General features: G+C 36.5%; 1 protein-coding gene across 1 annotated transcript; it reads right to left on the reverse strand.

Annotated features, from left to right (window-relative positions):
* Positions 1–3532: 3532 nt before the first annotated feature.
* On the reverse strand, positions 3533–51777 carry ARMC3 (armadillo repeat containing 3). Its single transcript, XM_010175494.1, has 19 exons — positions 51730–51777; positions 46487–46604; positions 44422–44547; positions 42805–42873; positions 42296–42471; positions 40784–40978; positions 39807–39990; positions 34439–34591; positions 34209–34314; positions 20484–20733; positions 19175–19311; positions 15509–15683; positions 14570–14653; positions 13864–13894; positions 13386–13470; positions 11819–11941; positions 7813–8010; positions 5186–5348; positions 3533–3742 (listed from the first exon to the last, which is right to left on the reverse strand). Exons 1-19 carry the CDS (start codon positions 51775–51777, stop codon positions 3533–3535), a joined length of 2631 nt encoding a protein of 876 aa, XP_010173796.1.
* Between the last annotated feature and the right edge of the window lie 9720 nt (positions 51778–61497).

Genomic DNA, 61497 nt, shown 5'->3' on the forward strand with positions numbered 1-61497 from the left:
CTAGCTACTGAAAAGAAACCCAGCTCTGTCTGTTGAAAATTAGGACACGTGGAGCAGCTCCTGGCATCCCAGGCCACTCCCCTCCCAGTATGGCTTGCTGGATAGACATGCCTTAGCATGTAGACTACAAACATGCAGGAGCATGGGGTGAACACACATCCAGCCAGTAGAGGTCTTTCAGCTCACGTGCTGCTATAGTTGTGCTTCTGTGTATGAAAAAGTCCTCGAGAGAAGATGCAGGGAGTAAAAACAAAAAGGAGGGAAGGTGAAGGCAAGAAAGGATAGAGCAGGCTGACAGCAAGACGATGCTGTAACACACGCCAGAATCACGTATAGCTTACTGGTCACAGTCTATAAATAACAACTTTTTGAACACATCTTGTTTGTCTCAGAACTGTGGTTTTCAGCTAGGGTTGTGCTTTCCTGGTTCCCTGCTGGTCCGGCTGCTGCAGCACGTGCGTGTTGGGCTGCATGGGCACCCTGCGTGGGGGGGGACATGGCTGCATCGCCCCATGCTTTGGGACAGGACACCTCAGCTCTTACCACTGAGCAAGGTTTTTTTAAAGATAAAGAAGGATAGCAAATCTTTTTACTAGTTCAACTCAATTGTCAAAAAAACAACCCCATGACATGAGGGGTCATAATTAAGATGATGAGGACAAATACTAATGAGCACACAGACTGGATGTGAGAATGCTTCTTCCTGTTACCTGTGGCTTGACACAAGTGACATTTCACTGTCCACAGAGGCTGTTGTGTCTGTTTGTGCCTTGTTCCTCTGTGAGAGCTGTCACTGAACAGGCCCTGCTGGTTACTGGTTTGTAACTTCCATCACCAGGGTGAGGGCTGGTGGCCCCAGGGCTGGGCTGAAACGGGGTCCTGGGCTGCAGGCAGGGGTGGCGGTGGTGTTGGTCCCAAGCAAGATGGGTCAAGGCCATTAAGGCCTGTGGCTTCACCGAGGCCCTGACAATTGATCTTTATCACAGGAATTTTTAGCCAGTATCTCGTGCTATAGCACCAAATAGCCCAGGGGCCCAAACCTGCTATGCCTGAACCATCACCTCCCTGCTGGCGGTAGCTGTCGCCTGGTGGTACCTCGTTATGGGAAAAAAAATGGCTTATGAAGAATGAAAACTTTTGTAGCATAAAATCAATTGAACTGAGTGAGTAAATCAATAAACGTGACTCCGCTGACTGCTTATTTTCATACACCAGTGAAACCCTTGACTTTTTACACAGAGCTGACACTAAACCTCTATTCTGCCTCTTGAAGCTCTGTAGCACCAAGAACTCTGGCACAGGATTAGAAACCTGCTTTTCACAACCAGCCTCTGAGGACAGAGAAGGAATAGTAACTGGAGAACACCTTTGGGAGCTTACGGAACCCTATAAGCCAAAATAGTCAAGGTTATTGTGAAAGACTCTTTTCTTCCCATTTTGGCTACCTAGTTAGCCCTCACATCATGGGAATGAAAACATGGGAACGAAGGAATGAAATCTGGAGGATGTATTCTTCTAGTTAATCAAGGAAGATACCAGAGGTGTAAGAGCTGTGTATTTATTATTACTTTCTAAGTCCTGAACTCTAGACTCATCTTTATTGGATATGTCCCATTCTTCAGGCTCTTTCTCCAGTGTGTCTTCTTTTATCTTCCTCCAAGATCAGAAGTAACAGAGTGTATACATGATATGGGCTAAGTCCATGGAGTTGAAAAGGCATCTCCTGGAAATTTGGACCTTCTACCTAGTGAAGCATAAGAGCTGTCATTTACTGTTGTGTTTAGCGACTCAGGATGGCACAAAAGCATAATGGCCAAATCCTTTATTGCATAAGAAAACTGTGTATTTTGAAGGTCTGGAGGATGAACCACTATGTCATGTTGGGTATCTAATTTCCAGAGCCAACCTTTTTTTTTTCCCCCCCCGCATGGTGATGAGTCAATTTGGTATCTCCAGCTTGTTCACCTATTACTTTAATTAGAAACAACAGAAATGGTTTTGTTTTCCAAGACCACCTCAAACAGAGTAAGTCACACTTTAAGATTATGGTTCTAATACAAAATAATTAAATTCTAATGTAGGAAAACTATACAAAATGATAGCTAGTAGGAAATTAATTCTTATTTTACTTCCATTTACTGTACTTTCAAAGTTGCAGGTTTCTATATTCAGTCATTCCTGTCAGTGATAGCATATCACTTTTCATCAGTCCCCGACCTGCTACATAGCAATGATAAGAAACCCATCCTCACTTTCTACTCTGTTCTGCTAGTATATCGTGTATGTTGTTTCCAGAGTTCTTTTTCATTCTGATGTCTAAAGTACAACTGAACATAAGGTAAAAAAAATGAGCATGAGGCCACGTAAGTGAATTTACAACAGAAAGATAAAAGGTTCCACAAAGGGCTACCAGAAAATCATGCTGCATGTCAGAGGGGGAAGGAGGGGGGGTGGTGGGATCATGCTCATAAGCAATAATGAATACAAAAGATTTAAACCTCTGCAAATCAAAGCAGACTATACATGTGACTGTGCTTATACAAACATTAAAGACCTAAAAGAACACAGACCTCACATTTCCGTATCACAATTTTGGTGGGCAGGAAGAAAATGCCTTGTTGTTGGCGTTCTGGTCTTCTGAAATTCAGTTTTGCACAATGTTGTCTGCATTGGCCTAACTTTTGTACAGAACTTTTTTCTCAGTTTTTCACAGTAAACTCACTTGATAGTGATGCTCCCTGAAATACTCCAGTGTATTCCTAACAGCTTCATCAGAAAGTGTTCACTACAGTGTTCTAGCCAATGTTTCACCTCTCTCAGATGCACCACCACACTTTACCCAAGGCTGCAAGAAATACAAATTCCTTGTCTAAAAATGCTGCCTTCTCAGAGTTCATTTTATCTTCAAGTGAAAAATGGAGAATTTAAAGGGAGATTGCAAGCAATAACTTATTAATCATCTGTCTTCCCTGTGCCAGGACAAACAGTACTTACTTTCATCCAGAGTATGTTATTATCTGTAATTATTAACTCTGCCAAGTTCCAAGAAATATAAATGGGATGTTTTCTACAGAGGCTGAAAGTATACTGTTATCTTAGTTCTTCTAACTCTCAGTTCTTGGGTTATTTCACACAAAAAATTGTCCAGTTTTTTAGGTGACTTGTTATTTCACCAGATGTCACAGTTTCTTGTTTCATGGACATACAATTCCTATAAATGTGCATGGAAGTTGAAGGAACACAAGAAAAAAAATATGCTGTATTTTGTATAATGTTAACTCATATCAGATATTCTTGATCTACCAAATTTTAACCTGTAGTTTTACAGTTTAGTCTTAAAATAGTACCAGAAAATTAACAAAATTTCTAAGCATTTAAGTGGTTTATCTAAAATATGTTTAATTAAACATTTAGGACAACACACCAGATAGGCTTCTTTTTGACAGCTAAACCTGAAACTCCTTATGTTTCGTAAGTATTAGCACTGCAAACATCTTTAAAACAGGTATTTTGGCGAAATTTGTCAAGATGATTAAATATATTGGTACTGATCTGCCTCTGCACTTCCCTTTTTTATCAAAAAGCCTGGCTCAAACATTAGATCTACAATATACGCTTGAGGAGGAAGCAGAAGCTCAGCTATTCCTTGAGGAGAGTCATCAACCAATTCAACTTCATTCCAAGCTCTGTTACACTTGCTACGAACTAAACTACAGGCAATGCCAATTCTGTCTGCTATCACCTAAAAAAGAAAGAAAAAGGAGTTAATCACAGTTAATACATGTAGCTTCTGTGATATACAGCAAGGCCAAGAGATGCTTCAAAGGAAAACAAATACCTGAAAGGCCAAGAGCTTTCTTAAAACACACTTTGTAAGTCTCTAAACTGTTCCAAACCGCAAATCTTTATTGTTTGTTCTGCTTATATTCTGTGCACAACATGAAAAATATTAATTTTAACTCTTTTCAGACACTGATACATTTGTTTATCTGCCAGTCCTTCAGATCTCAAATGAAGTGCAACACCCACAGCACCCAGCAATGATTTTTGTCTAGTTGGAAGACTTATTTCTGGGTAACATTTTGAAGAACTGTCTATTCAGGCAATGAGGTGTAGGTGCACTGCACACATAAAGATAGTATGAAATATTAAGTGTAAAAATGCAACATTTTTATCAGTGTAAGTTTAGGACTGCTGCTTGCTTTTTAGCCATGTGAATGTGGGAAGCAATGAAATGCAAGGCAAGCATCTGCTAGATGAAACACCTGCCTTTCCTCTGTGCCACGCTATCACTGACAGACATATAATGGTTTCCAGCTACAAAACTGCTTTCTCAGAATGCATCTGCTGTGAAGAAATGAAATCCTGTAGGATTTTTAACTTGTTACAAATGGACAAGGATATCCATTGCTTAGACTTCTGTGGCTTTAAGAGAGATGATCCATCCCTACAAATGTTTCTTAGGACAGTGGAGGATAAGCAAACATCAGTGCTGCTTCAGCACAATTAATTTATGCCCTCAGACCTCCATAAAATATGTCAGGAACTTTCTCTCCCCATGGATACCATAAATTTAGGATTGTGCTCTTTCTCCTGTGTACTGTTTCCTAGGTGCTTCCTGCTTAATGAACTAGGCCCTTGCTTCTCTTTTCCAGCCAAGAAGGAGAAAAGTCCAGCCACACAACAGTCAAGGAAAAAGAATGGGACAGATAAGCAGGCTGCACCAGTACATCTTCACATGAATCTTCCCAGCCTAAGAAACTACAATATAAAAGCTGTTACATACTCTTATAGGATACTAGATAGATCGCAAATAAAAATTGTCCCAACAAGTTTACATTGGCAGGATGGAAAAAAAAGGAAGCTGCATAATTCAATATTTTACAGTTTATAGAAAATGTAAAATGTTTTGATTCTTAATCAAATATTTAGGCTTTTTGCCATTTATCAAGTATTCTGCTAATATCACTTAAGACAATTTAATGACAACAAGATTGTTTACAGAAAGAAGCGATGCTGGCTTTCATTCACTGGGAAATCAACTTTGCCAGTGAAAAATGACTTAAGTATATACAAAAGTTTTTACATGAATATAAATATTATATTATGCTGATGCAAGTATACTTTAGTTTATAATATCCATTTAACATCAATATGTTATGTTGTAAAATAAATGTTAATGTACCTTGAAAAGTAAAGCCCTGTGGTAGAACGTCCCTTTTTTGATTTTCCCAATAGGCACAACGTTGCTTTTCAGTTCAAATTCTACTTCACTTATGTGAAGTTCCCAGCTGAAGTCATGTAGTTTGTCTCTTTCAATTGAGCCACCCATCTTGTCCGCAACAAACCTGTTCCAATGCATACTGGGATCAATTACATCTACAATTCCTCTTGTATTTATCAGAAAAATGTAGCAAAATGAAATTTATACAAGCAATAAGTGAATGACATAAGACTTCAATACGTTTGCTATGTTTGCTTTAATTATTTTATTTAGTAACTTGTATTTTAAATAAGCTCACTTTTAAATACAGGTAACCATCACTCAGGTCATTCACATTTGTCACAGACCTAAACCAAGGTGCAACAGCTTTCAGCAGAGATTCTTAAGAGGCCTAGTATATGCACAAAGTCCTCAGAGAAAATCACCAATAAGAGTGTAATTACCGAGGAAGTAGTTCAGAAGCTACTGTTCATCTTTACAGCTAACAGATTACGTGAGCTACGTATTACAATCCCTAGCCCTTCCATTTGTTTCAAATAGTAATAAAGGTGTGAGAACATATATGACAAAAATAAATCCACAGGCAATGATGCTAACATAGGAAAGCAACTGTATCCAGAAAGGGTATTTCAACTTCTACATGTGCTTTCTTATTTGGTGTTAGGTTTAAGGTCAGACTCGATGATCCTTAAGTTTTTTTCCAACCTAAACGATTCTATGATTCTACTGCAGCCAGTATTTGGGGGGTGAGGGGCATGTATTTATCCATTAAAAAGAATAGCTCGGTCAAAGAAACGGAAGGTAGAACTCACAATCTGTGCAAACGCTGCCAAAAGCATGTCTTTGGGGTGACTGTGCACCCACTGGATCAAGTCCCTACTTCCTCACACACATACCTTCACCACCCCTGTACATTAAAAGCTTTATTCCTCAAACTGTCCTCAGCCACAGGCACAAGTGTTATTGAGGGTTCTCACTCTGGACAAGGTGTTGCAGATTTTGGCTCCCTGTGCAAAGCAGTGGCTCATGATTCCCATCTGCATGGCCTCCTCTGCAGTAACTGTGAACGGGTTCTGTCCTCACAGTACACGCAAGGCAACCTCAAAGGACGCATTTCTCAAAAGCCAGGGCCTGAGGAGGTAACTGGTTGCAACAGCACAGGTACAGGGAGTTGTCACCAAGCAGGCTAGACATGGTGTCTTGATGATGGGATAAGCATGAAGAAGTGGGGTGCCCCAAGCAGTCACTTGTGCTGCTTGTGCCTACAGCCAGCCCTCAGTAAAGAGAGCAAAGCTTCTTGAGCCAACACGCACCCCGCTCTCGCAGGCACACAAAGATGTGCTGCGTTTGTTTAAACGGAGAGAGCCAGCACTATGGCGTGATCCCTCATCTACCCGGCTCCCTCCCCAGTGAGCACAGCAGGAGCTCTGCTCAAGCTGCCAGGCTGCCCAGGGCTGCTGCAGCTGCCACCTCCTCCCCTTCCTATTCAACACGCACTGTTCAGGCAGTCACTTAAAATGGAACATACACACAAAAATCCCCACAGAAAACATTCTACTTAAATTTCCCGTGATTGTTTCACTAGGTTGTGTGTCTGCAAGTATTTCACTGGTGTGTTTGAAGAACAGATTTGAAAGAGCATTTTATGGATTCCACCTTGAGGAAGGCAGCATGATTTATACACAGCTGGATAGTTAAGGATGAAGATCTGTCCTGTCAAATTTTGCAATCAACAGAAAAGTCATTCCTCACATCACATTAGACTACTTCATTAAAAGTGAGAGTTAGTAGAAGAAACAAATTTTGTGAGACTCAGCAGGATCTGACGCCAAACTCTCCAGATTCAGGAGGTAGCCAGGAAACTGCTAAGATAGTAAAGGTTAAACTAAGGAGAAGATGAAAGCAGGCACACTGCTTGGAGATGACAGTGATTGGTGCCCAGGCTGAGTAGTCAGTGTAACTAATGAATCACACATTGATAATATCTGTACAAGCGCCATTACAATATTCTGGCACTATTAAATCATCAGGATCGCTAGAAAAACATCTCATGCTTTTGGACCTATAGGAAAACAAAATTCAAGAGAGTTTCTGTCCCAAGGGGTTTCCAAACCAAAGCAAGAGAGACTGTAAGAGAAAGAACAGACATGATATATTTAAGTTTATAAGTTGCAAAAGTCTCAGTATTAGCTTAAGGTTTTAGTCTGTGCATTTAGGCACTGCAGCACCTGGGTCTCTCCTGATCCTTGATGATTAAGATGCTACATGCAGCTGATGTGTTAATTGGAAAGAATTGGTAGAGATATACAACTGTGAAAAAATCTTGATATTGTCCATATGAATATTTTCAAAATGAGAAATTTGTTGCAAGTGATATTTTATTAAAAAAAAATAAACTAATTACAACAAAATTAGAAACAAGAAGTTTAAAATCTAAAATTATGTTAAAATTCTGGATCAAAGCTGATCTGGATTCCAATTAAGGATGGGAAAAATAATGAATATGTAAAAGTTGTCTTTAGATGAGAAAACGTTTTTTTTACCAATTCAACTTATTTGCATTATTTACTGAAGTACAATTTACTCACCGTGCAAGAGCCACAACCTGTTCCCGGGTAGTGGTTAGTGGTAGGACTGTTTGGGAAGCGTCATTAATGTAATCCAGTAAAGTGAAGTCAGGTGGTGGTAGCCAATGTGAATTTTCTAGACTTATTTCATCCTGGACCTTAGATACAATCTGAGTAACTTCTTTCATTTTTTCCTCTTCTTTTTTCCCCTTCCCTTTTCTTACATAGAAAACAATATACACTTATTTAGAATACTGTAATCTCTAAAGTCCAAATTCTAATACAGTAGTTCTCCAATAGGACATTTTAGACAAACTGATTTTGGGGGAAAGCTAGGAAAAATCTTTTCTCTTGATAATGTATAGTCCAAAACCTACAAAGCTGTAGAGAATATTTGTGGAACATGCCCTCAGGAGATGGTTAGGAACCAAATGACACTAGTTCATATTAATATGCCTGTAAATTCTAATTTTATCTTTGTCTGTATCTCTGATATGCTTTTCCCATATATGGATTATCTAGGGGAGAAGACATTTACCTATGTACACCTACATAATAATAACAACAATTTTTTAGAGAGTATATAGGAAACATTTTTAGGCAGTTACACTTTGCTTGCACATGGTCATGAATTAAAAATAGTGAACTCCCATGAATTTTTACTTGATAGAGATCTGGACTTCAAATAAAGGAACGAATGGTATCAAGAGCATAGCTGAAATCTCGACAGGACATACCAAGTGGTAGTCTCTATAGTTGCAAATCCATGTACTTCAAGCATTATACAAACTACAACACGGTTTGTCAGACAAAGATTTTATGAGAGATCTGTTTTTGCTGACCATGTTCATTGCACACACTACATTTTTGACTAATGTTCAGAATGCGAAAAACGACCGTGATCCTGACCAGGTATCACAAGCACCTGGCAGAGGTATAAATGAAATGCTTGTTCTGCTTAGCTAGAATACTGTGCATTTCACAAGTTATGCAGCAACTATTAAATCAGTATCTTACTAGAGATATTGTTAAGATCTATACAATCAGACAGTTTAGGATTTTTCATTTGTGGGAACACATGGAACTTGTAAGCATTATGTCTCTTTTCAGCATAGGTCCTGAATAATTCTAATGTGAAATATGACAAAATTTCTTTCCTTTGTTTAAAAGCCCTGGCTTATTTTTTATAATCCATAATACTTCTGGCATTCTTGGAAGGAAAAAAAAAAAAGAAATAAAGGATCACTAGAGTACATGGCTCCAGGGCACACTATCATTATTTTATGCTTTTCAAATTATTCTTAAATTTTTTACAATGAACAACACTCTTAAGACAGAAGGCATTGAACAAAGCAGAAGGGCATATACCATTATCAGTAGTCTAATTCAAGCAATTTGTCTTCAGAATACTTTGCAAACTTTTCTTTTACCTATTGAGATTTATTGTATTCATAAAAAGTCCTTTTCATAATTTTCATAAAGCACATTTTTTAGAAGGATAACCAATTAAGATTTAATCTTGAAATTCTAGAAAATTCTTCACCCCCTTAAATAAACTGTTCTGGTTATTAATTACACTTATACTTGAAAAAAACAGACAAACATTTTTCTTTATCTAATATGCCTCTATTTAACTATAGCCAGGGGACCTTACAATGCTGGATTAAACAGCTACCTGCTTCTCCATTTGTATGCTTATGAGTATGGTTAAGAACGCCCTGTTTTAAAAAAACCCCAAAACAACCTGAATTATTCCCACCTCTGTAGATTAAACAGCTACCTGCTTCTCCATTGGTATGCTTATGAGTATGGTTAAGAACACCCTGTTTAAAAAAAAAACCCAAAACAACCTGAATTATTCCCACCTCTGTGGTGTACGACTTAGCAGGTTTTCAAAACAACAATTTCTACAAATGGTCTAATTCTTGTTCCTTGACCATTCTCCCTTTTTGTCCCCCACTCTTCCCTTCTATTCTCCCAGTACTTTCTCTTCCCTATGACAAGGGCACTGCTAAATCACAGCGCTATAGCAGGAGAATTTGTTCCCCATTCCCATCTACTCAAATGACTCTTGAATCACTCTTATTCTCATTCTTTCCAGTTTTCATGAAGAAAAGACCTGGGAAGGATGGTTTTGAACAACAGTTTGTTTAGTTTTTTTCTGCTTCTTATTTCTCTGAGGTATGACTATGTTCTGTTCCTTGGTGCAATGGCTGATACAAGGTTATCTTCCACACTCGTCTCTGCCCTACTCCTCAACTCTTCAGTTCACCGTGTCTTTCTAATACTTACCTCATAAGGAACTGTGGAGTTGCTGTCTTATGGCTCAGTGCTATAAAATAATCAGTAACCACTGCAGTAGACTTCTGCTATCTTTTCCCTACTCTCTTTTTTACCCCCATTTCATTTACCAGTGGGAATTATGACTTCAGAAAAAAATTACTCCTCTTTCCCAAAGCTGTCTTACTACTCATGAGACATACTCGTTGCAAATGCAGAGGAACATTGCAAAGGAGAACACAGGGCAGTTAATAGTCTCCAAGCTCTTTCTGATTCCTGTCGGAACTTCAGTACAGAATCCAGTGGGTCACCAGAGAGCCAGTATGAGAAGGAAGGCAGCCCACTCAATATCTTACCACCAAAAGACAACCATGAAACCTATTTTCTTTCCTTTTTTGCATAGCTTAATGCCTTGACTGTCTTTAGAAAAGAAGGAAACGAGGATTGGGAAGTATTTCCTTAAATGCTGTACTGGAACATAGCATGGAATAAAAGCACAATTATCAGTCTACATTAAATATTATCTTTTAGTCCAGTTAATGTGTATATCAGATATGCAACTGTTTGATCAAAAATTTTGCTATCTGTCTATGCAAATACATGTCAAACTATCAACTAGGCACTTCCTCTACATCTAATTCAAACGATTCCAACAGACAATTACAACTGCCCTTTCTCTTAGCTTTCAACTATGGTTTATATAAAGTAGTATCACTTCTTCAAAACAATGGCTTTAAACTGTGTTCAGTAGTACTTTGCAAAATAATGATGAACAGAAACATATGATAAAAGGAAAAAAAATATGTAGGAGGAAGTCTAAGGATGTTTGAGACTTTGAGTCAGATACTGACCTTCAAGTAACTCCCATACATCTCACAAATTAATAATAATAATGATGTATGAATTATAGATTCAAAATGAATGACAATGGGGTTATAAATCATACAACTTGATCATGACATTCAAAAGCAATTATTTCATACTTGAAGAAAGAAGTCTCTGTATCCCTGCAAGTTTACTATGGGAAATTAAGCCAGATGTTTGTTTTTTCCTAAAGAAATTTTTTTGCTTTCCATAAGTGTTATGGTTGCTAACAGAGCAGTCATTTAGTGTGTGATTGACATAAATTACGTTAAAAAGCAACTATCCAAAGGTATCCTCATCTCACACTGTAATAAAATAAACATGTTGTCAGAACAGGTCTCTATGCTCTGCACAGCTGCTTGAGACTATGCAACATGGTCTAGGACTCTAGACCATCTTCTGAAATTAAGGAATCCCCCTCTGGTGCAGAGCAAACATAACTGGGGCTCAATATCTCCCCTTGCATCTTGCATTTGAGTAAACTGGCATATGTATGGTGGGTCTTGACCAGAGCATGCAGGGCATTAGGAGGACCTGGAAAATGAGGAGAAGCTAAAATAGGCCTAGTAAGACACTCAAGATGCAGTAGCTACTCTTTTGCATCCTGAAACAGGAACCTTCTACAATGTGATTCACATGATCCATTTCAGTATCTACCATGAAATTATCTAAACTGAATTCCAGAAGTGTTTGCAATCCAAATAACTAGTTAATTGTAAATGTCTGCCTTGTAAGTTATTAACTTTTGGATAGACATAGCTCATAGTTCGGGTCCTGATTTAAGTCAGAACCTCAACACTTCACAGTCAGTAGCTATTACCTGTCAACAATTTGCATGTCAGTTCTAAACAAATTGATACACATGTAATTCAAAGTATAATACCTTAAGCCTTTTTCTCTAGTGCTGCTTTTGCTCAGTGAAGACCGTTGTCCAGATAACTTCTGCTTTTCCTCCACTGGAGATACCATTGAACTATTGAGATCACAAAGAAGGTTACAATTTTCTCTTGATTTCATCTCTCAAGCACACACAGAAACATACATACACAGAAATATATAATCAGTCTAAGAAATCAACCATTATCTCTATCAATAATATGCCTGTTCAGACAGTAGCATATCATAGTTTCTGGATGAACTCCAAGCTAAAAATTGAAAACATAGTACCTCAGTTCCTACAATGGACACTCCATCTCTCCCTTTTCTTCAAATTCTGCACTGCTTAGCATTTTGTAATGCCCATCACTGGCTAGAATTAACAGCCCTGAGGCAAGGCCCTTGATACCATAAAATAAGGAAAATTAGGAAGTCAGGACTGGGACCCACAGAAACCAGCATAACAAATGGTCAGCTCAATAAGTTAGCTAAGAAAAAAGCTGAGGAGAGTTGTAGGTTACATCAAATTCCTATTAAGGACTAGACACCATCCCATTGATGGCAAGGAGGCTCTGCTTGGACTGGTTTTGGAGTTCTGAACATTCCCCTGGAATTAGGCATGTACACCTGCCTTCTCTGAAAGGTGCTGTTATGGTCGTGATTGTGCTGCTGTTTTACATAAAGCACAGTTGGGATACCATGGTTCAGTTTTCTTCTACAGGAACAAACAAAGAATTAAGCATTTTATATTAAAAGTAATCAAGACAAGGACTAGAACTTTGGTCTTAGCACTCTCAGATAAGTGCCCTAACAGCTGAAGTAGAAAGCTCTGTTCGGCCTCGTCAGTGAACTGCTGCAACAAACCAGAGACTGCTAAACCCCAAATATCTTGTGATCAGCTATCTGCAAGTGGGAGGGACAGGCTCAGATCCTCTTTCTGTAAAAGAAGGAAATTAATTTCCCACAAAATTTTGACCTATTTGGTATGAGCAGAGATGCCCACCAGATCAGTTCCACAGAAAGGACTGCAGGACTGTACCTAGAGTATGGTGTGGATCAGAGGGAGCCCTGCAAGAGTGAGACATTTTTAGGCTTGTTGATGTCCAAACTGGGACAGTTCTGAGCACACTCTTCTCAGCTTTTAGTCATCTATGGAATTTCACTGGAAGAAATTTAATCTAGAAATAAGGATGCATGTAGGCAGTGTAGGAACTTTTAGTGGGTCTAGGTTCTAAATTGAGAAAGAACTTCTACCCTAATTTCCCTGTGTCTTGGTTGTCAAACTGTAAAATAACAACATTTCTCTGCCTTCAAGGGATACTGAAAGGTAAAACAGCCAAATAAATGGGAAATGTTCAAATACAGCATGGGGAGGGAGGACGAACGATTCCTAAAATAGACAAAGGAAAATTATTGCAATTAGCAGGTGAAAGAAAGACTGCAAAAATGTATTTAACATTGTATTTGAGCATTTGCACTCTGTTAGGAAACTATCACTATTTTCAATCAGAATTCTGTTTCTACTGTTAAAGCAAAACCAGAATATTGACAAGTATTAAATCTTAAAACCATACCTTGCTTTTTCTCTACTGCCTCTTCTTAAAATAGAAGGTGACAAGACAGTCCGTTCATAGGATGAATCTTGTGCCTTCTCCTTGACTGCAAAACTGAAACGGAACAAGATTTTTTTGCATGTTATTTGCAGAGTTAGTATTTGCATGTTAAGCTATGAAAATCGAGTTCTGATTTTAAAGGTTGGTAAATATATTCATAGGAAGTATATAAGTGGAAAATATAACCACTATCAAATTGGATATTGATTCAGGGATCAAAAATTAAGTACAGAATGCCAAATGATGGACAGTAAGTCTTCTGCCAAGGTGCAAAGGCAAGAAGCTGTATCAAAGTCAAAGAAAGAAAACCTGATAGTTAAAGACAACTCTATGGATCAACAAAGAGCATGGAAGTTTAATTTGTCAGATATTCTCAGACATCTTTATGGTGTCATACACAAGCTTAAAAGGGAAGCTAAAGATACTGTAAACCAAATACGTGACGTGTTGACAGAGAAGAAGGTTTTGGACTTGCAAAATATTGGCAGAGCATTCTTTGATCTGTAAGACTGTTTACAGGAAATGACTCCCAGTTAAACAAGCCCAATACCAACTTCCTGCATTCAAATCTAAGAAGATTTGTTAGGCTGGCTTCAACTTAAACAGAGAAGAAGTGGACACAGGTTCTTTATCAAGCCTGAAAGCTTGATGCTTGGCTTTGTCCTGCCTCTTGGGATGTTGTGCTTGAAATTCCATGCATTTGTCTGTACAAGAACATAATAAAATCATACGTTTCATTGTCACATATTGACATTTAGCTTAGATTACATAATTATTATGGCAAAAGACAAGCTTTGTTATAACTAATAAAACACTGGTTGTCCCACCATCAGGAATCAAAGGGTGTTAAAAGAATGAGTCTTAATGGCTAAGTTTAAAAAAAAGCAACTCAACTGAATAAACTTTTTCCATCTAGAGGGAAAAAAAGTTATTTTCCAAATTCTTATTTTATAAAATACAAATCTCTTGTCTTCTAGGACATGAAGGACTGTGCTGGGATTAAAACAGATCTCTCTATTTTATATAGGTGTATACATATCTATACAACGTAGTTTGTCCTGGAAACAGTGGAAACAATGGAAAACATGAGCTATTGCAATAAATGCTAGTAGATCAAACATGACTCACTGTTCTTGTGGTTTGGCATTAATGAATATTATGGCCTGACGGTCAGTAAGCTCTTGCATACTCAGTTCCTCCAAAGATAAAATTTTCACTCCAGGTTTTATCTACAAGAAAATTAGCATGAAAGATAAGGTGTTTTGTTCAGTTAAAGATGAAGTGAAAAAATAAAAGATATCTACAGAGTAATTTAAAATTCCTAATCTTTAACAGAAGACTTACATAAGAACTTATAAAGCCATTCAAAATATGTGTAATTGTTCGCCTCTTCATTTGCATTTTCTTCATCAGTTTTCTTAGAAAAGGTAGTTTATAAATAATTTAAGTTGTAGTTGTTGTTACTATGTCATTCCAAACCGTTCTAGAATAATGAAATATTTCTTCCTCTGAAGGCTTTACAATATAGGATGGAATTTTCAAAAGCAACCAAGTGCTTTAGGAGCAGGCATTTCACTGATTTTTGGTAAGACTGGCATTTTGAAAAGTCATTCTCGTATTTAAGCTGAACACAACACTAACAAGTGATACTGGAGTCAGTCTTTATATATAAACACTGCATTGTGAGAGAAAAGGTCACGACCAGGGTGAAAATATGAACCCTTCACTTCTTTATGTAAAAATAAACAAACAAAAAGTCCATAGGTCATTCAGTGTCAGGTTAGTATTTATTAAGTATACTGCAGAGAAAGAGAGCAGGAGAACTAAGGATCAGGAAAGGAACTAGAAGCTGCATAGCTTACATAGGATTGGGAAGATTGCAACCAGGGGATAGCATGAAGCTGATGAGATTTTATCCATGAAGAAAGATAATAAAAAGAAATTAGTATAAAAGTTGGGAAACTTCAGGACAAGAAAACAAAGTATTTTATGTAGCCAGACTCTGGCTTTTGCTATAGTACTCTTACTTTTTCTAAATCAAGAATAAAATTTTACTCTAAGTAGAATAATTTAAAGTAGCTTACCTGACCACAATCATAGAATCCATCAGTAATGATATTACTTGATGATAAATATCCTATCTGGCTGTACTTTTGAGAAAGATTGTTATCAAGCAGCTTTTCCACAGCTTCACTAAAGTTTTTTTTGTGCTTTGTTGATAGATTTGATAGATTAATTTCTTCTAGGATGTCTAAAGCACTGTTAAACAAATACAAAGGCTAATTTATCATTAAATACCAATTACTTGTTATTATACAGTTCAGCGTTAGTGTTTAGCATTACCAAGGCCAAGACAGACTCATTGCAAAGTGCTAGCCTTGTGCCCTCTGGGCAATCAAGTTGCTGGCTGTGCTGCACAGAACTCTTTCTCTAGTGGAGGAAAGTGCTTTGCAGTGCTCAAAATCAAAAGCAATTCCTTTAGGAAGTTAAATTGTTACATAAAGAAATGTGGACAGGATGCCACAACCTTTATCAGAAGGATGCAAGGCATCACAGAGAACTTGAGAAAAAGAAGGATGTAAATTAAAGTAAAAGGAATAATGTTCAGAGTTGGCCATATGATACAGTTTAGGGAACTTCTCTCTCCCCATCTCGCAACATGATTTGCAGACTTCAGTTGTGCATTACACAATGTGTGCATCCTTCTGGTTCTGGACTGTTACTGTATTTGGGGGAGGTGCAGTTGGCAGAGATTTGCTGAACATGGATGAGCACGGAAACACAAGCAGTTGTATCAGCACCACCAAGATGGCAGGATTTTTGCAGCATGGATGTAGAAACAAATAGCCATGTGGGGACTAAAGGAATTAAAGGAATAAAAGGAATTAATTTCTTAAGCTGTTTCTGGTGCTGAACCCCACATACTGATAACTTCCAACCTGAAAAACTTGGAAAAAACAGGACACTCACTAAGAACATAAAGGAGGCTGAATCAGAAGAACATGGCACACTGCAGTTTTGGAATTTTTTAGGAAAGAAAAAAAAAAACCCCAAGAAAAAAGAGGGTGATATATTCACATATGTGTGCGTGTACATATTCAAATTTATATCTGTGTGTGTCTATACACACATGCAAACATTCTTTGCATCCTAAGGAATCAATGTTATATATATATATATATATACACACACACACACACACACACACACACATATAAAATGAACTCCACATTTAGACTGCCCATTTCTCTCTGTGAACTACATAGGAAGCTTCAGCTGTGGATATTTATAACGCAGAGTTCTGAAGATACATCAGATGAATTCCAGAGAATAAGTTTTTCAGGCAAGGCAAATGACAACCTTCTCTTTTAGAAAAGAGCAATAGGAGAAAACAGTGGAAGAAAAAATATTCGTCATACAGCATACCGGAACAAAGTCAGGTAAACAGCAAGTAATGCAGGGAAGAATTTTAAAGAGGAAAATGAGTAAGGAAAGGCAGTACAGCAGTGTCTAAACCAGATGACATTACAGGCACAATGGCACATTACCCTCATATGGAGGAAAGACAAGCCAAAAATGGACAAATATGTCTGCACCAAAAATTCTGTGAAGACCTGAAAACCAAAAAAAATGACTCATACACAAATGGAAACACTGATGCTTCCAACAGAAAAGGAAAAGCAAGTGACAAAACCACAAGACACACAGGCAAAGTGAGACACAACTATTCAGGGACCGAAACAGAAATAAATGTTTCATATGCTACAAGTCATAGAGGAAAAAGTAGGCCTATTACTCAGTGTGGGAAGAAACTCCTAACAGATGGCACAGAAAAGACTGAAGTGTCTGATGCCTTTTTTTTTGCTTCAATTTTCATAAAAAGGCTGCAAACAGATGCCTGGCAGTAATATTAACAAGGAGGTAGAAACAGGAAGCTTAACACGTGTAGAATAATTTTGAAGAGACAAAGTTAGCAGTCCCTGAGAATACTTACCTCATACTACTCAATGAATCGGCAAAAGCAACCTCTGAACTATTTTTAATTGTATTTGAAAATTTGCAAAGGACAGGCTAGATGCCAGGAGAGTGAAGAAGAGCAAAGATAGTATCTAGATTTGAAAAACAAAACCCAAGGAAATTATAATAGAAATAATTCAGACAAATTTCAGTGTCCAAAGAACACGATATCGAATTATTAAACAATCAGTTTGCAAGCAGTAAGAGATAAGAAATAGCCATTATGTATTTGTCAAGAATAAATCATGCAAAGCCAATTTAATCCTTTCTGTGATAGGGTAACTGACTCAATGTATAGGCAGAAGAAGTAAATGTGAGATACGAGTTGACTTTGAGATTTTTTTTTTTACTTTAATAAGTCTTTTCACATATTCTCACTTGAATACTCATGAGCAAGTCACAGGAATATGATATACATGAAAATAACATGAAGTAGTGCCTGACTGGTTGAAAAACTATGCTTAATGAATTATTATCAATAATATTCTGTCAAACTGGAAGGACACATAAATTAGAGTCCTACTCCCATACTATCACAAAGAAGGGGTTAAATAAGCACATTGCTATATGCAAGGTATAGAAAATAATAACTGAGCTTTATTTGATGGTGATATGACCTCAGCTGAAGTACCTCATCCAGGCTAGGAGGTGGCACTTCAAAACAGCATAAATACATGAGAGAAATTCAGAGATGTGTGACAACATGATACAAGATTTCAAAACAAAAAGAAGTTTAGTATTTTTTACTTTGTCATGAAAAGGAAACTGAGAGAGGGACATGGAACATTAGAAAATTCAGTAAGTTAAACTCAAATTGCTATAAATAGGTGGGTATTCAATCCCACTGAAAGTAGGACAACGTTTAGTTGGATTAACTGGATTAACAATGGACAATGTTTAGTTGGATTAACTCCAGACTGGAACAGGTTGCCTTGGAATGTTGTGAAACCCCCTCAGAATTGGTATTTACACTGAACAGGCAAAAATATGTCCATGTACCTGATTCACTCTTACAGTGGGCAGACAGATAACACCACCTTTGAGGTCCCCTCCTGACCTAAATTTCTGAGATTCTCACTCTGCAGAATCCCCTCGTAGATGGATTTTAAGTATCTGTGAAGTAATCGAAGTGTCCAGCAGAGGGAGCAGGGCAATTACATATATTTTAATTGAATAATAATTAAAAGAGTGACCCTGTATAAGGAGCCCTGGGTCATAATTCTTATAACCTGAAAAAACTTTTGTAATTCAGATATTAATATATGGAACTTGGAGCTTCTATGAAGGAATAATATAGACTCTCTTTTATGTGATACCTCAGCACACCTACAGTTAACCAGAGCTTGTAAATCAAAATTAGTCTGTGAGTAATAAGTACGATTTACTGTATATTGAACTTAGCCTGAAACATTAATTTCAGTTTCATAAACATGGGGCACTGTAGTCACTAACTTTGACTGACATAAGCACATCTTCAATATAAAGCCTAATTCAGTCACAGAAACAATAAACGTTTTTGTAATTTGGCAGTTCTCTTTTCAGGCTTAGATTTTTTCCCTTAAAACTTCTGTTACTTAAAATCAGTACCATTTCATCTGTAACATCTGTGGTGCAAAAGTAGTTTCTACTTTCCAAAAAGTATAGCTTAACTTTGTTATCCTGCTATAAATACGTAAAGATTGACTTCTCACACCAAAATCTTCCCTCTGCCCCTTGATACTATTGCTACTCACCCTAGCCTGCATAGTTCAACAGCAGTTAGTTCATCACTTGCACAGACCGTCACAGCCCAACAGGCATTTCTTCTGACTTCTTCATTCTTAGAATGCAGCAATTCAACCAGTGGTCCCAGTCCACCTGCATTTCTTAACTATAAAAAAAATGAAGATACTGCCACTTACATATTTCATCTATCCCAGCAAGAACAGCCTATGAAAATCACCTTCTGAAACATTCACACTTTATAGACAAGCTATGCTGGGCTGGTAGAAAGGCCATTTATAGGGATTTTGTACTTCTGTGAACTCTGCATAGGCTGGAGCTGAAGCAAGCTTCTGAGTGGTACAAGGTGCACACACATCCCTTCTGGCTCTGCCTTGCTTTTCAGTTATTAGATTGTGGTGTGGAAACTGAAGAGACTATGCAGCCCAGGACTGCCACAGAGTTACACAGATTTTTCTGTGCTCTGTTGCCTCCTAGCAACTAATTTACATGACAATATATTTGAATTTGTATTGTATTATATGTATGACAATCTTATTAACATCCTATTCTCTTGTGTGCTACCGTATCTTTCCTATACATGCTGGAGGAAATATTGCTCATTTGGATTTCTGAAGAGAAAGACATTTTAAGGACACTGAAAGAGGCAGATTAATTATCTATGCTCCTTATTCATGTCCTAATTAACAGCCCTGACCCATGAGAAAAACCGAGCTTATGATCTATGAATGCACATAACATCATCTTTATTTATGAAAAGAAAATATTATGACCATTGATAAATAGCAAAAACTAGGGATCAAGGGATTAATAATATTTTGAGTTTTGTCTGAATTACATTTACTCCATGCACATCCAGTATCTTATTAATCAAGGTAAGTCGTTGCCATTCAGGCCTTGAAAGTGGGCAACAGACAACACTGAGGGAGAGTAAAGAGGACAGAACTTCTCATCTTCAAAGTTCAGATGGCAGTTGCAGCTGAAAGAAAACTTAATGTTTAATGCTCATAAACATGGGGTTAAGATATAGCCCTGGTTAAAGCTTATTGAAGCCACTGGAAAGCTGTAAAACATTAATTTGGTGCAAGCAAATACGTCAGTAAAAATATAAATTAAAAGAAACATTTTCCAAGTTTTCATTACTAACTGAGCTGTATTCAGCTGAACAAGTCTATGATGAAAGTGAAAAATTAGTTACTATCTAGAAAGCCCCGGACTTTTAGGACAGACACAAAATACAAAGATTCTAGCTAAGTATAACACCAACCTCAGGATCAAGAAATGTTATAAATAACCACAACCTCAAAGAGCAAGTTTTACCTCAGTTCTTGCAGCAGCATCACAACCAAACTCAGCCACAGCGAATGCTGCTTTGCTTTGCACTTGGCTGTTGGTTGAGCGCAACAGTTCTGCGAGCGCACTCATAACACCGTGGCTCTGGATCTTCAGGCGGAATGTGTCTTGCACGGCCAGATTTGTTAGGACTGTAGCAGCATTAGCAATGGCTCCATCCCTCTGAGTGTTCAAGGTATTTACTAATGGCTCAATTCCTTCAGCCTCAGCAACAGCACTAGGAAAATGAAGAAGAAAAAAAGACCCTTTTAAATTTAGGATTATTTTTTCATCTTAGTGTGCTGTTATTTGCCAACTAAATTAGTATTACATTTCAAGATTTTATCTGTCTATCTATCTATGTCAGTTATGTATGACCCACAGTGTGAAGTTCAAGACGCACAACCTAAGCAGACAAACCAAGTCACAAACTTCTAGATTCTTTCTGAGGTTTTGAACAAGTGAATTAAATCTTGCATCTTTTCAAAGATGCAGAGTTTCCTTAACTTTAGTTCCAGGCAAATGCCTCTGTAGACTCTTATTATCTCTCCCCATAATCATTATAGTGTATGGAATATCATGTTGCTGGTTTTTGTGTTGTCTCCATAAATGTCTGATCAGGTATCTAGGTGGCATAAACATAGAACACCAAGTTTCTGCCATTCTGACAGAGTAGGTAGGTGTACATGGTGCAGTTCAGTGCAATGCAGAAATTGTTGCACTGGCCTTATACAACAAGCTGATTTAGACAGCAGGAGTACAATAGATGCATCAGCACAGAGTTCAGGGCTGGCTATGACTGTGGTTCCACATCAACTAGTCTATCATCAGCAGATCCAATTTAAACATTCCCTCTGCTCCCATATGACATTGCAGCTCTGGCTGAAGGGTACTGCCTCTCAGCAGTGCTAGGACAAACACTGGTGTGGCCAAGTTCTAAACTAGACCTGCAAAACAACCTGTTTGCAAACAAAATTGGGGAAGACTGTCGGGATTTTTTTAAGGATCATTTCATAGATTTATGTTACAGAACAGCCAAGAAAAAAATAAACAGTTGAAGGAGTACTACTAAGGAAATAACTTCAGGCAAGAAACAGCAGCAGGTGCAGGCAGCTGCACTATTACAGGACACATTTGCAAATGACTTAAATCTGATGTGCTGCAAAACTAATAGATCACGTGGGCCTACATCTCACTCACAGCAGAAGGATCTGGCCTGTGAACTCTTCATCTTAACACTGCTATTCTGCTTCCAGCACTCACCAGGACAGTGTCTTTTAAAAGAAAAAAAAAAAAAAAGGAGCCAACTTCATATTAAATATCTGGAGTAAAGAATATACTTGAAAGCAGCTGGTGACATGGTTTATAACGATAGTCAACTCTTGACTACAACTGATGCAGACCCTGAAGAGAAAACCTGGCCTGGCTGAGGGGTAACTACCATGCTCTAACAAATCTAAAAAGCCATACGTTTCTGGGTTACCAGCTCATTATGTATTCTTTGGTTTCTTTGCCATAGGCAAAAAAGACTAACAATACAAATGTATTTTACATTCTTCAAATGCCATAAGATATTCCATAACTTAAGATTTTTGTTGACCACCTTGTCAAAACTTTGCTTTCCCCTAAACAACTGGAACTTATTTCTTTGTCTATACCATCTTATGTTCATTTCAGTGGTATTTTTTCCAATGTCATTATAAACGTGCACACTATAAAAACTGAATTGTCTTCCTTCTGAGTTTGTATATAAAATTTGATCAAATGATGTGAGGCATATGTCCAATTTGCTATCTGCTCTTAGTAATTTTACATCAGGCTCATCTGTTTTGTTAAACAAAAGCTGACAATATTGTTAGCAATGGAAATGCGCAGATGGCAATTTGAATTTTCCTTGCAACTGCTTTTTATACCCTCTTTTAGTACATTTTGGCTATATCAAAAACATAAGAAACTCTCCTACCTCTATACAAGTATATCTAAGCACTTCTGCAACAGAAGAGTGTACAATTTTGATAAGTTTTGCTAAATTTCTGTCAACACATTAATAAAGAGAAATCTGGATGTGAAAATCTTACTTTTACTGTACCAGCATCTTACCACAATCTAACATTTTGGTAACTTTCACAGTTACAAAATAAATACAAACTTAGAAGTATTACATATACAAGAAACAATTATGCTATCAAAGACTTTCAAGGTATTGATAAAACCAAAAAAACCTCAGGAATGCTGATAGTCATGCTCTTATGCAAACAGGATTGAAAGCAGAATACATGCCAACCTGTGCCGTATAATCCCATTATATGGGCCCATAATGTAGATCTCACTGTGAACTCATCTTGGTGCAAGTATCTCTAAACCAGGTTTCCAGAGAGGGGGATGCAGATACTCCTGACACACCTGGACTGAATCAGCAGGGGCTAACAGGGTTTGTTAGTCTGATCTCTGCCTCAGCTACAGGGCGATGGCAGCTCACAGGCAGTGCTGGAGCATGGGTGTAAAGAAGGCTGATAGGCAGGCGCTAGTTCCCAGTTTGGAAAACCAGGGAAAAGGCAGCAATCCAGGGACTGAAGGTGAGTAGGATTATCAGCTTGGGTGCAGCACAGAGGTATAGGGCTAGTTTGGTGTTGGCTGATTAATCTTCCTGAAGCACTAGTAACTTTAATGCAAGCACTTCAGTCTCTGTTCAGAAATGAACCCCATGTTTTCAGATGTCCTGCACTGCACTCCTCAGACTGTCTTCAATTAGCTGGATTTCCCCTTATCTGGGTGTCCTCCTGTCCCTTCCCTCCTTGACCACATAAGGAAGAGCTGAAAACATTTTGTTTGGGGTTTCTTTTGTCAGGTTTTTTGTTTGTTTGTTTAATTTAGGTGAGACCACTGTATTTCTAGGTTCTCTGGTTAATATTGTCTTATTTTCCCTATGAAAATGTTATCAAGATTTCCAGCTTCAGGAGTACTGTAGCTCTAGCTAGGCTGTTGTATATGAAGAAATCATGGACATGTTGATTGCACATATAAGGAGCTATACACCACATGTAACACAGGTTTAACAGAGAACATCACATTCATAGCACGTGTAACAGTGACATGATGAACCTGCTGGTAAAGTGTGGGAGAGCCTCACCATACATGCACACAGCCAGGCACAGTAAGGCATGTGCAAAAACTACCAGATTTACAGTATTGCGCAGTGTATACACAGATACCTTATCCAGGAAAAAAAAAAAAGCCCAAATCAGTTTTTCTTGTACAATGGATACATAGAAATTCCAGGATTTATGGGACAGATCCACTACTCATGAAACGCATGACTGTATCTCACAGGTCTAGTATATCCAATACTTCTGCACTAAGTATAGGACTTACTCCTCCTATATTACATCCAATAACACATGTATTCTCCCACAGAAAATCCTAATAAACATACAATCCCTAACAGACTGATTCCAGGATGATATATGGAACTGAATGATGTAGCCAATCACATTATAAGCAGATTTACTATAATTTCCATAAAGCCAGCAAGTACACAAGTACTTAAGAAAACAGCAAGGTGACAGCTCCTCGTATGTTCAGAGCTGACCTCAGCGAGGTACAGAGCACAGCCAATTTTCTCAAGTGCCACTCAACTTCAAAAAGGTTGAGAACCACTGATTTAGATGATCATACATATTTATTTAAATTCTGCATTCTACTTCTGCGCAGATCCATTTTGAATCACAGTTTCACAAGTATAGTTTAATCAAGTAGCACAATGGATCACAAGGCAAAAAGAATTCATGTTAGAAGTGACAACAGCAGGTAATGAGAGTTAAAGGTAACCAGCACGTTTGAGAGTAAGATTTTAAGAGGGTGTGAACACCTGAGGGGAATGCTATGTCTTGGTAACAGGGGTACGTACAGAAGAGGTTATGAGGGAAGAAGGAAGAATGGGGAATCCATAGTTCAACTCACTCCTACCCCACAGGCTTCTGGAGAACACAGAAATGGCACCATCCTCATGGGTCACTGAGCCCCAGGTGCTGAAGAGACAGCAGTGCCTGACCTCAGAAGGGAGCTGAAAGAACAATATGCTTGAGTATTTAAGGTGCTGAAATACTACAACATTAATATTTAAGTACGCAGGTCCTCATTCCCCTCCATAGTGGGCAGATATGCACTATCATAGTTTTTTAATTACAGGGAAATGGAAGTCAGAGGAAGAAGCTTTTACCAGCACTGTCTTTGCCTAAGGTAGATCACCACTGGCCTCTCTCCCTGCCACCCGAACAAACTCTGCTTCAGACACATCCTACTGAGGTGGTGCACTAATTAGTGCTCCCACCACAGGACTACATCCTCAGGGAAGACAGGAGCCTTGGTTTAGCTGAAAAAAGTATACACTTTTTGATGTGGAAAAGGAGTAAATTATCTAAGTCCACAGCTTTTTTCTTCCATGTTGTGTAAAGATTCAAAATACATCAAATTCCGTAATCATGGAGTGAAAAGATTAGGGAAAGGGAAAGAAGAGTGGAAGCTATCTGAATTAAAAACAAACAAACTAACAAGAAAAAACAGACAAAATAGGTGGACAAATTACAGAGCTCAAATTAAAGTTAAAATAATTCAAATGTTATAATTTAGAAGAACATTGTTACAATCATTAGCGTGCCTAACACAACATGGTTAGGCATTCACCTTAACTAGGTTATACATGGTTCAGGTACCTGAATGACCTTAACTATGCCCTGTAGTGAAACAGTAAAATCCTGATTACAATTGAATTCAAATTACTGTATTCAAGGATAGCTAAAATATTTTTCTCAAGAGTCATTGGAAAGGCAAGCATTAAAAGGTCAGACAATGAATGTAATTTAAATTATTAATTTTAAATATGCATTGTAACAAGTTATTAAGATATTTTCTTGCAAATTCTCTAAAAGATCACTCAGGATTCAAAGAAAATGCAGAGAGTTTGAGAAAAACAAATGTTTTCTCTACTGTTTTTGCTGCAAAAATAAATTAAAAGTTGACAATAAAATCATTACCTAAAGTTTCACAACACAAACTTTTTTTAAACAGTTACTTTGGAGATGCATATGAATTTCACGGAATGGAATATTTTGTTGCTTTAGTTGTCTGGGGTGCAATAGGAAAGCTAAGACATTGGTAGAATGCTGTGAAAACAATCATTAGTAAAAATTGGACCAAAACTCTGTGGGGTTTTTTAAATTTTATTTCTAGGACCGTAAGCTCTCTGGGGCAAGAACCACCACTTTGTTGGCATCACATCAAGCGTAATGGCTCTGGTCCTCTTGCCTCTTAGCCACGGAAAGAAAGATAACAGATTATTTACTTAGTGTACAGGGAGTGGTCTAGCCAGCTTTTCCTCCTGAAGAGAAGGTCTAGCCTCATGGAGAAAGCAACTAGCAGTGTTCAAAGAGCTGACAGAAACCACTGAGACGGCTCCCCAGACTCCTAACCTAAGCAACCTCCCATGGAGGAGAGAGAGAGGGGAAGAGCAGTGTCACAGCTTCACATCACTGTTTACTCTGTGGATTGTGCTTAATTTACACTAGTGAGATTGACATTTCATAAAAATGGTAAAGCAAGCTTGGTTTTGCTTCTTCTACCACAACTGAACATAAACTGGTTTATATTCAATTATATTCTTATTCACTTCTGTGCTGTTTACTTCCCCCTTCTGACTGAGGATTTAACACAATTTCTCCTCAGAAAAAAATTCAAATTCTTTCTCCTCACAAAGGCCATTGGAGTCCTTATGGACTTCATTTTCCAAATGTATTTGCAACTGCATGTTTAATTTCTGTGCAGAATTACTGTGATTGTGTGTGAGGTGCTTAGCTAGCCATTTATGCCTGTGCATATCTCATTTTCATACATAATTGCATGTAAATTATGCATAAGAATTATGCATCTAATTACACACACATTTTTTAAAATCAACTCTATCTGTGTTAAATCACATGACTTTTTCACACAAGGCATTTTTGATCCAGCTCTATAACGTAATTCCTGACCGAGAAAGAATATCATAACCAGAAGCTTGAAAAACCTGAAGAAATATCTTCCCCTTTATCACTTAAATGTATTATTATTCTTCATTTGCCTTGTTATGTCATCAGAATAATCACATCCAATAAATGTCTTCTGCATTCACAAAAAATTCTGCTTTGCAATTTAATTATTTTCAAAAGCAATTGACTGTTATATCTAGTCACTTGTATTTTATTTAAAGACAAATATTACTTCTGTTTTCTTCACTATACAAGGGAAATCAATACCAGTATGTTTATTCTGAGTAAGGGTACCTAACATAAAAGACTCTGATCTACAATCTGGGCCCCTTTGTGCTACAATAAAAATATTGATGACACCAACAAACCATATTCATTTTTCATTTCAGGAACTGAACCCTCTATTCCTATTTTTTAATGACAAGTATCTTGTTAAAACATCAACAAACCCAAAACTCAATAAACATCATGGTCTGGAAGCAATAAAACTTTAAACTGTCTGGGTTAGCAGAGACTGTAATACCTGAGTCTCATTTAGCAATACACAGAGATCTTCTAATGTCTGTCATTGAACTCATCTGGCAAAGTTACACAGATCTCAGTTATAAAACTGTAGTATACCTAATTTAAAATATTACAGGGGCATTAGTAATGAGCTATCTATTAATGATATCTGAGCCTTTCAATTATAATACTATTTGCAACCTTTATTAAGAATTTCTGACACTTCCACTATTATGAGAAAGGCTGGAAAAATAGAAACCCTTTTGCCCCTTAAAGATTCCATGTAGCTTCAGCCAGGATAAGCTCATGAAAAAGACACTATCACCCTCTCTTTTTTCTGATACAAGAAGTAGTGCATGCAAAAATCAATAACAGCACAAATGCTGAGCGTCTGGAATTCACATTGTTACAAAAGCAAAATAACAGGGAACATGCAGGAGCTGCCACAGCAGCCTTCATGGAGGTGTAAGGGAAGGATTAAAAGAAAAGAAAGCAGGGTCCTCACAACAACTCATCTGAACAGAGGGACTGAGGAGACAGTGGTTCTTCTTCATCTTTGGAAACACCAACTGAAGGCAAACAAAAAAACTTGCCAAGTAAGTCTCTCTAAAAACAGTACTCGGGCTGTGAAACTTGAACCTGCCTTTCACTTCTGGGTAAGTCTTTTCTGGACAACTGTGAACTTACCTCAAATGGCAGCAATCTGTTTTACCTTGCTAAAGTTTCAAGCTGTTATGATGATTCAGAGTGGAGAAACTTATGCTTTTAGTTTTCTCTCTTAAAATTAAATCTCTAAGAAAGTACACATACACTGCTACGTTAAAATAAAATTACTGAGGTTGCAAGTCAAAAGGTTTAAAATTACTTGTGAAAGCTTATTTTTACCCCCTTGTGTGTATGACAGTCCAAACAGACAACATGCTACAGTCAGTGCACAGGTTAAATTCACAGCAGGACAGAATTAAGTTTGCATGTTCAGCCATAAACCTCCAATTCCCTTACATACACTTAAAATAAAGAACTTCACACTATACTAAAGTAAGTTAAAACATACACTTAAATAATTTGCATTTAATTTAGAAATATGCTACGTAGAAAATGTGCATGTAAAAGCACCAATACAATTGTCTGAAATTTTCTCAAATGTAAAATAATCCTTGCCACTTCTAATTCATAAAAAGTATAATTTATCTCAGTGCATATCATGGAATGTCACTGTAGGGATACACTCAAGAGAAATCATTGTACTTGTGCCACTATATAAAACAGTTTTCTCTTCCAGGCTTAGGAGTCTCCATCCAGGAATAAAAGTTTCATCTGATCCCACAGAAGTTTATCAGGAAGTTACAGTTGACAATACACGTGTTCTGAGTGAAATTCCAGCCTTCCACAGCTAAGATAAATAATGATCATACTGCAAGGCTTTGAAGGTAGGAGAGTACAAACAGCCCAAAAGATTTTGCTGTATCTATAAGGGGTAGAACTTCTACATAGTTACTGTTATCCCAATTTAGAAATGTTCTGTTTTCTGTCTGAAACTATTTTAGATATACTTAGGTTCTCATGCACTTTAGGACGCTGTGCCATGAGATTTGTCTTGGATAGAGATGAATACTCTATATTGGTCTCTGACTTCAATACAGCCCCTGACAGGCAACTGAGTTTAAAAACAAAGCAAACAAACAACAAACAGGAAAACACATAACTAACTTTTTTTGTGAAAGAAGAGCTGAACTGGGAACAAAATGCAGCTACAGTGTCTGAGCCTCCACAGGGACTTTTTCCATAGAGTCACACCTTCACAAATCTAAGAGAGAAAACCAACATCTGGCTGAGTGAAACATTTTGCATCTGCCAGCAGGGTATGGTTTAGGGTACTGTCCATGGGTCCATATCAGTCATCTGATGTGATGTTAAAGTCACAGTGGGAACCCATTTCTGAATGACTTCCCAGCATTAGGCCTTGATTCAGCTTTTCTGCCAAGGGAGAAATTTACCATAAACATCTGCAGTTTTCAATGGCAGCCAATATGTAACATGATAAGGAAAAGCTTGCAAGCTCTTGGGTAATAACTGTGTTGCCTTTTTTCTTTAGAAAGCACCCATCATGTTATAGATATACAGTAAGAGAAAGCCAAAACAGGAATCTATTAATAGCATGAGTTAACTGTTTGTATTTGCATAGGGCTCAGCAGAATGGGTGCTAATGTAAAAAATAACAACACAAACCACAAAATCCAACAAAATCCCTTTACCTGGCAGCACAGTAGCTCAAAAATAGAATCCTGTCACTAGGGGTCAGTATTAAAACATATTACCTTTACACAATACAGATAGCGGCATTCTATTGTTGATTCCCTCCTTCAGAAACCCAAACTTACGTTTCAGAGAAGAACTATTAAACCATAAAAAAGACAAAACCTATACAATGGATTATTACCTACTTCTGTTCTTAAATGTAGCTCTCATGTACTAGAAATTTTTGTTCCTGGTCTCATAAATCAACACATATATTCATGCAAATGTGTTATCTTATATAATACCAGTGCTTCAAAATTGATCCATTTATGTGAAATAGGTTCCATCTACAGTCTTGAAAGAGAAAAATGATGATTAAGTTTCCCATTTTCTAACAGGGAAGATTACTACCTAGTGATATTACTACCTAATGGTAATAAACATTACTTCCTAATGATAATAACAAAATTTGAAATGTAAGAAAACTAGACATTCTTTAAATTTATTCCTTGACAGTCAGACCTGTCTTAAAACCAATAAAAATCTGTTGCGGATACTGAAAATGTCCATTTAAGAGGGTGAGAGATTCCCACTACAGGTGAGCATTATCCACATGGAATAGACTAAGGATGTATTTTGGATCATTAGATCTGTATATAAATTTCATTTGGAATAGATGCAACACCCACCGAAGTGAAGGGAACAACTCACTTCCTCGTCAATTGGCACTGCCCATGAGCAGTGAGTTCTCAACCTATCCTCTTATTCCCAGACTACTCCCAAATCTTGGAAATCTGAATACATTTGAGAAAGCACACATTCAGATACTGTGATAATGCCTGTAACTGCCTATATGGACATAATTTTGCTAATGTAAATAGGTCGACTGATTCCTGTAAAGAATAAAGAATCAGAAAATTAAATAACATCAAGCTTGCTGACCCTGCAATTTTTAGGATGATGCTTTACTATCCTGACACCAGATACAATACTTAGAAATATGTAACACGACACTAATTATAAACCCCAGGAGAAATATTCTGCCAGATCATAAGTCTGTCATGTACCACAATTTCCTGCAGCCTTTAGTACAGCTCAACAAAAAACATCCCTTTCCTTCTTCCCCCAGACCAAACTCTAACAGAATGCTATAAATTTTGCACTTAAAATAAACAATTTAAGACAAATATTATTGAGGTTGTTAATTAGTTTTCATGTCCAGTACAAAGCTCTAAATTTCAGAGCATATGTTTTTCTTTAGCAGTAACTCCATTAGGTGCCCAGAATTCAGACATTGCCAGATTTATGAACACAGCTATTAGAAATGGCATTTGTGCTACGACAATACTGAAGAAAAGAGCTGGGCAAATTAATGTCTGACTAACCGGTACACTTGAGATCTTATTTCTATGTGTTACTTCTAACTAATGTATCTTTACATTTAACACGATTAGCTTATCCTAAATACATGAAAAGCGAAAATAATTTATTACAGTTTAACTGGGAAAAACCAGGCAGAGGCTGTAGTAAAACGTTTGTTCTGCAGCGGTTGTAGAGCACAGAGGTTTCTCGTTCTCTCCAATAGATGGCACTGCTGTTTCTTTCTTTGTGCGTCATTTTTCATTTTGTGCATAATGTACATTATTGAAGTGACTGTACCTACATTTCCCGATTCTTGAACACATCAAGAATAGACAGATTTCATAGATTCTTTAAAATGGCATTCAGCTGTCCAAATAACTGTATATAGTTTTCAATAAAGCAAGTTAGTGTTCTGGATTAAAAAATGTGAAGTGAATGCAAATATCCAGCTGAACATAATTCTCTTCTTCCCAGAAGCAGACCACAGAAACAAATTCTGACACATATAGCAAGGATGGCCTCGGAGCTACACACATAGTAACATAACAAAATAATTTCTTTATCATATGTTAGAATAAGTACATGGGATTTATATTTATATTTATATTTTGCAATTTTAGCAAGCCTAATTATTAACAAGTTTATGAAGAATTTATCATCATTATGCAGCAGTATTAAAATTCTGTCATTACTTTATAACAAAACTCTGATAAAAGCATCATCTGGGTGTGTCAATCTGTAAACTAATGAGGTATTTTACTACTGCACTTTTTCTATGTGGTACTGAAGCATGACACAACATCAGCTCTGCAGCAAAAACTTAAATGCTGAAATATTTTAGAAGTTATTTATAGTAATTTTTATGTGTTCTGGTAGAGATCGTATTGAAAATCCATGTTTTCCAGTAAATCTGAAACTGTTTGTAGGGGACTCGTTCTCTTCTGCTCTAGATTTTTGGTTAATATACTACAGGGGCCAGAGTAATTCATTAATTTATTTATTTTTGCCAAATCATTGTTGCTTGGGGACTTGTGTGAAATGACAAGCTGGTCTCTGTCCCGTTCATCGTGAACAGGTGTTCCAATTACGAAACCTCCACCATATTTGACACCTTTATTAGCTGTCTCAGTTGAGAAACAAAGGATTGATTGGGTAGGGGTATAGAACTAGCCTTTCATTGCTGTGGGGAAGCACCTAAAGGTCAAGGTTAATACACATTAGTGGGGGGTAGTATTGCCCATTGCCTATGGTGTTCTTGTGTTACTAATCAATGGAAGACTTTATCCTCATGAGCTAGCTATTATGGGAGCCTTAATTACACAATTTGTTTTAACTTGTATTTTTTTCCATATTATATGAAAAACAGACAACAAATATTGACCAAATATTCTTAAGAAGAACAACAAATCTCTAGCAAAAATAGTAGGGTCTTGTACTTTGTTTACATTCTATACTGTACAAAATGAACGGGGCAAGGTATGTATCCTTCCATCAATATAAAACATGCAAAAATGCTCCTGAAATGAAATATGGCAGAACACATGTATATGAGTTCAACAAGATTGAATCTTTGGCTGTCCAGTAAAAAGTGAAAACATTTAGAGTAAATAGTCTTCCCCTTTACTGTAGCCATTTTGTTCTTGCCACAGAAGGTCTACCTGCTACTACTAGCATTATGATTTAATATTCTTGGAGGGTTTATAACAAGAATCTAATATATAACCAATAAAAGGGCACTAGTCTCATTAGTCTCATTTGGGACCAGAATATTGTCAACATAATTACACAGCAAAGTCACATTATTATAAAAGTATATCAGCATCTTCATTATATATATATACTTATTTTCAGTGGTTTACAAGACACACACAAAATATTCCAGAATGAAATATGATTATGGTAACTCAATCTGGAATGCATTTTCTCCAAACTATTTTTTTCCTCTTATGTGAATGTAAAATAAATATGGGCCAGACACTCAGTCAGTGAGCTGGAACTATACCAATTTGTATTAGCTGAGGGTTCAGCTCTATATATTCATTTATAGATCCTGGTCACACTTGGACCCTTCTATAACTTATTAAAGGTTTTGATTTAGAAATGGAGCTTTGAAGTAATTATATAGTCACATGGCATTAATCCAATATACATATTTAATGTAAACTATTGCTTCCTGATTTTCACAGAAGATCTGTGATTAGATTATCTGGTGCTTCCATATTGTATTTGGAGCTGGACTGCAAAGGGAGAGAAGTGTATGTAAGCCACCTTTACAATTTCCTGACTCTGCCCAGCAAGAAACAAATACGGACCCCATTATAATGCAGAGGAACAGAGACAGCTATTTCCCTGCCTGAGGTCTCAGAGAATTGTTCCAGCAGTTGAGCTAAACAATGTCCTGACTATCTCCTTGGCAAAAGAAACTGAATGAGTTGGCATAAGCTGCTATACCAACTCAAAACTCTCCAGAGATTCCCTTTTCACAATGTGAAACCTCAAAGGGCTGTGCTACGAAAAACAGCTGTAGCAGAGCTGAAATTTTGACCCCTGGACTCCAGCACTGCGCTCTTTTTATGTGTGTATGACTCCCACTGACACCAAATGAAGAGTCATGCACATGAGGAGAGCAGAATACCAGACAGAAAAAAGAAAAATCTACTATGTGAATCTGAGAACAGAGTATTTTTCTCTTGTGTCAAATTGTGGCTCCATCTGGTAACATGAAGTGAATACTCGTGACTATTAGAGCTGAATCAATAAATTGAAACAAATAATTTATTTGGTGAGTTATTTTACTTTTTCACTTCAAAGAATGCCTGTGAATGGATTACAACTTCCTTAAGTATATTCCAGGAAACTTTTAAGGAATTTTATTTTATGGTTTGTTAGTTACATGTGATTGCTCATATACGTCAGACTGCTCTGTTTCTTTTCCCTGAACAGAACTTTTAATAGAGCTGGGATAACAGAACTCTGCAACTGACAGTAGAATTTAGTTCATACAATTATTTTGGAACTTACAGTTAGCTAACCATCCTTTGTTAGTTATTTTGGATACTGAAGTTACACTTTTTTTCTTTCAGAGAACACATGATGAGCATTCTCTATTACTTGGGTAATAATAAAAAAGAAAGAGAAAGATACTGCCAAAATTTTCAATATCTGAGTGCTATCTCCCTCAAAGACTGGTTTTAAATCAGTCAAGAAAGTTACATGAACCACGAAATTTTAAAGGATATCTTACTGATTTTGAATTTTCAAAAAATAGCCCACATCAAATGTCTTAGATTACGAGGCATACTTCCCTCATATGTTCTCTTCAAAACATGATTTATATCTTGGCTTTCATTACATCTGCTTCATACCTTTCCTTGATAAAGGAAATGTTAGCAGAGATAGCGTAACTCTTGTAACACTGATGAGAACCAACTATTCCAGATGACTCATAAGCACCAAAAAGTGCTTAAATTCAAATTCAACCTGTCTTGTAGGATAAAGACAAAATGAAGCATTCTTTAAAAATCAAAAATTATCAGTTGTGTTCAGATTAGTACTTTAAATAATAATTTAATTATTGCAGACTCACCTTGCATTACTAGGACTGTCTGTTGTCAAATTAGCTAATGCTGTCACTGCAGCTTCTTTTACCTCTTCGTTGTCACTGCTTAGCAACTGTACTAGCTGGGAAATCCCTTTGAAATAAATAATTGTATACGTGAACTTTTAAATAAACCATGGCAGTCTGCAAAATTATAATACGCTCCTTATAAAAGGAAAAGCACACATTCTCAGTTCATCCCTTCCCACCTTACTTACCCTGGAATCCAAATGCACGTTTGCTAGCTAAATTCTGACACATGGCAGAAATTGCTTGGGAAGCAGCAACTTTAACTCCATCATTATCAGTTTCCAAAAGCTTTATGAGACACTTCTCAACCTCTTCCTCATTTAAGATTTTTCTGTTTTCAGCTTGAAATGAAAAACAACAATAGCATTAATCTGCATTCATTTTTCAAATCAGTGAAAGGACACAAATTTGATTTCATATAGTTGTTTCCAATGTAACACTTGCTCTTGATACCATGGAAATGGAAATACTTTGGTAACAGAGCCACCAGCAATTAAGAAATGTGCACAAAGGACCTGATCCAAAACTCATTAGACTTCAGTGTTCTCCGAATCAAGCTCAAAAGATGACTATTAAATGTATCTTTAAACATACATAGCCCAATAGAATGTAATATTTGTTCTCTGTAAGACTTAAAACCGCAGAATGCATATAGGCTTGATGAAAACAGCTTTTCCAATTCAACGGATCATGCTTAACTTCGGTTTATGCTAATGAAGTCCAAATGCATAAAACTGAAGAACATACTAGTAAATGTACAGTTGAACTTGGTGGAGTATCAGTTAACATAATACAATAGTCCAAAAAGGGCAAGGGGTGTTAAAAAATTAATTTTACAGTTTCCAGTTCTTCATTAGTGCACACTTCGCAGAGATTTTCAATTTTGTATTTTAGCCTGGTGACACAGGGTTCACTGCTGACTTACTCTGCAATGATTAGCAGCAGCTAATGAAGGACATAGATTTTCCCTTCCTCTACACAAGTAACAACATAGAGCATCTACAAAATATCCACAGACATCTGATGATTATACTAATAAACTCACTTATCCCAAAATGGATCAGATCAGAAGTGCAGGCACTTGTTAGAAAGAGCCTGAGTGAAACTTTCGCAGCCAGAAAGGCACTGGACAGCATAGAAGATCTACAGTTAGGAGGAATAAACATTTAACCATACGCATAATTTAAAGAAGATTCATTACATGCTTGAAGTTATATATACATGGTAAAATTTTAAAATCTACCAAAGAAATTTGGGAACTGAGAAGTCAGTAGGAATTCAACACATTTGGAAATTTTACCAGTGGTTTCTAATGCTTTGAGGGATCACTCCCTTACTTGGACTGCTGTCTTACAAATAAAAAGTTTAAAAAGGAAATGAAAATATTGTAAGTAGCCTTTCAAATAAAACTAAATCTGTAGTGAATGAAAGTAAACAAAGAGAAGTCACAGCAGAAATGACTCAAGGCACATACATGAGGTGGCTAGCAGTTTTCTTCTCTCCAGCTTAATTTTAAATATTTTTAGAATCATCAGAGATATACCATAGAAATCACAAAGCAAAAGATGCGACAAATAAAACAGAGAGGATTTAAAGTGTCAGCAGAACCTTGGCTACAACCTTGATGCGTATCAGCCAGCTCTCAAGAGAAGGCCTTAATTGGGATTACAGACCGTTTTGACAAGTTATCAAGCATGCCGCTGGCCTGTTGCTTGCCAAAGGAGTCCATAATCCCTAATAATCATCTCTGGAGGTTCTTCATGCCTCAGTAATTTGGTTCTACAATTTACTTACTACTATACAGATTTTCTTTAAAAATTATTCTTGCTTTTAAAGGCAGTTATGATGGTGAGTAAGCATTTAATTTTAAAGATTATTTATGCTTATATGAAATAATAATATGAATAGTTCAATTGAATTAGTGAAAACAGTGATTTAAAATATTTTAAACAGAATAAAGAATTTTTCAATAATGTGGAAAACCATATTTTGGATTTGAATTTACAGTAAAGAGTATGCACCTATATTTCGCTAGCTAGACAGACAGACGAAAATTATTAAGATTTTAAGATCCAGGTGTCAATTCTACTTAATGGATTGATATTTTCTGCTGATCTTCTCTCTGTTTGTACAAGTTGTTTATTATAGAAAAGAATCTACAATTGGAAAGCATCCTTTGTATTTAAGCACTTCTCATGTCAGTGCCAACACCATATTTACAGTGATGAATTTCTTGACCCCTAAGTAATTAAAATACATTGTTTTAACACGAAGTAAAATACTCAGGCACACCCATCTAAAAGAGTCTGGAGTACTAACACTTCTGTCCAGTTTTTCATGCATTCACCACAACATGAGCCAACCTTTGTTTTTCAATATATTTGCCTATTTCCCCTTCTTACCCCAAAATCATGATCAGAGTTCTACTGACCGATTCAGCTCACTGTCATAACCTTATGGAATTATTTATACCAATTTCAGATGAAAGAAGTTAATGTTAAATAGTATCATGATCTCTCACTGATCTTGAGTTGAGATAACCCAGACAAATAATAACCTGTGTTGTGAAAATACATACGTTAATCAGGCTACAGAGCATATTTAGTATGCTCCCTTTTGAAAGGATTTGCATTTACATACATGTAAAGAACGGGGAGAGCCTCAAACCAGAAGTTTGGCAGAGTGAGGCCAAACTTGACTGAACATGATCATCACTTTCTCCATAGAAACTCCATTGCATTTTGTTGTTGCTGGTGTGTCTGGCATTGTCAGGGGAAAGCCAAGCTCTCCTTAATCAACAGTGCAGATATAATCCATTCACAGATATTCAATTATTTATAGCATTAAACTACATTTTGCATTCTGAAATGACTGCATTATTTACTGGGCAAGGAGGGAATCGCAGCAAAATTCACCATTGTAAATCTCAGCATACAAAATAAAACCATTGATAAATGAATACATTAAATTCAAAATTATGTTACAGAATAAAACAAATTTTTAGGGGCAAAGTAATAATGATTATGTACAGAAATATTGTTAATTTTAATTTATTTAACAGAGCAGCATCCTAAAGATGCTATTTAAAATTGAATATAGTGTTTGTACCATGTAATTTATTCTGTTATTGAGAATAGCTCCTAATGGATACATCTGTCTTATAACAACAACAAAAAGTTACAGGAGTCCCTTTCCAAAGGGCTGAAAGGGACATGAACCAAAACTGTTTGCTATGTTCACATCTATCAGGAAAAAAAAAAAACAACAAAAAAAACCAACCCAGAAAAACCTAAATTCCATCTGTCAACAATATTAATTTCAAAACCAGACACTGCTGTATACTCAGCTGCCAGGATAAAAAACCCCAGATAGATACACGTTCTATCATAGCAGAAGCAAGTTTTTCATTTCATTGAAAAGCATTATTTTTTTTCTCAAGTATGTGGGAAATATTGGTAAATTGCAACCACAATTATCAAACCCAAAGAATGTAGGCTACTGTACAGCCATTACAAATGTAATGAAAAAGTCATAAAGAACTTAGAGCTGTGTTGTATTATACTGGATTTCATCAAGGCACATATTAGTATAGTATACATTAGTGTTGCAGCTTGAATAGGCTGTTTAGTATATTTACCAGCAGAATCCAAACAAACAAGAACTGCAAACATTTCTGTTTTCTTTTTGCACTTGGACTATTTCTTGTAATGGCCCCAATGCCATTTTTCTTTCCACTGGAAGGCTGACTTTAGACCAGTAGCTCTATGCATCTGAAATAAATTCAATACTTCCAGGGGCCATGTTGAGCAGCAAGTTTATTGTTTTCCACTGCACCAGTACAACATGTTGCCCTTTGTCTAACTGGTTGTCACCAAAATTCTACAGCTTGGAAGTAAATATTTTAAATCTTCTTTTGATCTATTATCCTAGCCTGCTCCATCCACACCAACTGTCACAGACAGAAGAAGAGAGCAAACCTGTATAATGAAACCACATTGACTCCATTTGTAAAGAAGTATGACAAGAAGATGCATCTTCACTGACGGTAACATCCCATGATATAAGATCACAGGCAGTACTGTAATATATTATGTGTAGTTCTTGCCACTGTGCTTTAAAAATGTTGTGTTCAGACATGCTTCTGCTAACAGCTGCTAAAATATTAGGCCACAAAACTGAAAAAGGTGTGAAAGAGGAAAAAGTGGCTATGCTTATTTGAAAATAAATATGAAAAAGGAGTAAGATGCAGTAGAAAGTAGTAGGAGCAAATATAAATCTGCCTAGCATACTACTTACATACCTGTCACAGGACTATAAAAATGATACTGACAGTCCTAAGTAGCATAATAAAATAACAATACAGGAAAATACACAAAGAAAATACTGGCATAAGAAGGTCCCTTCATATCTTTGATACCTAAATATTCATGAAAATAATTTTCAGTGACATGTAAAGCTTCCCATAGATAATGATAAAAGCATACAGAAACTCACAGAATTCTAGGAAAGGTAGATTCCACTCTTTTCATGTACCACTTGCAATCCAAATAATTACAAATATTCAGGATGTCAAAATAAGGAAGGTGAGAAAAGAATTGGAAAGAGAGGATGGGGAGAGAAGAAAGGAGGAATTAAATACTGTAGAAAGGAGAGATTATTTTAGCCATGTATGAAATTAGATATTTGTAAAATACACATAAATTAGTAATGATTCAACCATGAGATGACAGAAATATGAATGAAACATTTAAGCTCCACTGTCATAGTTACTGTCATCAAAATCCCTTGACACAATCAAGATGTTCTATAGACAGAAGTATGTAACTTCTTACATTGCATTTTGTTGCATAGCACTACTAGGTGTATGTTGCAACTCAGAAGCCAATAAATGGAAGGAATTTCAAATGTAGATTTATTTTAAAAGCATCCTTGCGGGCAAAAATGATGAGCATATTCTGCCTAATTCAGAGTTCATTGGTGAATTAAAGAAAAATGTATAAAAAAGAACTATAGGATGAAGAATTATAAAAAGGTGACAAACTGTTTAACTCCACTGGGAATATTACTTTGCAAGCCATTTAAAAGACTTTTTTTCATGTCCCTGTTAAAGGAATTTGTATTTTAAATTGCCTGATGTTTAGGCAAGCAGTTGTATGCCAAAGGAAGTAAGCTTGCAATAAAGTCTTAACTGACAGTGATGAAAAATAGTGCCAGCAAAGGTGGCTTAAGATGGCAGTTACCTGGAATCACTAAACAAAAGATAAAGATCATCTTTTCAGAGCTCCATTTTCCTTTTTGAGGACAGCATTTTGCAAGAATATATTACATTTAAGAATAAATTGAGGGAAAATCTTAACTTTTCATGTATATATTTATCTATCTCTCTCCTAGCTTTCAGTTGCTGCTCTGATTAGCAAGACTGATCACTGTCATTCATTCTTGCCAGTGTTTTTCTCAGCAGAAGTACTACCCTCAACCAGGTAAGACAGCTTCATTCTGCATGAAATTTACTTCATAAACAAATTCACGTCTGTGGATTTTTAAAAAGTCACATACAGTCATAAGCTGCTTTGGTAATTGCCTTTGCTGCATTCTTCTGAATATCGGGAACAGTAGAGACTCCTACAAATGAAAGTAGCTTTTTAAGGCCTCCTGTCTGCTGAATCAGTTGCAGAGTACGCACACCTTCGAGACAGTTTCCCAACACGGCAAGAGCTTCCACATGTAGATCACTGAATTCCTAATAAGGAAAAACCCCCAAACAAATAATTTTCAAATCAGGATTAAAATATATTTGGCTTTTAACTTTGTAGAATAATTGTTATAACTTTCTTTTGAACAGTTTATTCATACTGCAAAGTACATCCTTTCATACTCATATTTTTTGAATAATTTCTTTGATGTACCTTAGGATGCAACATACTTTATCAAAAACAGTAAAAACCCAGAAAGTTTCTCATTTACATCAAAGTGGTTTAGGCAGGTATTCAGAAAGGATCTGTCATCTTAAAATTTCAAAAACTTCACAAGTTTCTCTATGCATTATATTTCCCATGGTGACATCTGAACTCAAAAAGCACTAAATGAGTCTCTTAATAATATAAACAATTACTTTTCTAAGGTAGGAAATTATACTTAAGGCCACTGATATCAAAGTAGGTTCAGAAAAAAAGATCAGTGTTGGAAGTAGGAACCAGCACCAGGGTTCAGCATATAATAAAAAATTTTGAGAAAACAAAATATAAAAAGCTGTATGGTGATTTTTTCTGATATTTTACAACACTTTGAGAAATGAACAGTAAATGCAAGACAGTATTACTAATAGCAATAAGCCAAATATAAACATTTTGGTGAATCCCTTTGCTCCCTTAGTGAGCTAGGTATCCTAGTTTATTCTACTTTTATCATAGTTAGCTCCAAGTAAGGAGCTCCTTCTTCTTTTATCACTCTTCCATAACACGAATAATATTTCTCATTAGTCATACAAACATTAGGAACAAGAACAAAAAACTTTTAAGACAAATAAACAGTACATTGGTTTCCAGTATCTTCAGAAGACAATCTAATCCTTTATGCTCTCCCAGTATTATCCTGGTTTCTCTGTCTTTGGTAATTACTTCTAAGGTTTTAAGGGCTAACAACTGAATAACTGAGTATTCAGATTTCAGTAGTTCCAGCAAGGGTGGAATTACATTCAGTGCACGAACTGCAGCACAGATTTGAAAATCCTGCAGTAAAATATTCAACAAAGAATGTTAGCAATAGAGAATATAACAGTACACCAATTCCTTACTTTACAGAAAGAACACCCAAAAAATCTGATTTCAAGCATACAAAAATGAGCCCATATTCCAGAACTTCCAGTTCTGAAGATTTCTTTCTTTACAGCCAAGAAACAAACTGAATATAATCAAGCCCCACCAATCTTAAATTCCATTTTTTTTGCACGACTGAAGTACACACTACAGAATCTAGTCCTGTGTAAGGAAGCTAATTTACTCTTGTTTTTGTCATGTTTGTCTCAACATACATGTTTCTTTAAGAAAGTTTTTAAAATTTAGTTTAATTATTTTCATTTACCTCAGTGAGGGGAAAATAGTTTTCGTACTCTACTGTGGTTGTCTGGTTATATCTTCTTTTGTTTTAGCAATTATAAAACGACAATTTAAAATTTCAACTTTAAACAGTGTATATGCAGTTTAATAAAAAGACAGTAGTAGATTATATTAAAACAGAAAAAAAATAAATAAATTACAATTTGCTTTTAAATAGCTTATTGCACATGGGCAGCATGCAATTATCCTTATCAATATAAGCAAGCACCAGGTGCAGTTATCCAGATATACCCTGCAACAAAGACAGCGAGATAGCAAAAAAGGAGAAAGAGTAAAATGTGATTCTGAATAGACATGCTCTGATGCCCCAAAAGAGATAGAGTTATAAACTGAATTCATTATTGAATCGATTCGCTTAAGCTGTGGAAAAGAACTGCCATACAAATGCAGCATTCTTTTGCTAAGCAGCATATGGATGACATTAGTGCTGAGTGTGAAAGTAGCCAATAACAAATCTATTCCTCCCAGTATGGAAAGTAGCTGTTGACAACATTCACCTCTCATTAAAAAGATGTTCAAAATTGTGACTATGGACTTGCTGGCAACTGTTAGTTCTTTAATTTACAGGATTACTCCACCCTTCTGGATAGAGAGGTTATAACTCGCATTACCAAGATTAACATTTTACAACTAAGAAAACAAATTCATAATTAATTAAAAAATATTAATCTGATTCTGCTCTTGCTTATATTGCTCTACAGCATGGATAACTGCATCAAGTTAAACAGAATTGGAGTCAAATCAGCTATATTCATAACTAATATAACAATCAAGGACTTGGGTGTAATGTTTTCAAATACACAGATGAACACTGGGGAGTTAAGGAACAAAATATTTTAAAATTATTAACCTCACAGAGGATGGCAGAGGGGTGGGGGAGAGTGCTTATCTGCCCCTGTAATTTAAAACAACAACAACAACAAACTTTACCTGTACCAGGAGGTAGATACATTCAAGTGAATTCTTCTTAACATCTGGATCAGTGCTACCTAGCAGTCTGATAAGTGGTTCTAATCCACCATGTTCAAATATTTGTACTTTAGCAGCATATTCAACAGCCATATGTGCTAGACAGAGAGTAGCAAACTCATGGATAACTACATCTTCTATGGGAGGTAAAAAAAGAAATTATTTTGATCAAGTTTTATTCATCACAGTATATGTTCACTAATCCAGTGGTTTAAAATATTATTTGAAGTCAATAAACAATAGCTGTTAATCATACCTGACATCTCCATAAACATGTTGCTCCATCTGTACAACACAGAACACTATTCAGTAAATAACAGAGCTACTCTTATAAAAGCAATTACCTATTTAACATGTAGTATGACAAATCATAAGTTACAAGGCAAATTTTATTAAATTGTCTGATCAAATGGCAATCATAAATTATTTCTGAGTGTATTTTTGCACAAGAAATAAATACTGCAAGCTACCTTCTGGTTTCAGCTGTGATATAAGTGAATTTGTGACATCCAGTTCTCTCAGTAACTTCCTGACATCATCTACAATGAAATAAATACAAATATGAATTCTTTTGTTTGGCAATCTTGGCTAAGTAAAGAAGCAGATTCTGCTCCAAGGAAAATGTACTTATATCTACTCCCTGAGTAACAGAAAGATCCAACTGGGAAGGACACACAACTGAAGTTATACCAAGATCATAATGGGCACAGAAAACATAGAGGAGATTTCCAAGTACCAAATTACATTCTCTGACATTTGATGTACATGAAGTTCCTCAATACTTCATTGAAACTTTATTCAAAATACTTGCATCTAGCAGGTTCTGATTAAAATGTGCACAGTTTTAGTTGTCAAACAAATCATACCCCAATAGTTAAAATTATTTGTGGCTAAAATTACCAAACTTAAAGCAATCCTTCTGTTTTTTATTTTTCAAGCCACCACTTTCTAATTGTATGCTAACACAGCCCACTCTGCAAACTGAAAACATGAATTATATAGGTCTTATTAAAATCACAGCAAAGACTTTCAGAATACATTTTTATTGTTATTAATGGCAAACTAGCAAAACCACAACCACCAGATTAAATGACAAAAAAGCATTCTTTGGGACAGACTTCATGTGATCTTACAGGCCTGTGTTGTTATTATCAACAAATTACAGCGTTGAAATATAAGAAAAAGGTATGAGTTGAACTTAGTTTTAAAGAAAAAAACAATTAAGATATTAATATAAATGGAAGCTCTTCAGTCATATTAATTATATTTATTAGATGTAGTTTTATAAAGCAATGTAAAAATAACAGCCACTGAAACTCAACCTTACGTCACTTATTCTTTCATCCTCAGGTACGTCTACACAACACTCACTGCAGCTTGATCATTTGTCACTCAGCCACCCAGCACGGATGCAATACATGCATCCTCACCTTATAAAAAGGTACAAGAAAATCTGCATATGCTGTGGTTAAATCAGCACTACTTTGCTGTTAATGCAATGTCTCTGAGAGATCCTCCAGACCTCTTGAATGTAAGTAGCTCAGATACAGATAACATTTACAGCAGCACTGACCTGCCAAAGAACCTGGGTAAATAAGCATGCCACTGCTTGATAGTTCAGGGCTTTTTTTGCCATCAATACTTAAATTAGCTACTTTAATTTAACACATTTTGTTCCTTATCACTGTAGTTACACTAATGCCTCAAGCAACAACTGATATTTAACCACAGCATTTTCTGTAGATGATAAATACTACTTTATCCTTCTCTTCCAACTTTTGTAAAAGAGAGGAGTGTGTCATGTCCACATTGGTAGGCATCTTATGTAGTCAGGCTTTCCCTGACAGACATAATTCCAGTATTAAACTGTTTCAATTTGGCCCTGTCAAAACAAAAATAAGGGCTGGAGGAAAATTAACTTAGCATGTGTTTTGTGGGGGGGTTTTGTTTGTTTTTTTCCAAAAATCAGTGGAGTTCACCATAACTGAATTTATTCCTTCAGTCTGGGCCATTTTCACATGGGCCATCTACTGTTTGATGACCACACTCATACACACTGAAAAATATTAGAAAATTGAGACTCTTACTATTGGAAGCCATGATGCCTAATACCATGATGGCATTTCTGCGTACAACTGGATCTTCATGTGAGATGAGTTTGTTCAGATGTTCCACTGCTCCAAGACCAAGAAGCATCACTTTGTTTTCATCACCTGAGGAGTAACTAGGTTAAAAGTTCTGTAAAAATGCAACAAGCTCACAGTTCTAATGTAAAAAACTAAAAAAGCGCCCAGTCTTTTATTGGACTGTAGAATCAAAGAACAAAGGCCAGGATGGGACCTTGGGAGATCACCTATACCCCAAATAAATGTGTGTCAAATAGTATCAAGGATTAATAGTATCTAGAACTAATTCACATTTCTAAACCAAAGGATGCTTTTGTCTACTGGATACCCAACTCATTTGTTGGAGACTGCAGTGGTAGTACAAAGGACAGTGTTCCATTTAGTGAAGTACAGGTGAATGATATCATTAAGAACCTCATTTTATTTTCCTCAAAATAACAGTTAATTTATTCTGTGGATCTGCACAACTCCTCAACTGAAGCAGCTACCAGGATTTGGATCACTAAAACCCACCTGAGATTTCTACCACATGAGAATGGAGCGTGTTGTAGCTGAATAGGCTCTGGCTGTGCAAAGAACAGAAGTGCCTTGCATTATTAGAGTCTTCTGTTCCTGCTCACTCAAAAAACACCCAAAACCCAAGAAACAAAATCCAAAACCTACTCATATTCTCAGTTCCCACAACAGCTTTATAATTCATTTTCTAATGAGCCATGCCTGTCCTTTCTGGCTACAAGTGAGCAATGTGAGAAGAACCTGGAAAACTATGCTCCTTCTCAGGCCAAAACACAATTAAAATACAAGAACTATTTTTTATTGAGGGATGGGACTTAATTTACTAGCAACAGTCAAGATATAAATTAACTGCAAAGTGGAAACAACTCTTCTCTCGGGCCACACTGCAAAGTTACAGTCTTCTGGAAGATTGCAGGAATATCTACATTAACAATTTAAAGGATTATTGATTTTGTAGAAAAAATAAGTATCTGTTCTCTTGCAGCATGCCACATGTTACTGCGGACAGCAGCGAAGGAGCCAACAAGAGCTTATGGTGTGTGGTTCACAGCTGTCCCCCAACAGTCCAAATTCTCTCTTTACATATTCAAAATGTGGTTGTATGCTCTCAACCAAGCTTGCCATACTAAGCCGAACCTAAACATCTTTCAGAACCCAATGATCCCTAGGCAACTGTCAAAGCCTTCAGCTCTTCTCTCACAACTTTAGCAGTGTTGATAATTGCCATCAGTACAACAATCAGCATATAAAATTGTACTTTTTAAAGAAAACATAAATGAAATGGAAATTAATATTAAAACAGGTTAATTGTACCAAGAATGCTACCAGTGTATGTCAATTTGAGTGGCTGGAATGGAATGAGTAGGAGGCAACTTAGGAAAACATGTGCTACATAATTTTGAGCCTTTTTATACAGTTGTCTTCTGGGTACCCTTCTTCTGGATACACTTAGCTATAGATAATACAGGGACCTTTGGAAAATTTGGAATCTTGGAGACTTGTTATAACGATTCCCAACATACAGAGACAAGCTTTATAAAGGAGGCTGAGCAGTCTCCAATAAATCATCTGTCACAGAAGTATCAATACAAGAGCTATATGCAAAAATAACAGAAAAAGCTAAAAAGTAATTTTCCTTGAAAACTGAAACCTTGAAATAACCACACTGGTACTGAAATTTCAAACTGTAACATTAAAAAAAAGATAATTCTTTCCCAGATGCAGGTCTGTTGCTCTTAACAAAACAGATCTAGGTTATATTTAAACTAAGCTCTATTAAACAGAGAATATAAAATTCTACAACAAAATGACAAAAAACTTCCTTCACGCGAACCACAGGACTTCTTTATGACTGCAAATACAGGTTTGATACGTACTTCACAAAACTCCCAAAACCTCGATAGAGACCTTTCAGATTAAATTAAGATTTCAGTGCCAGGAAACCAAAAAATTGTGAACTATTATCAAAATCTAAGCAACACAAAGGAAAGCTTGTTGCAAAAAGACTAACCTTTTGATGCAAATCTATACAGAGCATCACATGCTTTGGCCAAAACTTCCTCTTCAGGAGACCTAAGCATTAGCACAACCGTTGTTGCTGTTTTGCTTTCAATCAATAAAGGATCAAACTACAAACAAAAAGAAAGAATAGTTTGATTTATACTGAGCCTTCCCATGTGCTGCAGTAGACTCCCACATTTCATTAAAAATAAAAAAAAAATCTAGTTTGAGATCTACACTGAATTGGAAATGTTAAGAGTTGCTATTTACTTGGAGAAATTAATTTTTTTAATAACAATTGGAGACATTGTTGAAAAATAAGAAAGAATAATTGGCTTCCAAATATAATAACAATTTCATTCTGTATGAAGATGTTGGGAAAACTGACGCTTCCCCGTGCATCTAGGAAGTCCTGAAGGCAACAAACTACATAATTCTGTTACATGTGTAAGAGCATCCCACAGCTTCAGAACTAAACATCAGAAAGAGCTTCTTTTGAGCAGTTGTGCACAGAGCCTATGAACTTCAGTGTTGTACAAGGAAGAGGATTTGGTTACTCTGTGGCATTAGCATTTTTTTGGTTGCTTAAAAAAATAAATAAAAGGATTCTTCTTGTGCCTTCGCCAATCAAGTTCACTAGCACATCATGATCTTGTACTAGTTGAATTATTTCCATGCTATAGTCCCTGCTCATCCAGTTAGAAATGATACAAAGTGCTCATTTCCATTTCTGACCTCTCATACGGGAAGAAACCTTCCAACAAATCTGGTAATTTTCACCCTCTTAATAGACTCTTAAGGACTAACATCGCTTGAGCACAGGAATCTTCTAAAAAACCTTTTGTTCTTTAAGACTCAAGCTTTTCTGAAAATTCTACCAATTGAAAAGTTTTAAGCTTATTTGGATTTAAAATAATTTTTTATACCGAAAAACTGTCTTCTGCCCTCACAATTTAGGCCTACAGAGTATCTGTGTTACATACAGAAACTACTAGATACTGGAGTCATACAATCTCTCAATATCAATGTATTTATCTTTAAAATATAGCAGATTAATCATTTAAGATAGTAATACAAATTATTTAAAAACATTATTACAATGTAAATTTATACCATATATATTTTAAAATGCCTATTATTTGTTTTACTTAGTTTAAAATCCTCTACTAGCTACATCAGAGGCAGGCACACGTTGTGTGTGAACAATAAGGGCATGAAGATACATATAGGGCAGTTATCAAGCAAGGAAATTATTTGGAGCAAATCTTTAAAAAAAGTTATGAGTGTGCTAGAAGGAAAATGATGAGAGGAGGCTTTTTTCTGCTCTCTCCTCTGACTTGTTAAAAAAAAAAGCAAAATATGATACTAGCACCCAGACTTCTAAATTCGTATTTTTGGCAGGTTTTTAAATCTACGTAATTTTGCCATCTTCCATGAGGCTCATCATACAGTTTAACAGTCTGCAAGATCAAGATCCAAGTTGCATTAACAGTAAGGAGGCTGCCTGGCTGACATGTTTAACTGGTCTCCTTAGCCTCAAGCAGGTCTGAAAACCTGACAACACTGTCCAACCTCATGCTTGCTGTGACAAACTGCAGGCACAGGACAAGTCATGGTACAAAGCTCCTTTTTAAAGAAAATAGAATCAGCTTACCGTACCATAAGCCATTTTGCCCAATCATGATTTAGCAACAAGAATTAAACCAAAAAGTGGTACAGTGGTCCAATGTACATCTTAATGATGGGCCTAAAATGATGGAATTCTTTATGGGAATTTTCTTTTTGGATTGTGAGGAAGCAAAAAAATTCAGCTTATCACAGCAACATTCGTTCATTCTACTCATATGAGAGGCATATAGGAGAATTAAGAGATGGCTGAAAGTCCCTTTAGCCACCTTCATACTTCTCTACTTCTGCACATTTGTGTCCTTGTGTGGACAGAATGTGATCCTCCAGGTAAGTGCTATGATTTAAGCACAGACAGTTCTCCTGAGTCTGGCCTCATATGACAAATGCTCCAAGCCTTTGACAGACTTGCTCCAGTAAGTCCATGTCTCCCTTGTACTGGGGAACTCAGAACTGGACACCAGCACTCCAGGTGTGGTCTCATTCACCAACATTGAGTGGAAGACAATAGTCCCCTCCCTCAAGTTGCTGGCTACAGTCTGCCTAATGCACCACAGGATTTTGTTAGCTTTCTTTGCCCCGGGTGCATATTGCTGGTGTATGTCTACCAGAATCATCAGGTCCTTTCCTGTTTAACTGCTTTCCAGCTGGTCAGCACCCAATCTGTACCAGTTATTCCTCCCCCAGGTGCAGGACTTGGCATTTCCCTTCATGAAACACCAGTTTTCCCATTTCTCTAGTTTGTTGAGGTCCCTCTGAATGGCTGCACAACCATCTGGTCTGTCAATCACTCCTCTCAATTTCGTATCTTCTGCAAACTTGCTGAGAGTGCACTCTGTCCCATCATTCAGGCCATAAATGAAAAGGTTAAACAATACTGTCCCCAGGATCAACCCCTCGGGCACAACAGTAGCACCTGACCTCCAGCTAGACCTCATGCTGCCCATCACAACCCTTTGAGTTTGGCAGTTCAGCTAGTTTTCAATTCATTTACACTGTCTGTTTATCTTGCCTGTACTTCATCAGTTTGTCTATGAGGATGTTATGAGAGACAAGTGGTGAAAGCCTTACTAAAGTCAAGTCAAATTAATATTTAGGCATTAATTGCTCAAAAGAAGGTGTTTCTGTGGAGACTGAATTTCAGGAGTGGACAGTGCCACTTCATATATTCCACCTTTTTAACATGAGTGTTGTGAATGAAGCCATTTTCAAAAATACTCTGGTATCTATAGCTTTATTTCAGTGATAGTGCCTCAGTATTTTCTCTAGCGGTAATCTTAGGCTTCCCTTTTAATGTCTGTGCCCTGGCTGGTGATAAAATAGTAATCTTGTCTAGACCAAACTTAATGAAGATATCATACAAAAAGTTCCTATCAGTCTATGTCAGAACTAGCATATTTTATCTGCCTGAATTACTGTCTAAGGTCATCCACATAGAGATAGAGGCTCAAAGCAGTATTTTTCTTGGAAAAGCACAATTCTCAGAATAGATAATAGCAAAAGACAAATTACGAAAGGCAGGGAAAACAGAGTCCTCTGAAATACTTTCTGAAACATATAAGCAGTGGCTAGGCTAAGAGATGTGTTTCCCACCTGTTCCTAGAAATCTATAAAAATTAGTGGCCATCTGCAGTACCATATATTCTCAGAGCATTCCACATGCACAAAGGCCCTCTTTTATAAGCCTGTCCACATTATCTCAAGGCTTCTTTTCTTGGACTTGACATTTTCATAAGCAGATTATCAATCAGAAGATAATAGCTAATACATCTTTTATTTTGTCTGCATCTCATTTCCTGCCATCTGAAATATCCAGGTGAAATTTAAAGTTTTAAGATTTGATTTTGCATTATCACTATTAACAATATTCTCACAGCTAGAAGATTTTATTGGTTGATAGTTTGAAATAACGAATGATGTGTTTTTGTGTTTAATACTGTTTTGCTATGTAACATTCAGGTTGTTTTTTTTTTTTCCTGATAGGACTGCTAGAAGAGATACTCTAGCCTCAAGGGTAAAAACTAAGCCAAAAACTGCAGATGCCATCTGGACTTAACTCTTTACAATTCTTTCCTTTTAAAAGTTTTATTGACCTTTTCTCTAAGTTTATTTTTTTCAATTGTTGAATAACTTTTCTAACATTATTCACAGTTTATTGTAGTAGTTAGCAGGCTGTACCATACTTTTCTCCAGAAACTCTAATGGTGTCTTTTGGATCTAGAAATTGTGGTGCTGCTTCTACTTACTTTCTAGATATTTACTGAAAAATTAAACTTTTATTACTTTGTAGGGGGTTAGCTCATCTGTATGTCTTAAATCTACCATGAAGCCTTTCAGTTTTTTTTCTTAGACTGCAATTAGTTTTAATTCTTCAGGCCTGTTTAATTAGTCCTATCTACATACACCTTCTTTGTCTCTCCTCTTGGTTTTCTAGCTTATTCCATACCGAAATGGCTTTAGATCAATTTATCCTCTCATGTTGAAGTTTTATGTCAGGTCTCCTTTCATTTATTATTGATTGGAGCTTAAGAATTATGTTTTTAATATTAATCTTTCCGCAGAACAGTTGGGCCAAACCTGATTTCAGTTGCTATGCCTCAGTGATGTCATGGCTTTTGGATATTACTGTCTTAGTCAAAATTATTTATGCTTATTTAATACTGAAATTGTGACGTAGTTTCTGCTGATCAACTTCTCTACAATCTTTGAAAAAGTTCTTGTAGTACCATCACTCTTTACAGACAAACCCATTGTTTTTTCAAAACAGTGTACTGAACTTTGCATTTAGTTTTGTGCTCCTCTGTAGGACTCATTGAGGTCCTGATTTTCATTAACTTAGTTACTATCTGGCACAGAATTTATATTATACTCTTTTCAATGTTTCTGTCTCATTTCCTCTACTTCTTTCTGAATAAACAAACTTTAAAAATAACCACATTTTGAACCTCTGTATTTTGGGGGGGTCTCTTTGTACCTTGTGAATTTATAAAAACTCTTGCAAAGTGTGCTCGTGTCCACCCCTTAATCTCCACTTTTTGGAAGAAAGTCACATTACCACCATTATTCCATATTTGGCTTCAGTTCTTGCACTTCTTACTGTGGCACTTTCAATGATACTAGAAAAACTTGAACTGCCACTAAAGACTGTATATCTTTGCAAAAGATCCAAAATACTTAGTATTGTCATTCAGAATATCTGTAAAATTTTGTATTCAGTAAAAAGCTCTCCAGACCGATCTAGACTCTTAACTCTTTCATGCTTAAAGAAAGGGAAAGTCTCCACAGTTGAAAAGACAGGCAGATTTCGGGTTGCTCTTCTTCTTTCTCCTTTGATTTTTACAAATGGAAAGCTAATACTGTTTTTCAAATAAAAAGGAGCCTGGATTGTTTCATACATTACTATTTGCAAAGCCTGCCAAAGACAACAATCTCCACAAAGAACTACACATGCCCAGTCACTCTGGTTTGTATGTTGTCCAAGAAAAGCAGAAACAGAACCATCTTTAAAAGACATTTTTAGAATAATGTGGGTAAGCTACGAGAGTAAGGAACTATGTAAGGATGGTAGAGCTTGGCCCATAATTGTGTAATGTTTATTTTATAGCACATAGCAGTTTATAAACTTACCACATCCTTGGGTGGAGGCTCTACTTCCTTCTTTACTTTTTTACCCATTCTAAAAACAAAACCAAAAAGAATAAAAGCAGACAAACAAACTCCCTTCTGTGTTTTAGGAACCAGTTTACTAGTGCTTTAGGAAAGCTTGTAAGACAGACTCTCTCATTCCTTTGACCCACCTAATCAGTTTGAAGATTTGACATAATAATTTCTACGTAGAAATTTGTCCCTTATAAACAAAACAAACTTCCTAACACTTGAACACATTTGGTAAAACACATCTGTCAACAAAACACATAGCTAAAAAGAAAGATATGAGACATCATAGGCTCAAGTTGTAATGTGATACAAATACACAGGACATGCTTTTCTGCATCTATAAATCATATATGAACTTGAAAGTCCTATTAGGGTATTTCCTCATGTTTGTCTATACATTCTGTGTTGGCAACCATTCTATACAACTGCAGAATGCACAAATAAGTTCTATTTTGAAAATGTGGTTCAAATTCAATTTGAATTCTCTGTTCATATTTCACAGAAAACAAAAATCAGGTCTGCAGGTATTAAGAAACAGTTCTGCACAGTACAAATTCCACTGATTTAAAAAAGTTACATCTATTTACACCAAGTCCAGCTTCTGTCTTCTGCTTTTTTTTGTATTAGCACATGTGCACGTGAACCAGGAAGACCTTCTCAGCTGCATCTAATAGAAGCTTCTGAAGCATATGGATGTGATACCTCATGTGGACCTAATTTCATGTAGCTTGCAAAACTTCAGCAGAGTGTTCCAGTTAAGCTACAGGCAAAATTAAAGAGCAACATGATCCACTAGCACTAGCTATGCACTGAACATAACTCAAGTTATGGCAAACTTAAGTTTGTTTTCACACTGTGTAAAAATGAAATGTGCAGTTAGTACCCCTTAGTAACTCCTCGGTTCTCAAAGGGAAACTATGCCTTCAGCCTCAGCCAGGACTATCCTGACAGCCTCCCTGTGGTATAAGAGATTGTTTTCAAGTGCAATATCAGCTGTAGCCTGGCTGGTTACAAAAGTCAAGGCTATTGTTTGTTGTGTTCAACAAAAATTTGGAGCTAATCTTGAATCCTCTGAATTTGTTCAGGTATTTTTCCTCTACTGCCTTCTCAAATAAATCATAACACAGCAGTAGTGAAACCAGTTGACAAACACATCCTAAAAATTGATCTGAAATATAAAACTTCATCGGGAGGTCACTAATTAGAGTTCTGAGAGGAAGACGCATACAATCACAGATTCTTCAGCTCCCATCTGTTTTAACCTTGTCCATATATACATACACACATATGAACACATACTAGAATTCAGTATTTCAGAAAGCGCAGCTTTGACTAGAGGCAAATTAACTTATATAAGAAGAAGCATAAGGACAAATTACTGAAACTATATTCAACAAAAATGATGGACCTACTACCTTCTGATTTATGTAGTCATGCACACATACAAGAATCTTATTTACAGGGACATTCAGGAAATCTGGATTATTTAAATTGTGTTAAATCCTGGCATGGAGACATGGAAACTTATTTAGAATAATTCAATCCAGCTCAATTAATTTCAGATACAAATTAAGCTAAAGTCATAAAAAGCAATTTTAATTCTGAATTAGTTTAATTATGTTTAAATGAAACAATTTTAAAACTTAATTCATCTAAAGGTATTTATAATCTTGCACAATTAATATTCCCAGATTCAAATAATTATGCATATTCAAAGGCCAGGAATAACTAAAGCCTTTAATTGTAAATATTTCTTCACATTATATAAATACAACCAAGTCCTGAGAATATTTTCAAGAAACTCACACATTTCAGAAACTCACACATGTTCAGAAATATTTGGTTCCTTGGTAATATTAAAAAAAGCAGTATGATCTGTAGCAACAATTACTTTATTGTGGATTATGCCCTTCAGTCTGTTTCTTTGCTGCAGTTACTATTCTGGATTTCAATGCACTCTGCCACCAAATGTTGGTGTTAGCTTTGTTCCAACAAAGCTCTCTGTATTCAGCGGTCATTCTCCGATTTGAGGCAATGATGCAAGCAGAATTCTTTGGCTTACTGATAATTAAAAATGTGTCTTCTGCATTGAATTTTAATTACCACAGACAATCAATGTGTACAGGTATTGAAAGGCTACTGACCCATAAAAAACCTACTTATTCAAATCCCTTTCTCTCTATGATAACTGCGTGTTGTCTTCTCAGTAAGTTTCCAGTACGTATATCTTTGATTCTCAGTTTACTATTCTAAATATTTAGAATTCAGAAAAAATTTGTAGCAGGATTTAGATTTTTTTTAATGTGATTAAATGTTGGGTCTACATTACCTGAAAATCTTCTTTTAAAAACTAAAGCTCTAATCACTAGTAATTAAGTCTAATTAATTTAATTTAATTAATTAATTACTGGAGAAGGTTGCTCATGGCTTGGTCCGGTGTACTTTTCGCTGGGTAAAAAACTGGATGGCTGAGCCCAAAGAGTTGTGGTGAACGGAGCTAAATCCACTTGGCATCTGGGCACAAGTGGTGTTCCCCAGGCCTCAGCTGGGGCCAGTTCAGTTTAACATCTTTATCAATGATCTGGATGAGGGCATTGAGTGCACCCTCAGTAAGTCTGCAGACAATACCAAGTTGGATGGGAGTGTTGATCTGCCTGAGGGTAGGAAGGGTCTACAGAGGGATCTGGACAGGCTGGATCGATGGGCTGAGGGCAGTTTTATGAGTTTTAATAAGGCCAAGTGCCGGGTCCTGCACTTGGGTCATGACAACCCCATGCAACGCTACAGGCTTGGGGAAGAGTGGCTGGAAAGCTGCTCAGGAGAAAAGGACCTGGAGTTGTTGGTTGACAGCCAGCTGAATACAAGCCAGCAGTGTGCCCAGATGTCCAGGAAGGCCAATGGCATCCTGGCTTGTACCAGAAATAGCATGGCCAAAAGGACCAGGGAAGTGATTGTTCCCCTGTACTTGGCACTGGTGAGGCCGCGCCTTGAGCACTGTGTTCAGTTCTGGGCCTCTCACTACAAGAAACACATTGAGGTGCTGGAGCACGTCCAAAGAAGACCAAGGAAGCTGGCGAAGAGCTAACCTCAGCAGGCACTTCCCTGTCTCACTCTGAACTTTACTAGAGCCTCCAGCTTTCCCATAGGACCAGAATTACACCACTGTGAGGATCTTAAGTTGAACCAGTACCCTGAAAATATGAGTAGTGCCCACTAAACTAAATTAGGCATCAGTACTTAAGTTAGTCACTCTCCTTGACAATCAGTGGAGATCTAGCCAACATTTTCAATAGCTCTTAAGGCAGATTCATCCTAAAGTAGGTATCTAAAATTGAATTGCACCTTAAAAATAACTACTTTTTTCTCAGACCAAAAAGAGAGTCTAGAGCTACTAGTTCATGTATTGACATTTACGCTGACATCCAAAGTTACTGAGATAAACTTATTACCCTGTTTCTCCACATGAATCCACATGCCAGGTTAGGTCTGGCAGATACTATCCCAGTAGACTGAACATTAGCAGAACTAGGCATACGACAAAACACAGTCACCTTCTCTTTTTAAAAGTGGCTGAAGGGATGGGCCCATGTCCAGTAACATCTCTGTGACTAGAACATTTTGCCCGTAAGTGGAAAATTATTTTGAGGAAGGTCACAAATACGGACTCTTTAGTTCAAAAGAAGAACCCTCTAACCTCCTGGCTATTACATCATGAACTGGCATCTTTGCCACAACAAATAAAATAAGGAAAATTTATTTAGTTTTTGAAAGATTTGTTGCAGATGTCTGCCCAGAGGAGCAGATTCCAAGCACTAGATCTTAAGATAATAATGGCCACAATCCTTGTACTTACTTCATTTTATGGGCTTGCTCTAGGAACCCCTCTGCTCAGTGTAAATAGTTTCTTAGATTGCAAATATAAGAGATCCGCTTATTGCTAGTCACTATACTTTTTCTTTTTTTAAAATACAAGATGATGGATAGCAAGTGAGCTTTAACAAGCTCACAAAAAAGAATCTATAAATCATACTTTGAAATATGAGGAAAGTCTTATGGTGTTTTTTCTGTTCAAAATACTGAAATCTTATAAGCACTTCCTTTATGGTATGGAGTGTGTATCTATACTATTAGAGTCCTGTTGCATACACTTAAAGACCATAACATTTTGTGGTTTTAAGACATTACCTGTTCCATTTGCATCTTCTGTTTTCTAAAACCTTAAATAACTGACACAATAACCTAAGACCTTGCACATACTAAATGTTAGCGAGACATGAGACAAAGAACAGGAGTAAGTCAAAGTCACAGCCCGCTGTGGAACTTACCTCTTAGTCAAGGAATCAAAGGTCTCTTCTGAGAGTAATTACTCCTATGGAAAAGCAGTGCAAAGAGAAGGATTTAAGAATAGCTTCTAAACAGTTATTTATGACATGATCCACTTTGCAAATTAACTGTCCCATGCTTTAAGACAGTCTGAAGCTGTTACTACAACCTGGCCATGATTTTCAGGTTCTTCCCAAAAAAGATGCACAAGTGAGATTCTTTTTATCTTCCAAGTGATAATTACATAACCTCAATTTAATCTAGCTAGTTTAAGTGAAGTCTCACTGTTTCTTTTTGTCTCACAAAAATGAAAATATTTTTGCTGTGATAAAACTGAGAATCACCTATAAATTCTTAACTTTCATCAATTATCTCAATGGATTTCTGTATGGACACTCTAGTTCTGCTGCCTTCCAATGCAATCAAAAGTAAGATACTAAAATTCTAATCACAGGATTAGCAGACAAGCTCCCCCCTTTCTTCAGCCCACAAACTAGTATGTGTTTTGTATGCCAGCTTAAATATCCTCCTCATCATTCTCAGTTAGCTTTGTCATAATTAAGAGAACAATGTGGAATAACCTTGAAACTCCCTTCTTTCTTTCTCCCAATTTCTTCTTCCAGCTTTCTTCTATCCTACTCCTTAAACATGGATCAACAGACTGTGCTTGCCCAGTGTTGTAATGCCAGTGCAAGTATTAATACATTACAAAAAACCTGGCTTCATAGAAGAGGAGGGTTAAAAAGAGATACCAGGTCCACTTTAATATTCAGTTCCTGAAGATATATGCTGTATCAAAATAATACATTATATTAGAGACCAATTAAGTCAAGACCTTTGAATCTTCCCACTTTTATCTGTGCCCACATGTATATTAGGCAAAAAATGATCAGGATGAAGTCAAGAATTAGCTACTGTGCAACAGATGTTAACTAACCAAACTTAACTAGAATCTGTTCCTAGATGCAATAGAATATTTTCTATTTTGATTCAGCTGGACAGAGTTCATCCCACTGCAGAAACAAAAAAAGACAATATATACTCTGATCATTCTAATACTTAATTTAAAGATTCATTTTTTTCAAATTATCTATGCATTTATAAATTATATACATACAAAATAAAAGAAATATTAAAAAAAAATACTGACAGATGCAGAGGGCAGTACTCTAAAGACAAACCCTTAAAACTAAAATGAGGTAGGTGCCAGGTTGAGGAAATAGCTATGAGAGAGAAAAGGTGTGGATTTTACGTAAGCTAAAAAATAATACAATTTTTTATTTAAAATCTCAGAACTTTGAATATGCATTGATAGTTTTTATTTGCATTCTGATATCACATTAACTAATATTCTGCATTCTGATATCACATTCAGCTAAGCATTACTTTGAAAAGCCCAAAGGCAGATGTTAGATTTTTAACAAAACCCAAGATTGTCAGGTATTTAATTCCACAAGCTGATGCTGTGAAAATATGCAAGATTTGCAATAAAATTTTGATTTATGTACAGCCTCTGATTGATAGCAGCACCTTTTTTCATACTGCCCAAGGACCTTACTTTGCTGTTGTCTGAAGCTGAACAGCTTGGTAACACCTAGTAAGTGGTGTACTAAGTCAGGAGTGTTTCAATCATGTTAAGAATCTAAACTATAGAGGCAGAACATACTTTCCAATTTGTACAGTATAAAAGATGCTGTATAAATGTTAATAAAATGAAGTAACAGGAATCAAAGAACTAATAGCCTTCTTGTCAAATCACAGAACACCTAAGAGACCTCAGCACAAAAAAACTCCTTCAATGAATAAGATGAGTCTTCCATGGCAGATCATGTCCTGCCTCCAGAGTGGCAAGAGACAAATGCTTCTGATAAATGCATGAAACCAATCCCAAAAGTCAGATTTCCTCCTTCTGCTACAGGTTTTTTATTTCCCTAAAGTACGAAGGTTTAGATGTCCTGAAGTTTTTATGTTCTTCCTAACAATAGTAACTACTTTCACTGTCCACATAAATGCTTAATCCTTTTGCTCTTCATTCTTAGTCTGACATGCTGCAGCACAGGTCCAGTTGTCAAGTGTACTATATAAGGAACTAACTCCTGAGATTTAAAAAAATACGTAAATAGTTTAAATGTGTTATTCAATTCAACACAACATCCCCTTGTTCTTGTATTCCAACTTTAAAGATGCCCTGACTTGATCTTTTCTACTTTCTTTTATAACTCCTTGTGCATTCTGATTTATCACCTTTTGAAGCTGCCTTAATTATTTTTTCCATATAGCTTTTCCAGACATATATGTTTCTTGTCTCAGAGTCCCTCTGTGACTGTTAAATCTTTCTCAGATATGATGAACCTAACCTGAAATACCATAATCAATTCTAGAACACTACTGATTTATTCCAGTAACACTGTAAGTTTTGGGGTATTAATTTTTACTCAATTTCCTCAGTGAAGATTTTCACTAAGCTATCCACATACAGTAAACAGGTAATTTTCCCAGCTGATCACGATTAATTTAAGTTCACTACTGAAGAGTATATTTTTCCAAACATTCCTGCCAGTGTAAATTACACTGCTTTTCCTAACAATTTATTTTATGTGTCATGGTGTTACCAGTTCACCTAACTGCAGAAGAACTCTCAAAAGTTTATAGCAGTCTTCTTTAGTCTTAACATAAATTATTTTATCCCACCAGAAAATTTTGATTTGTCTATATTATTGCTCATTTCCAAATTATAATGAACATTTTAAATAACATCAGACCTAGAATCTATCCTTGGAGAATCCAAGCTGTGACAACCTGAATGAAGGAGATTTTTAGAAATTATATGTGTGATTTTAAATGTCTCACTGGGATGCATAGTGAAATCTCTCATCCCATGAGAAAGAGACTAAAGAAAAATTGACTTAATCTAAAACGAATGAGAGTAGTTATGCAACCACTGTCTGATCAACAATAGCAGCACACTTTTCATACAGAAGTCAAAGAAAGATATTTTAAAGACCAGTAAAAAATTAAAGACACTCCTAATTTTTCAGCCATCTGTGCCAATCTACATGTCTTAAAATCAACACCTCCTTCTACCAGTTTCACGGGGACACCAGGTGAAAAGGACATTCTAAATGATCAGAGCACCAGTTCTATGAGGAGCAGCTGAGGGAACTGGGGATGTTTAGCCTGGAGAAAAGGAGGCTGAGGGGAGACCTTCTCACTCTCTAGAACTACTTTAAAGGACAGTGTAGCAAGGTGGGTGTCAGTCTCTTCTCCCAGCTAACAAGCGACAGGACAAGAGGAAATGTCCTCAAGTTTCTCCAGTGGAGGTTTAGGTTGGATATTAGGAAAAATTTCTTCACTGAAAGGGTTGTCAAGCATTGGAACAGGCTGCCCAGGGAAGTGGTGGAGTCAGCATCCCTGGAGGGATTATAAGATGTGTAGATGTGGTGCTCAGGGACATGGTTTAGAGGTGGAATTGGCAGTGTTAGGTTAAGAATTGGACTTGATGATCTTAATAGTTTTTTCCTCAAAATGATTCTATGATTCATTCCCCTCCCCCACCACAACCACCACATCACGTTAATCCCACTAGATACCCATCACGCTGTATCTTAAAAAACTGTTAGGTATTTTGCTCCCCTTTCTCTTGTTAAAAAACTGTTCTATCGTTCAGACAGCCGGGAACATTTTTTTAATTTTTAGTCTACATTTATTCCTGACCAGTTTACTGTATTCATGTCATGTTCAAACATTTGTCAGTTACTTTCTTTGCTAGCATATGTCAAAATATATTATTTATACTAAATATTTATATTATAGAATATATATTTGCTATATGCTATCCATGCTATATAGCATATTTACATATATAGAATCAGACTAAGATAATAAACATATCCCCACTCAGTTTTCATTTTGTTAGGTTAAGGAACTACTCTAATTTCCTCCAAAAAAATGAGTCTTCATTCCCCACATCATTCTCATAAGCCTTTTTAAGTCAATCTCTTGAAAACACAGATGACCTGAGATGAACACAGCATCCCAGATGAAGTCACTCCTGTCTTATACAAAATTGTACTCATACTTATTTGCCAACACTGGAAATACTTCAGTTGTGTTACTATAAGGTTCATGACTTTTATGGTTACGTCAAACTGCAAGGGCAGCCCTATCATTTCATTATAACTACTCATTTACCAGGCTTTAATATGTTAACAATTTTTTTTTTTTTTAAGAAGGACATTTGTTACAGTTTAGGACAAAAATACAGGTAGCAGACTTGCAAACAAAAGTAGGAAAACTATAGGACATATAAGGCCATCTTGGCATTCATTGTGTTAGAACATCAGATAATCAGAAAATGATAAAAACCACAAAAATGAAAAGAAATTTTAAAAAAATGTTGCTTCCATCGACAAAGGTGAGAAAGTGAGCTTGCTCACAATGAACAACAGAAAGCTAACATGTTCATTTTGTATAGCTTAAAATGATCCAACATCAGACTACCTTACATAGATAAAATTATAAAAGAATTCTGCTCTACAGATCATGGTCCTTTGCCAGCAAATCCATACTTTGTTTTTAAATTCCTGTCTGCAGATGCCCCAAAACCTTTGAAACGTCAATTAAATAGGTGAGGTTTCCTCCCTAATAGCCTAATCACCTGTTAGTGTTCTTTAGGATAAAACTTATGTATTTAAAATGTTATTCTTTTTCTTTTTTTTCCCCTCCCCCTTCTCATCTATTATCCATACATTTTTAGGTCTCATACCTTTCATGTTACTGTCACACATAAATTCTATATATCTTACCTGTAGTGTACTGTTCTGTCTTGGTTCATATTACCTATCCAAATTTTTAAATAAAATTGTTTTTCTCTACCATGTAAGTTTCCTTAGGGCAGGTCCACTGTGTTTTCTTGCTTCCCAGTTCACATCTAAAAATACTGGTCACAGTTATCCTTCTCCAGTCCACCCATGTCTCTTCCTACCTTTGCTGACACCACTTCCCAAGCTCACAGTTTCTGGTACAAAATAGTGTCAGGAACCCCCAAGTGCAGGATTTGCTCTGTCTGGTTTTAAATGTTAATTATGTTCACTCTGATATACTTCAGCTGTTATTAAATCTCACAATTTTATTATAAATATTACAATTGTCACTGCTTTTCTTAAATATGTAGATGCCATTATCAAGCAGACAGTAAAGTTTTTAGGGGCTTTTTTTGTTGTGGTTGACGGAAACTTCAACACATGACTGTAAAAATACTAATTTTTTAAAAAGACTCTTCTTTAACTTTGAGCCGAGGCTTTTGAGAGCCCGCAGACACGTGGACCTCAGCTCCCCGGGGAAGCGCGGAGGAACCGAGCCCTCGCCCCTCAGGCGGCGCGGCGCGAACCGGGGCGCTGGCCCAAGGCAGGGACG

This window comes from Antrostomus carolinensis, unplaced genomic scaffold (genome assembly GCF_000700745.2).
Source record: "Antrostomus carolinensis isolate BGI_N321 unplaced genomic scaffold, ASM70074v2 scaffold28919, whole genome shotgun sequence".
Lineage (NCBI taxonomy): Eukaryota > Metazoa > Chordata > Aves > Caprimulgiformes > Caprimulgidae > Antrostomus > Antrostomus carolinensis.

Excerpts from the sequence above, each read along its gene's own strand:
- ARMC3 (XM_010175494.1), bottom strand. The coding sequence starts at position 51,777 with ATGGGTAAAAAAGTAAAGAAGGAAGTAGAGCCTCCACCCAAGGATGTG. Across the intron at positions 46,605-51,729 it reads AGCCTCCACCCAAGGATGTG|TTTGATCCTTTATTGATTGA; the intron begins GTAAGTTTATAA and ends TTTTGTTTGTAG. Across the intron at positions 13,895-14,569 it reads AGGCCATAATATTCATTAAT|TCCAAAACCTTCTTCTCTGT; the intron begins GCCAAACCACAA and ends ATATTTTGCAAG.